The following is a 72,089-nucleotide window of genomic DNA, read 5'->3' on the forward strand; positions in this document are numbered from 1 at the left end:
GTTGGAAACACAAATCCTCAGGCCCCACCCTAGACCTACAGAGTCAATCTCTGGAGATAAGATTGGGTATCTGTGTTTTAAAAAGTGCTGAAGTTTAAGAACCACTACAGGATCCAAACTGCTTTATCTGAGTGGCAACTGGCTGAATAACCTTAACACTTTTATTGTGTTATTAGTCAATATTCACTTTTTCTACCTTGTGATCTGTCTCAAACAGCTAACATGAGTAATTTCTGCTCAAGGTTAGTCACGCTACAGAACCCCTGAACTCCAAATTCTAATAAGCCTATGTCCAGGTTCCCAGCATTTACTAGCCTCCAAAGCAAGGTGGTATTTCTCCATCTCAGTGGCCCTTCCACCAAATGCTTTCATCATAGAACCCCAAACCGAGTGGACTAACAAGTTCACTCTACCCTCAGGTTAGATCTCAAACGTGCCCAGTTCCTCCAGGGCAGGTGACCCACTGGTTTACAACTTTGCATCTCCCTCATACGGATAAACACGTGTACTTAAAACAGAATGAGCACATTTTGTCCAAATATTTGTCAGCATAATACAATTCCCCAAATTAGGTGTCTTGGTGCTTTATGCAGATGCAAACTTGAAAAGCAGACATGCCCAAGTTTCCCTAGGACCGCCCCACCCCGCCACGGACCCAACCATGAGATTTAAAAAAAAAATCTTCCAGCATTGTTAATCTTTAAAAAAACAAAAAAAAGGGAGTCAAATTTTTTCAGATCTATAAATTTATTTTACAAATTTAGGTCCATTTACGTTAACAATCTGATCCTTCACCAAACTGCCAAAACACACCTTCATGATTTCAAATATTTTATTTTAAAAATCGTTATCATCATTTTTAAAACTCCAGATGCGTTTCAAAACATTTTTTAATGGCAGTCACTAGAGAAAAGGATTTTACCATCTTACTTAAGTACCGGCAGACTGTCGTCAACAAGGGTCCTGCGGTTTACAGATGGATACCGTGCAATTTTTCTCCTATTATACTAATCAAAATTGCATCGTGATCCACCCGACAACAGCAAAACAGGTCATTTTACAGTTACCAAATATCAGAACTCACAACCTTTAAAAATTAAAATAAGACGACGATAAAAATCCTCCTTTCTTCCACAGGCCGGGACAAGTGCAATACTCTACACGTAACACAAGTAATGCAACAAATCCCCACCCACGGATGAATGGGTACGAAGGCTGGAGATGCGTGAGGAGGTGGTCACAGGGCCGCCGACAGAACACATTGTCACAATCAGTTTTGCATGGATTTGCACAGCCATATATACACATATACGCTGAAATGCAAACCTGCAAAACTAACTGTGAGTAGCAGTGTCTTTGAATGTCCTCACCATCAACAAGAGACATGTTATCCAAGAGTACTGGAAGTGCCCACACTACAGTAGAGTGATGCCGAAACTACCTGCACTGTGAGCACTTTGGTACTACCGGGACCCGGTCTCATCCCTGGCACAGGACGCTGTACGCCGCTCACAACCCCACCCTCTGCTCCCAACGGACGAGCACAAAGCCAAAGGCAAACCTTTGAAACGTGTCCTATGCAAATTATTAGTCAAGGCATACTTTCCAATGCTGTGTATCAGGCAGCCTGTGCCAGAAGGGGCATTTAGGGCAGTAGATTCTAAGCTGCTTCACTAACTGCACTAGATGCACCTTAACACAAGAGACACATTCTGAGGAACGGCTCAAAAGCACCAACAGCTTCATTATGCACAAACTACGGGTCTCAGGAGCCATTGATTAAATCACCATGGTAATGTAAGAAGTGCTTGCATTGCAGTAGATCTCAAAAAGCTACCTGCACTGTAAGCACTTTTACACGGCCAAGGCCCATTCCTGTAGCAGAAGTGTCTCCCACGAGCGCTTCTCCTCCGTGCTCACAGATCTACTCGGACTCACCTGGTTCGGAACAGAAACGAAAAACAAAAAGATCAGACGCTGAACAAGTAAACTGCTAGTTAATATTCCTGAAACAAGCTTTTCTTTGGCTCAGAGTCCCAGCTAGGTTTTGGAATTTCAGCCAAGTCCTGAGAAATATTAATACTCTGAATTACTTACACAGAGTTGAACACAAATAACACTGGCAATTTCAAAAGTCCAATTCTTAAGTATAAGCGGATTTTGGACTTCCCCTCTCCATCTAAGAAAACTTGATATCTGCCTCCCAGAAAATGTGCAGGCCCATTATCTCCCCCACCCCCTGATTTTAGAAGAGGTTTATCCAGAGAAAGATGCATATAAAAATCAGAAGACTGTTTGCTTCTTGAGGTGGGGCTCCATACAAAAAGTGACCGTTAGATGAAATGAACATTCCCTGCCCCCAACCCATTAACAGACTATGACAGAAACTTTAAAGCTGGTTTAAGAAACACAGCCTTCTGTGCTCTTCACATAGTGCACAGATGGCCTAGAGATGTCACATTTTGATCTATTTCAAAGGGCTCTTGTTCTGTTTAAACATTTATGGACCCATTTTCTCCATTAAACCCAAAGAAGGCAGATTAGCTCCTCTTCCCTTCTTGTCATTATCGTCCATAAGAAAACCTTCTCCATTCCCAAGTGCTTATCTTACCTAAGAACGTGAAGCAAGGAAAATGAGCCCCTATTTGAAAAGGGTTCACAAGGTTACCCTACCTCTTCCGTGATGGGTTAAGTTTTGTCAAAAAAAGAAAAATTCAGAGACACAGAATCTGTAATGTTTAACTAGTGACGGAATTTTAAATGTTGGACTTCCTTCATGGTACCCCAGACCATTAATCTAGTCTTTATAAGAAAACTCCTTAAACTGATTCATAAAAATTACACTTAGATCTAAAAATCTAAATTCTATGGGGAAAGAAGAGTAAAATTAGCGTAGAAAAGAGTATCACTTTCCCTCTTAAATTGGGTTTCTCCGCCTGTAAAGTATTTTTTCTCCCTTAAAAAAATACTCCAAACTGGAGTCAAAAATGCATAATATTTGTCGACTCAACTTGGCAACATTGAGCCTCTCACGGGTCAGAGAGAGCGCCTTCTACAGTCAATACCTTTCTTTAATTAACCGTTCATCTGGTATACCTCGCGCGGCGCCGGGCAGCCACTCTCCCACTCCTTTAAAATGTAAAAGGAAAACAACCCGCCCCCCCCCCCAAAGCTTCCAAGTCCGCCTTTGTGAATCCCTCGGCCTCTTCCCGCGCCTCTCACACCCTTACCTAGTGCTCCCGTTGAAGTCCGGGAGCCGCCCGCGCGCCCAGGGTGTGCTCCAGCTGCTCACACCACGCGCTCCCGTCCTCGTGCTGCAGCCGCCGCCGCCGAGATTAAAGAGAAAGAAACAAAGCATCATGGGAAACGGAGTTCTCCATTCAAAGCACCAAAAACGCGCCAAGCCCACGCCTCCCTCCCCCTCCATTCCCGGGTTGGTGGGAGAGAAGCCAAGGGGGAGGGGAGTCCTTTTTTCCCCCTCCACGTGCACCCCCTCATTCCGCACACCCCCCAAGTTCTCGTGGAACCTAAAGGTCAGCGATGGAGGAGAAAGGGAGACTCCTTTCCCGCGCGCTCCCCGCTACCCCTCAACTGCACTCTGGTACTTTGCTTTTCTCAAGTCCCGCCCGCTCCGTCCCCTCCCACCCAGCCAGTCAACTCTCCCCGATCAGAGCTGCCCCGAAGAAGGTACTCCCCTTCTGCCCCGGCCGCCGGCCCGGGCCACCCCGCGCGGGACCCGGCCCGCGCCCGCCCCTCGCAGGTGGCGCGCCCTGCGACCCCGCACCGGCCACCCCTCTTCCCGTCCCCCCCGCCCCACACACACCCCGGGCCGCGCGCGCCACCCGAGCGCTCGGGGGAACCAGGCGCGAGCGCAGCCTCCCGCAGAGCCCGAGGAGGAAGAGAAGCGAGAAACAGCGTTCAGGAAATTAATCGGGGCCGCGAGAGCACACCTCACCCAAAGTGCCCCCGGCCAGAACGACGCGGGGCCACTAGCCTTCCTGCCACCACTCGAGGAGCGCTCCGTCCCCTTGGCCCTCCGTCCGAAGCTATATCCCTGGGAAAAGCCCGCCCCTCTGCCTTTAATAGCCCAGGGAAAAAAGCCCGCCCCCGCCCACCCGGCCCGCACAGGAATTAGGAAACGGAACCCCCACCCCGCCAAAGCGAAAACCCCACCGAGCCCCAGTTACCCAAGGGCCGAGCGCAGTCGGCATTTTCCCCTCTTTCCCCCGAGCCGGAGTCTTTAATTAAAGGCGCGCCTGGGACGCCAGCCCGGGCGGCGTCCGGTGCTGGAGCCGGTGCCACTGGCGCCGAGCCCGGGATGGCGCACTCGCTACCACCTCGTCCGGTCCCGCTCCCGCGGCGCTCACCCCATCCCCCCACCAGAGACAGACGACGAGGCCCACGGAGCCGTGGGACCGGGGTGTCCCCCACCCGGCGCGCGCATGCGCGCCACCTCTCCGCTAGATTGAAAGTGTTCCTAAGGCCCCAAGAGGAAAGAAATACAGACACAGCATATTCACTCTATGCACATGTGAAAGTTTTAACCTCTGGCACCTTGTGCTACTGTTAGGAGGATTTCGTCTTTGCCAGGAGCCCCCCTCACCCAGTAAATCAGGGTTTCTTGGCAGGCATCGTTAACGGTAGCAGCCACCGAGTACATGCACAAATGCAAGGAAGATACGGTGCAATTATCTTGCTTTCTCTTCTCATTCCACAGCTAATGAGAACCAATTGAGGGCTGCCTGCTTAAAGGCCAAAGCCCAAGGACACTCTCTGTGAAAAGTAAGACGACGTCTTAGTTTAAGAAGCACAATAAAAATGGAATTAAGCATACAGCACTTTGAACACTGGGCAAAATGCGGTCATCAGACTATACCTACTCCACGTCCCTGGCGGACCCGGGCGCGGGGAGAGGGTTTGGGAGTGCGGGAGACAGTTACAAATCAGAGAGGGCAGTGAGCACGCAGGATCTGGGGAGGAAAGCACTGGAAAGCAAGCGGGGGTGAAGAGGGGGTGTGCCAAATGAAGCCGACCCCTCCCTCCCCACTATTGTTACCGCAGGAGATTGCGGCAGCCCAAAGCCCAGCGGGGGCCAAGGGCGCCATGTGATTCTCAACCTGGTGCACAGTAGTAGCTCAGGCAAGCCGATTACAAAAGACTGGCCTCTCCCGCCCCTGGTCCGCGATGGAGTCCAACCTGAACGGCCAGTGCCCCTCAGGCGTCAGCGGTGGAGGCAACGAAAGCCACACTCGTTTCTCCAAAGGGAGTCACTCCTACAGGTGGGCTTTCTCCCCTTTTCATAAAACGCGCAAACAGACTTTGCAGCCCACCCTGGCGCGTCTGCCTGATACTTTCTGGAAACTACGCAGCCCAAAGTTTACTGCCCAACCAGATCCGTCCTGTGAGATTGCACCGACTGCAATGCAACTTTCGACCTTTAATGGTAACGACTAGCAGTGGAAAGAAGAGGAGGGGGAGGGAAGAGATCTTAAACCCGACTTTAAGAAACATTGTATTAAAGCAAGATAAGAACAGTACCTTTGAGCTCGAGCAAAACCTGGAGTAAAAAAAGGGTTTTTGCGAAAGTGGCGCGAAGATAATATCATGTGATCCGACCCCAGGGCGTCTCCTTCCCCTTTTGCCAAACTCCCCTCCCCCCGAAAAAAGGGGGGTAGGGGAGTTACATCCGTTCCTCACAAACTATTAGCATAATTAATTGTGTCCTGCAGCTGCAGCCAGAGCTCCCGGTCAATGAGTAAACATATCCTCATCCTCTTCACCATCAGAACAAAAAGACCCATTACCCTGATTTTGGAAAATGTTCCCAAATAAATCTCATTATCATCAAAAGTCTTAATTTGGCATTCCGGCTCTGTCTATGTGTCTTGGTTTGAGAGACAGAAGAGAGTTAGAAAAGATGAAATCATCCTATTAAAAAGGAACAAGCAGAAGCAGCGCTTTCAATGGAAACACCATGTTGAGGGACTTCACTAGCTTAAAATTTTCCAAAAGTTTTAAACAGTTCATTAAACAAGACATCCTCCCAGAGTCTTCCTACTCGGCCCCCCTCAACTCCCACCCCTCCTCCCACCCCTCCTTCCCTTTAAAGCCAGAACAATACCCGGAATAAGGTATTTTGAGATTGCTTTACCAGGATATTTTCTTGTTCTTAATTTTTTTTTAATGCTTGCAACATATAGAATGTCTGGATCAAGTTCCCAACTGGCGAAAATAATTTATTCCATCTCAGTACCTGTGCAGTGCAAGGTAAAATTAAGTACAAGATATAGGTTACTATAAAAAAAAAAACCACAACTAGGACATTTTGATACATAAGTAATGTATTTTTGTCTTTTTCTTTTGGAAAAAAAATGTGATCATCAGTCAAAATACCTAGAGAATCAAAAAAAGCTAAAGAACAAAGCATTTCACACACACCCCTAAAAAGTCAGAATAGCTAACAGCTCAAAGAAAAGCACGTGATCCCTTCATGCTTTAAAACTTGTGGTCATGCTGAGGCTAAAAGCTAAGAGCTTGTGACCCGGCAACCCCGTCCCCTCCCCCAGACCACAACCCAGGGCTTAAGGCTCCAGGCTCCCACCAGGCTCCTGCTCGCTCCCAGTATTGTGAGACAAACAATACTTAGGCATTCTGCAAAATAAAGGAGCCACAACTCCTAGCTCCAGTCACATCATTTACGCCCAAACAGATTGGCCTGTGTGTGTGCATATGTGTATGTGGTATATATGTGCATGGGTGTGTATATATGTATATCTCATATAGAACATATGCTTACACAGAAGCCCAGATGTCCTATATGAATGTGTAAGGAAGGTATCGAAACTGGCCAAAGGAAGGGAGGGAGAACTTATTTAAGAATTCTCATCACAAGTTAAAATTCTTGCCACTATTTTGAGTTTCTAATGAATTTAAAAAACAGATATCCTGTGAAGAATTGCCCCCCAAATAGAGATACTTTGAGCTTTCATCTGCCTGAAAAGGAGAGGGGGAATTCCTCTATATTGACTCTAGATGTAATTGTGCCATAGAAAGCAGCAATCTCAAGTAGTTTGGATTTTAGCACCTTTAAAAATACTGGTAATTGACATTTTACCCAGTTGAGAAATCATTTTACTTGATTTAGAAATAATATTAAGTGGCTCTGTTAAACCTAATGATTGGTATCTTAGGACAAAAAGGTCTCCATGGAAACCAGAAAGTAATTTAAGAGTATTATGTTCCTCACACAACTAGAATAGAGCTTTTGTTCTATGTGTATTTACTACTTTAATTTTTTGGACTACACTTGCAGTTAAGGTCTCTTACACTCTAGTTTTGCCTGGGATCAGGAAATCAGCATCCTCCTGCAGTACGTGTTTTGCTCCATTTGTGTGGTTCTGTGTTCATATGTGAGTGTGGGCCCATGAGGCCTAAAACAAAGCCCGTAGATCAGAACACTCACTGAACAATATGGGGGGCGGGGGGGCGGTGGAGGTTCCAAGGAGAAAATATTTCAAATGTTATTTTGCTATTTGATCCTAGAACAAGAACTGTGATTTCATGAGATTCAGATAAAACTGGTCTTCACTAACTTTGCTTTTTTTTTTAAGTATTCATTTATTTACAAACATTTCATATTTTAAAAATGAATCAGTCTTGTTTTGAATGGCCAGGATATTAAGATAAATTAACCTGAATAAAAGAAATTTGAATTTTTTGTTACCAAGCCTTAGTTTATGAAAATTTGTGTCAACAAAACAAAGGAAAAAATCTGAGTTAATAATGAACTTCTGAATGTTATTTCTTTTCAATAGCGTATACCAACATAAATCACGTAAGGAAAATAAACAGTACGTCTTTAACTGAATAGTGTCAAATGTGAATTAAATATCAATTTCAAAAGATTTATCCCTTGTTAAGAAAGAGAAAATTTCACTAACTGAACATGCACAATTATATAATTTGGTTTAAAAAATGTAGAAAGTAAAAGTATATTTATCCCAATCTCAAAGGGTTTTATGAAGATCAAATGGCAGCAAGAGGTGGATTGACTTTCTGAAATATGAATGTTTAAAATACACATTTTATTAAATTTCATTTGTTAGTAAACTTTACTTTTATAAACTGGTCTTTGCTAACTTTGCTTTTTAAAAATAATGTGTGTCATTATTTACAAACATTTCTTATCCTTATTAATGAATTAATCTTGTTTTGAATGGCAAGAATAATTAAATTACAATAGAATGAAATTACATCTTGCATAAATCGGATGAGGTATGTGGGTACTAGCACTTACAACATGGAACTAATTTTGTTAATATGTGATGCTTTAAAATTACTGTTCTGTCAATCTTTGCTTCTCTCAGTAGTATGATAAAACAGTTTCCTCTCACTAACAACGTTATTTTTTACAGGTCAAATATTTCAAGTCAAAATACTTATGCAAATATTGAAAAGATATCAAAATAACCTGCCTTTCATCAGTAGAAAAATTTCTTAAGTTAATTCTCCTACCTTGAGAGTAGACTCAGCGGACATTAAAGTGATTCACTATTAAGATTAAATAGTGTTAAAGGTATTTTTACACTCTGTTTGAAACACTTTGACTTTCCTGTTTATGTGACCTTAGAAGTGGAACTTCTGGTATTACAGACCATAAAATTGCTAGCAGACTGTAATACTATAATCAAAGAAAAAGCTATAAAACAGAAATGTTTTACACACATCACTTTTTTCAATCACTTTTCAGATTAAATTTGTCCATCTTTGCACCATTATAAATTTTCTAAGTGAAAATAGTCATGGAACGGAACATGATGAAAGATACAGTTTTATCTTCAAAACACAATCCCCAAAACTTATCATCATCACATATTCTTCCAAAGCAAGTAAATCGTAATGTTAAAGATTATCCAATTGTATAATAATTTTACACTATTAAGTGTGTTACTTGAAAATGTCATGATTAAGAAGAGATCCCAAATATTCATCTAAGGTTAGAAAAATTTAAGTCATTCAGTATTCTCTCTGCTATCACTGCAGTAAATCATGGTAATGTTCTACTACCTATGTGCAGAGAGAGCACAAGGGTATTTTTTAGAGCTCCTCTCTCTTTTTTTTCTCTCCTCAAAGATAACGTTTATCCTCAGCTTGGTAGTCCTCTGCTAAGCTTAGAGATTCTCTTTAACTGTCTCCTGACTTGTGATTGCTGAAGGAAGTAGAACTATTGTCTGGCCTTTTTCATGCTGAGGAGGAAGGCGCAGTGAAATGTGTTGAATTATCCAGATGCCTGAAAGGACGGCAATGAAAGCTTGGAACAACCTAAATAACAGGGCTAGCACTCACTGTAAAAGGGAATCTTTCAACAGATACAGCCTACAGAAGACATCTACTTTAAAAATGAAAGAGAGATTTTTTCTCAAAACAAATGTAATCTAGCTTACTTTTGCAATTTTTGAAATGACGTCTAAGTCAACAGGAAAACTGATGATTTAAAAATTCACCATGGAAGGACACAGTTTTCTTTTTTAAAAATCATAGAATTTATAACCCTAACTTGGAGCTCTGTGTATATTTTTATTTTTTCAGAAGAGAGTGATCTGTCCATAGCCCCCCAACTTTTTCAAGTCCTAATGAATTTAACTACTTGAAACTTCACTCCCAAGATTTAAAATATGATTCACATCACTAAGACAAACGGTTCCTTTATTGCTGTTAGTGATTCCATTTCTATAGCTGCTACTTATTAAACCATCTTTAAGAATTAAAACGGTTTATGTGCTGCTAGAAGATTAAAGCAAGAAGAAAGTGTGGAAGTTACGATTTAAGTATGGGTTGCATATTTGTGAAAATGTTTAGATATCAAATTGATAAACTTGCTGAACTAAATAACATTATTATAGGATATGTTTTAAGTATTCAAGAACTCAAGGTTAAAGAAGCAAACATGATATGTTGGTATGTGTTACAAAAAAATACTGTACTACCGCGTGTTAAACCTTTTTATGTTTTTTATAATTAATTAACTAGACCAAAGTTCAGTGCTTCCTTGGAGGATATCAAGGCTAATAAACAAAGCCATTTTAAATATAGAGTCTGCTTGTTGATTTTGGAGAAACAGCAAGACAAATAATCCTGGTGAGTATCTAGGGTTAAATTATATTTTTAGAATGTAATACTTGACTAATCTGTAAATCCTTTTATATTTATTTCCTTTGCAATTTTGCTTTAAAGACTGTTTAAACAAAAGCATAGAAACCACTAGATCTTGAGGAACAGTAGCATGTAGCTTCTTTAGAGTAAGATATACACCTTGCCTTCAGACTGAATATAATCTTTGAGGCTTTCTTTAATTTGGTCGGAAAGAAAATTTGTTTTCTTCCTCTGCATATTTTAATCATGTTTTTTCAGTTGTTGGCAATATACTTATTCTTCTGACATTATATTATTTATTAGTGTATCTGGATGTTATATCTTTTATTAGTAACTAGATATATCCTTTTATTTATATCCTAACCCAAATTATTTACAAAAGTTTAATGTGTCTAAGGATAATCAACAAATTAGAAATTGAGTAGATCCCATCAGTTTGGTTAATCACTTAACAAAATGAGACCAATTTTTATTTGCTATATTCGTCCCACTCAACTAATTACCCTTCTTCATTAAGCTTCAAAAGGCTCTTCTCTAAACAGTGGTTTATAACACCTTTAAAATCTACTGGGGGGGGAGTCAATGCATTTACTTGATTGTTACTTCTGTGTCAGAAATTTAAATATAAAAGTTAAGAGAATACATTTTATGTTTTGGTTCCTAAACAAAGTGTCCTATTTATGGTTGTTTTGTTCTACAGTTCCTTGGTTTTCTGCAATTTCAACTATTTCATTTACAATTCAAACCCACCATTCTTAAACTAATCTCCATACTTGATTAATCCCTGCATGCATACTGCATCTTTCTTTAACTCCAGTAACAAAGTTACCAAGTATACACAAAAGTCTTGATATTTAAGATCTAAAGCTCCTAACAAATTAATCCTAAAATTAATTTTGCTGGTTTTTAACACTATCATATATTTGCAGCTGCAGAAATTAATCCTAGTATTTGACAGATTATCACAATTTTTGAAAAAAAAAATCTCAAATTCCAATTTGTCTTTCACTTTGCCTAACTCTTGGTCAAGTTTGTATGCCCTTTCAATACTAAGTTTATGATGAAATACTGTACGTAACAGCATTAAACCTTGAAAGGACATAGCAGCGTATCTTTCAAAGGATAGTTTGAGCCAACATTTTAGGTTGGCAAGATCCTTAGTGGGCATCTAACCTAATCACTTCATTTTACAGACAAAGAAACTGAGACCCCCCCAAAATAATTTGCCTAAGATGCCTCCACTAATTGTCACAGAGCCAGATTAAAGAAAACCACTATGTTGGTTCATTTGGAAAGAAATCTAGATAGTTTTGGATTTATTTTCAAGCTCGATTTTCCCGTAGGGCTGTTGTGAAGATTAAATGAGATAATATGTGAAAGCAACAGAGTGATCACAATGCGTGAGTGCTCAATAAATGTTCTTTTTCCTTCTTTTCCCTTTCCTGCTGATGCCCTATGCCTTATGATCAGCCTCCTTGCCAAGACCCCAACTTCCTACTGTCAAGATTTGGGGCACCAGAGTGCAAGCAAGGCACTGAAAGAGAGTTTTGGGAGACTTGCGCTATCAAAAATGTAACAATCTAATCATCCTCACGCTTTAACTATGATCTGATTACACCAGCTGAAAAGACACACAAACTGTCATCCTCCTACTCAAGTGTTCCAAGGAACCTGGCTGTTGCACAGGGAAATGGGTACATTTCTGACCCCCTGCCACCCCCAGTCTAGATCGGGATCCCCAATCATGATACCAAGTAATAATGAGCATTTGACCATCAAAATGCAACTTTATGTTCAAATTCATAACCTGCAAACTGAAATTTGCCTCCTGTGTTACTTGCGTCTTAGATTTTTCTTCAACTATACAGTTAAAAAGGAGAAACACAGCTCACTCTCTGATGCCTTTATATGTACTAGCTTGACATTAAAAGAGCTGTTAATATTGTATAAACTGTTATACCATCTGTGTTATAATTCTGCCTCATCAGGTTTTATGGAATGCCCCCCCTCCATTTCCTTCATTCCACCAGGCATGTCATCAAAGGAGAATAAATTAAGTATTGTGCCAGAAAATGTGGTCTACTTTCTAAAAGGCATCTATCTCTAGCTTTCAGAAATGCCTTTTGGAATGAGCAATGTGGAAACAGTGTCCCCATTGTTGTATAGGAATGTCATGAATTGGATCCCCACCCCAGCCTTTTATAGAGAAAAAGAATAAAAAGCGTTCATCTGAGTTTAAAATTATCATATTTTATAGCATATGCTAACATGCTAATGAGATGAGGTATTATCACATCTTTGCTGAGGCCATTATGGATAATTGAGCTTTGTCCATCCGCCCCACTAGCTTGTAAACTCTGTGATGGTGGAGACAACTTCAACTTTGTAGTTTTATGAGACCCTTTCAGAGTGTGTTGACACTTCCACTGTTGGTCTAGTGACTAGGTTGAATATTTGTATTGGGGGATATCAGAAATGGCAGCTCTCTTCCACTTTGTAAATTCTATTTCAACACTAAGTGTTTACTAACGACCAAAAACCATATGTAAAGCACTAGATAACATGAGCAATTCTTTAACTCTGTCTAAAAATATATAACTGAGAGATCAAGCAATGTTCCCCTAGTAAATAAAGATAACTCTAGGGAATTTCTTTGTAAAGATTTAGACAGCTCGCAGAGAAGTTCCTTTTGGTGGTTAGGAATAGAAAGGCGTAGGGAAGATTAAGGAAAGCCAGTTCAAAGTGTTAGAGAGCGGTTTTTGCATCTCAAAGAGGGGGAGGGGTTGGAACTCTTAAGAAGACTGAGGCTGGGAATTGGGGCTTTTCCCTTCCCGCTGACTGCTTTAACCTACCCTCTCCCCAAACCCTGCGGTAGTGTCGAAAGGGACCGGGAGTGAGAATCAGGAGATCTCAGCTTGAGTCTGCTCTCTGTCACTAACTAGCTGAATGACATTTAAGCAAATCACTTACTAGATTACCTCTGAGGTCTCTTCCCACTCCATAAATCTTCGCTCTTTATCTCATTCCCCCTTCTTTTTTGTTCTTCCTTTCCCCCCTACCCCCCACCCCTTCTTCCTGGTCTTCCTTTTAACTGCAATAATAGTAATAATGAATTAGTTACCTCTGGAGAGAGAGTTGAGATGGTGTGTGGAGAATTAATGGAGACTTTGGCTTTTTATCTCTGTCATGAACTTTTTTCTTTATTTCCGTCCATTTTCTTTATTGATTAAATGACGATTTCTCATAAATTTAAGGTGCTTATTACATTTAAGTATTCAATAATCTGCCAAAAATGTTCCTCTTTTGTGGATATAAATGTTAACACAAAACATTTGGTCACAAAGAGTGCAGTAAATCAGGAATTAATGTGGCATAATTCCACATAGGCCTACTATACAGAAAAATACTCCACAAGAGTGAGGATTGGAACCCGAGGCTCCAGTTGCATTTTACCTCATCTTTTAAGCTATAAATAAGGGGTTTCATTCACGTAAGTCATCAGAAAGATTCTGGGAACCCCTCTGACTATGACTGTGTCCAAGGTGGATTCATACTTCACCTCGTGACGTGGACACACGATTGGCAGAGATGTGGGCAGATCAGTGGTCTCTAGGTCTCTCTCCTCCCATTCTTTAAGGGCCATTTCAAGTTACACCTCCTGCAGCAAGCTTTCTTTGTTAAATCCAGCAAGCAGTGATTTCTGCCTTCTCCGAACTACCATAGCCCTGGAGTTCCATTTTGTTTCAACTGTGTACTTAGGTATTTAGAAAGAGAATAATGATCTGTTTGCAGAAAATGGGGTCGACAGAGGTTGAGTGAGCAACTCATGTCTCCACACACCTTGCTCAATCACTCCTTCTCAGCAATCCCAAATGCCACAGCTCTGGGAGATCTCTGCCCCTTCATTTGCTTCACATTCACAAAGTCTGCTCTTCACTGCCACTTGGCCCCTAAGAAATGGTCTCAGCTGCTACCCCTACTCCATCAGTTACCTTAAACAAGAGATACCAATACCCAAAATGTGAAATCTTTGGTGATCCCATCGTCTTATCATTCATCAGCAGAATAGCCTGGGTAGATTTTTCACCTAAACTCAAGACAGATTTACTAATTCAGACCCCTCACCCCAAAAAACACAGCAGGCAAAGATGTTAATAACCTGTAACATTGATTGAGGGTTTACTATGTGCCAGGCACTGCTCTAAATACTTTATATAAATATCTCCCACTGTGACCCTATTAGATAGGTAATTGTTACTGTTACCCTTCCGTTCTAGATGATGAACTGAGGCTCTGACAGGATACGTAATTTGATATGATGGAGCCTGTGCTTGAAGCCAGGCGGACCTGTCACTCAGCACCGTTTCAGAAATCTTTATCCTCACCCCAAAAGAGACACAGCAAAGCTATGATGGGAGCATGCGGATGAGTAAATCAGAGTAAAGCCCAGTGCTGGTGGCAGCGATAGAAGGTGACTTCTCTGAGAGCTTCTGGGAGGAAGGGAAATAGAACTTTCTGGGACAGAGTCACATGGTGGTTTAGCCTCCAGTGAGAGACTTACTGGGGAAAAAATTTTAAGGGCAGGGACAGTTGGCTCCTTTAACACTTTAGAGCAGTGCTATCCAATAGAAAGATAATACCAGCTGAACGTGTAATTTAAAATTTTCTTATAGCCACATTAAAAAAGTAAAAAGAAGACTTCCCTGGTGGTCCAGTGGCTAAGACTCCACGCTCCCAATGCAGAGGGCCTGGGTTCGATCCCTGGTCAGGGAACTAGATCCCACGTGTGGCAACTAAGTGTTCGCATGCCGCAACTAAAGATCCTGCGTGCCTCAACTAAGACCCAGCGCAGCCAAATAAATAAATATTAAAAATAAAATTACAAAGTAAAAAGAAACAGGTGAAATTAAGTTCACCACTCTATTTTATTTAACCCGATATATGCAAGATATACTTATTTGAATATGTAACCAATATAAAATTATTAATGAGATATTTTACCTTTTTACCAAATCTGGTATGTATTTTATATTTACAGCACATCTCATTTCAGACTAAATGCATTTCAAGTGCTCCATAGCACATGTGGCTGGTGGCGACCATATTGGACGCAAAGGCTTAGGGGATTTTCGCTGCCTTGTGGCACTGACCACGCTAGTAGTGGCACCGACCACGCTAGTAGTGGCACCGACCACGCTAGTAGTGGCACCGACCACGCTAGTAATAGCACCAACTACTCTTCCCTCTTTCTTATTCATTATGCACAGCATGGCTGTTAGCTGTTAATATTGCTTTCCCAGTGTTTCCAGGTCATCAAGCCCCATCTCTGTTAATAACAGGTTCACTCTATATCCATCTCGTAACAACAGCTAACATTTATTGAATATGTATTATGTGCCAAGCACGCTTTTAAGTGCTTTAGCTTTATATATATTGTCATAAAAATCCTCACAGCGACCCTATAAGCTAAGCTTTTTACCATCTCCCCATTTTACAATTGAGGAAACTGAAGTTATTTAACTGTCAAAAGCCACACAACTGGTAAGTGGAGGAGCCATGACTGAGGAGCCCTACAAGTTTAACCACCTGTGCACCCCACTCCCACCGGGCCATACTCTAGAGCCAGAGCCACAGACAGCTGGTTAAGGAGCACTTCATCTAACTCAGTGACAGAAGTATAACTTGGTCTCAGGTCCTCCTGGACCATGCCAGACCTGTGAGGAATTTGGACACAGCTGCTTTCCTTTTCTGTGGTGGTTGCCCCTAGCAACTAGTGCATAGTACAATATATAGGGTTTGTGTCTATCTGTGTGGGTCTGTACCTACACACACACACACACACAAAGATCAAACACAAACTGTAGAGAGTGTTCATAAAATCCAGAGAATTGGAGAGCCGGAAGAGCTCTGAAAGACCAATCTCATCAAGAAAGTGCAGTGCAGCCAGCAGGTAAAGAGACCTGCTCAAAGTTACACAGCTGAACTGGAACCCAGATAATCTGACTTCAAGTAATTTAATATCTACTAAATACCTCTTATGCAGGGTGCTTCCTACCTGAAAGATAGGAGTTGCAACAGCGTAGCAAGTCTATTCTCACTAATACAGACTTTATCAAATGTTTATCTTCCCTGCCAAAATAGCATTTTTTTTATTGTGTCAGCATCTACAAAAAGCATTCGTGTTGTTTAGAAATTTAAAATTGGAGAACTTGGAGTTAAAGTGCATTCCCCTTGCCTTTCCTTGTTTACGCTGCTAGTTAGGCATTTACACTGTTTCCTAAATGTTTCACCAGGCCAACCCCATATTAAATTCTTTAAGGATTATGACACCATCGTACACTTATTTAAATTCACAAATGAAGTTCTTTAAGGATTAAGACACTGTCATACATTTATCTAAATTCTGAGCCCATAATAAACATGTAATTAACAAAATTGAAATTGCACAATTATCAGTATGAAGCGGTTGGATTTAGCCCTTTCGTTTTATAGATTTTTTTTAATGATGTTAAAACGCACTACTCAGCATTGTTACCAGCTTGACCTTTAGATTAGTGCTGGTCGCCGTTTCAGCCAAAGGGACAGCAGTAATATCTCACAAAGATTCTTTCTTTCAGCAACAAACTAGCCATCGCTCTTTCCTCGGATCCTTCTATTTCAAAGTGGAGAGCTTGACCATAGTTTAAATGTTAAAATGTTTCCCACTTAAGCAGAAAACACACTTGATTTCGTATAAAAAACCTCCGCTTTTATATATTATGTTTCAAAGTGGAGATGGCTGTGAAACTTGAGCCCTGACGTACAACCTCAACCTGACTTTTTAAAAGTGCTCAGAAAACCGTTCTTCTAATAAGCATGAGAGCCCTCTCTTTAATGATTTTTTTGCCTGCCTTGCATCATTTATTCTAAATCATTAAAAAATCAAAATAGTTTACATTAAATAAATCTTAGAGTACAAAAGAGGATGGTCTCACTCATTGTTGGATAAAGACTTGAAAAGGCTACTGAGCTAGTTCCAGGGTAGAATAGAGACTCAGTAGTGACAGCTTAATTCTCAGGAGCTGTTACTTAACAGAACTTTAAAAAGAAAAATGACACATTCTTGAATTATTTATAAAAATCATGCAAAAAAAACCCCCCACTTTAGGGACCATGGGAAATTCGTTTTGTCCTTGCTTTTAACATTTTCAGAGCCTATCTCAGTGAACAAAGTGCTAAGTCCAAAAACAAATGAATTAACATTTAGGTGGTTGAGCAAGACTTCTGTCTTTTGTTTATTGCCGTTTCGTTTTTCTTTTTTTTAGTAGCCCATTGTAAAAGCCCTGGGGCACACCTTCAGAATACATGAATAATGTCAATAATAACTAATACAGCCTGCTATGGAAAATACTGTTTTCAAAACCACAGGTTAGTTCCTGGAAGTCAGCCGGTCAGAGAAAGGATGTGGTGTAGCAGCAAGTTTAAATAGCTTGTGCAACAAAAGGAAGAGAGATCTGTTGACTTCTGCCTCCTAGAGGGTTGAAATCGGAAAGAACTATACTTAAACAGTTCATTCGGAAAGCATCAAAGATGAAGAATCCATCACATTTTGAAAAGCTTCACTCATCACTTTTGGGAATTCAGGTGAGAGAGGAACTAATGTATCAGGATAATGATAAGATGAAAATAAGCGTGTTAACTTCGGATTCAACGAATCAGCCCGGTTCATTTTTGTTGTTACATGAAAGGCACTGATATCACTTTTTAAATGAGCCCCCAGCTCCCATTTCTTATTGTTGTGAACTGAAGGAGTCATGGTAATTCACCTGGCTTTAAAATTTCTCGCAGTTGTTGAGTTCTGCAGCCAAATAAGTTCCACAAAATAAACTCATCGCAGGCACAGGAAAAGCAGCTCTTTTGAAAATACCTTGTGATCAGGCTCTAGGTCACGACCTGGGTCTTGAGAAACTTGAGTTAGTAGATGTTAGTTTTTCTTAGCTCTTTGTTTACCCTGGACTTAGACATTTTGTATTATTAAAAACCTGTGGCTTTTAAGGACATTCTATTTATCTTTCCAGGCTTTTTTGATGGAAATGCCTGGATTTTCTTGGAAACAGGGATTTTATTGTGGATTCCTGGTGCCCCTTGGAGAGGCTTATTTTTCTGGACAATAGTTTTCCTTAGTGTCACTACTCTTTTCATCTCCCAATGATCACAAGCTCCCAAGGTCGAGAAAAGTGCATCCTTTTGTTCTAATGAATCTGAAATTCCATTTTAAAAAGTCTGCAAAAGGGGCTCTTGGTTAGTAACTTAAGGCATAATTCTATTGCATGAAGTATCCAGAGGGGTTAGCCTTCAAGACATTTGGAGAGAAAGAAAAGCCAGCTCAGTTAAAGTCAAAAATTTAGCAGCAGTGTTCATAGTTTGATCATTGCTACTTAAGGATTTTTATCTTTTATTATCTGTACTTTAAAGTGTGTTGTACTACATAGGCATGCTTGCCTTTGTTAAAAGAAGAGGACCCAGTAAACTGGCATAAAGAAGTAAATTACCATTGCCTCTGACTATAAATGGAATGTTCATGGTGTGAAAAGTTCTATTTGCTCCAGACTGAATCTCTCGCCCTCATTAGAGTATGAACATTAAAGTGTTTTATGAGTTTGTGTTGTATGTTATTTTCATCGATAACTCAGTCTTCCAGGGAAAAGTGAATAACCATTTTTTAGTTAAAAGCTGCCCCACTAGCCAATAGCCACATGTGGCTATTTTATATTTTAAGTTTAATTAATGAAAATTCGACAACACAAAAAAATGCAGTTCCTCAGTCTCAGTAGCCACATTTCGCGTACTCAATAGCCACATGCAGCTGGTGACTCCTGTACTGGACAATGAAGATACAGAATGTTTCCATCATTGCAGAAAGTTCTACTGGACAGCACTACCTCAAAGGGTACTTATTCTCTGACATGACTCTTAATACCTGGCAGCAGAAAACGCTGATGATTGTTATAGCTTGCCGTTCACAGAAGCCCAACTTTCTAGAAGCTGAATGGTGTCTCTTCTCCCCAGTCATAATGTAGAGAAATTCACTGGGGCTGGTAATTTGGTGTGATTATTAAGAATTCTGAAAATTTCCCTCAGGAGTTTTTTGTTACTCTAAACTATAATTAAAAATAAACAACCAAACCAAACCAAACCAAATCCCTCAGTGCCATCTAGCTTTGATTAAGCAAGGAAGAAAGGTAGCTTCTTCTATTTTTTTCCTAACCAGGCTATGTAGAACAGTATAGATACCGTGTTTGGTTGGCATACATTAAATGCACACAAAAATTATCATTGAGGATTATTAAGATAAGATATAATGGTAATATGTTGTAAGGTGACTACTATTTAAAATATCCATGTGATACCATTTTTAAAAAAAATCACCTATTTGGCCTTTTCCTTTTTACAGTAACAGTTACTTCCTTTTAGTCTTTCAAAACATTGTGTCTCAGAAATAACTACGCTAATTAGCTTGGTTTTCTATGCTTCCCAGGTTTGTGATCCCTTCAATTTTTCACAGGTCCTTTATCTATTCTACAGCCCAACTGGCTTGCTCAGGATTCCTTGAATATATCCTGTGCTTTCCTCATCTCCAGTTTTTGCTCATGCCCTTCTTGCGATCTGGAATGCTGTCTCCATCTCTGTCTTTCTGAGACTTATCCATTCGTCAAGGCCCATTTGAAGTGCCACCTCTTCCTGATCCCTCCGGGTGAAGTGACCCCTCCTTCCTCCGAATTTTAACAGCATTATAATTAAGTGTCTCGCCTCCCTTACTGGACCGTAAGCTCGTTGGCACAAAGATCTTGGTCTTAGTCATCACTGGATCCCTCTACATACTCGGCACAGGGCTGGTGCTCTAGACTTGGAAAATCCTAGCAATATTCCAAATATACACGCAAGATTTCTTTGAACTGCATCTGCACTGACAAACCAAAGGCAGTAGCATTGCACATTTGGCTTTACATTAAGCTTTCACAAATATTTCACCCAAGCCAATTCATTTTGGCTTATAGATTATATAGATCATATTACCGCAGTTATAGATATATCGACCTACAATATTGTACTCATGTGAGCCAAAGAAGAAAGAAATTGGGCTTCAGCAATATGAATTCTGGTTCTAGTCAAATCTAGATTGTATTAACACTTGACAAGATAACATTTTTCGTGTATCAGGTTGGCAAAGACTAAGAAGAGCTTGATAAAGCAGTGTCGGTATGGAGAAACAGAGACTCATTTATTTCAGATGGGGATGTAAATTGGCATAATTTCTGTGGAAGGCATAAGGTAATTTGGTAATAGCTATCAAAATTTAAAAATGGAACAAACAATTTTACTTAAAGAAATGTATTCAACAGTCACCCTTCCACCACTATAGCAGAATGCTTACGGTCTCTTGAGGGAAGTACGCAGCACCATCTAGGAAGTGCTCTTGCCAAAGCATTGAACCTGAATCTGATGAGGCCTGCTTATCAAACTACCAGTTTGGAGGAAAGACGAGGAAGAGAGGAGAACACGTTAAACAACACCGTGCAAGGCAGTTAGCAAAACCCAGCATGCGGAAAACTGCAGGACAAACAAACCAGTTTTGCCAACAAATAATTGCAAGGGGAAAAAAAGAGAGGGAGAATTTCTAAATTAAAAGTGACTTAAGAGGCATGTCCATCAAATGCACTATGTGGACCTTGTTTGGATTCTGACTTTTAATAGATCAGCTGTAAACGATTGTCCTTAGGGGAAATTTGAACACTGACAGCATGCTTTTGATATCAGGAAATTACTGTTATTTTTTAGGTATGGCAATGGTATGTGTTTATTTTTTTAAAGAGTCCTTATCTCTATAGATACATAAAGAAATATTTATGGAAGAAATTTGCCTCAAAATAATGTGGTGGGGGACGTGGAGGAGTATAGGTGAGACAATTTTGCCTATGAGTTAGTTGATTACTGTTAAAGTTGGGTGTTCAGTATACAGGAGTTCATTGTGTTGTTTCTCTACTTTTGTGTATCTTCTACATTGGCTTTTTAAAAAGAGCGAGGTGTAATGTTTTACAACAGTATTGCCTGTAATTGGAAAGAAACCTATAAACAACCTATATATCTAGAATAAGGACTGGTTAAATAAATTAATGTAGAGTCACACAATGGAACACTGTGATATTGTTAAAAATAAAGATAGATGGATCGACAGGTAGATCTGATATGGAACAATCCCTCAGATATAGCAAGTAAAAAATAATGTAGAAGAATATGAATAATATGTTCCCATTTATGCAAAAAGGAGGGGATAAATATACACATATGTACATGTATTTGTATAGGTTATTTCTAAAGGTATTCTTAAGAAATTGCTAACAGTGGTTGCCCCTGCATAAGGGTCTGGGTGTTACAGGAGAAAGGAGTGAGATAGAGACTACTTTTGACAACTTTTCTGATTTAAAAAAATACTTCTCATTTTTTCACACTTGAAAATATGGCCCAGAATAGTAGTTAAGAGCTAAACTTCTTGAGTTGACTCATGTTCGTTGCCAAATAGATGCTAGAAAAAATTTTGCTGACTGGTAAAAGTTTGGGAGTTAGAACACATTTTGAAATTATCTGTAAATTGGCAAGCATTAATGCTCTCCTTTGTGTCAAAGGAAATGCATGCATTTCTCACTCACAAATGAGAGAAACATTCCCATTTGGAGATTCCCCAGAGGGACCTATGTTTATAACTAAACACATGTTTTCAAGGGCTACGAAGCTGCAGAGGAAATTCGACCCTCTAGGGCAGTGGCAGAGATAATCCAAAACAGCAGATAATCCAAACTTCATAATATTTTGTTTTGAAATGCATAATATTATTTTTAGAAGCAGGCCATTTATGTTCTTAATTATGCTTTGCTGAGGGTAATAGACATATTAAAGTGAATTTGTAGTCTCTGAGCACCCACCAACAGAAGGTGGTGGAAGACATGGGCCAGAAATCTGCTTTGTGATAGAGGAGATACTGATAACCTATAACTGGGTCAGGAGGTCGTGACTGTAGATTTTTATTTCACTTCCCATCACCATGTAGACATTCTGCCTTTGCCTTCCTATGACCTCCTCTCCAAAATCTTTCTGAGAGCATTCCATCGGATTTTCCTTCCAAACCGAAGTTTAAAATAACAATACTGATCTGTAAGGAGAGAAGAAATCATTAGCATCCTTTCTATTTATAAAGTAAAAGATTAGGGTATTTTTCAATTAATATGTTCCACATGGACAACTCCATTATTCCTGCCTAGTGAAAGGTGATTGTCCAGCACACTGGTTCCTCCAGGTATACAGTTTAACAAGTAGGGCAGAAGCCTTAGGTAGACAATGTGGAAAGCCCTAGATCACTGGTAAGAGGGCATTGCTTTAAAAAAACATTTTTTGCTGTTTTCTGGGTTTTGTTATTGTTGGGCGCGGACCTGATGGATAAGGCAAACGCTGCCAAAGGCGAAGAATGAATCCCTTTTCCTGACCACCACCTGCCTGACAGTGTGCCGGGGCACTTCTAGGCCTGGGACCTTGTTTCAGACTCACAAAGACCCCGTAAAAGAGGCGAGGGCTGGGAGCAGCTGCATGGGGCAGAGAAAGAAGTGGGGACGCCCCCTAGATTTCTAGCTCAGCCGACCGGGTAGATGTGATGCCTTTAACAGAGACGCAGAACACAGCAGGAGCTGCAGATTTGGGCAAAAGTTAGGAAGAGTTAGTGAGTTCCATTTTCCACAGGATAATTGGTGGGTCACTAGGTCCTGACGGGTCACGTGGTGCACGGTGGGTCATAACCTTTAAGCCAGTGAAAGAAACAAGCCATCCTTTCTATCCCTCTGAAAATCTTAATTCCCACCATATGTTTTACTGCCCATGGCACATTACAGATCACTGGTCTATTTTTTAAATGCCAGAAAACTGTATTTCTATTGTTCTTGTCTTTATACATTTACTACTTATGTTAGCAATAGAAAAAAATTTTTTTAAGTGCAAGTAACATAGAAGTGTGTTTCATTTACCATAATTGCTGTGTTCCCCTAAAGTGCGTATACATCCATTCATTTTCAACTCTCTTTAGCAAAATGTTTCTTTAAAGAAATACAAATATCCAGTAAAACATAAGAAAATGCTCAACATCACTCAGAGTTAAAGAATGCACATTAAAACAGCATTATTCACCTTCTCATGTTGGCAGGGGTGTGCAGGAAACCCATAGGCACTCTCCAAACAATAATAGTGAGAATACAAATCTTGGCAACCTCTTTGGGGCCAACGTCCATGCACTTAATCATTCTATACCACCCTGCTGTGCAAGTTTTGTGATTTTTCTCCTACAAATATATGCACACCAGTACAGCAAACATTGTCTAAGAATGTTCATTACAATATTGAAATAGAAAACAGCTAGAAAGAGCTTAAATACCCATGAATGAGTGACTAGTTAAATAAATTAAGGTCCATCAGGCAATGGAATAACATGCAGCTGTTAAAAATAATAAGAGAGATCTATTCGTATTGGACTCTATGTTTAGTGTGATCCTATTGGCATCCAAACAAAACAAAAATAAACCAAAAAAAATCTTTCTTTCTCTGCTTGTATGTTGTAGAAAATTTGGGGATGAATTCGAAAGAAGCCATTACTGATGGTAATGCCCGGGAGGCAAGATTATGGTTGGACAAGGACAAAGGAAGACTTTTCTTTTCATTTCTAGCCTTACTCTATTGTTTGACTTTTAAAAAATTCATATGTATCTAAAACAATAGAAAAAGAGATGCTGAAACTTTTCAAAACCTATAGGGAATTCCCTGGCGGTCCAGTGGTTAGGACTCCATGCTTCCACTGCAGGGGGCGTGGGTTCGATCCCTGGTCAGGGAACTAAGATCCCGCAAGCTGCGTGGCGTGGCCAAAAAAAAAAAAAAACAAAACGAAAACAAACCCTATGCCTCTCTTTTGGTACATTTAAAAATGTCGTGTCCTCCTTTAGTGCTATTTGAAATTTAAAAATAAATTGGACATAGTAACTGCAAACAAATCATGGCAATGCAACAAAATGTCTTGTTTTCAAAACTCACACATGCCCCTGCCTATGGATTCTAACACTGTCTTATCCTACAATCTCCCTTAATTCTCTCCAGAATGCTCAATGTCCTTATTCCTCTTCTTTTGTTTATTTTATTTTTTATTGAGATGTAATTGACATGTAACATTGCATAAGTTTAAGGTGTGCAACGTGTTGATTTGATACACTTATATATTACAATGTGATTACCACCATAATTGCCATTTCTTTCTGTGGTGAGAACACTTAAGATCTAGTCTCGAAGGAGTGCTTCCCAGAACTTCTGCTGCCAGTGTCCTTGTCCACACGGTGAGCCACAGCCACACCCACCCCGCCTCTGCAGGAGACCCTCCAACACTAGCAGGGCAAGTCTGCTGGTGCTGTATCCCCTCAAGGTATTTGTGTGAGAAACTCTTTATTTCTCCTGTATTTTTGAAGGACAGTTTCTCTGGACATAGAATTAAAGATAATTAAAATGGCCCCATGTTTCAAGACATAAGTCAAGGATTTTCAGGAGTACGGTAATCTTTAATGGCTAAACTTCAGGAAATTTTCTTCGCAACCTGGGAGAACATATAGACCAGAGGGCAGACAGCAGAAGCAAGAAGAACTACAATCCTGCAGCCTGTGAAAAAAACCACATTCACAGAAAGACAGACAAGATGAAAAGGCAGAGGGCTATGTACCAGATGAAGGAACAAGAAAAAACCCCAGAAAAACAACTAAATGAAGTGGAGATAGGCAACCTTCCAGAAAAAGAATTCAGAATAATTATAGGGAAGATGACCCAGGACCTCGGAAAAAGAATGGAGGCAAAGATCAAGAAGATGCAAGAAATGTTTAACAAAGACCTAGAAGAATTAAAGAACAAACAAACAGAGATGAACAATACAATAACTGAAATGAAAAATACACTAGAAGGAATCAACAGCAGAATAACTGAGACGGAAGAACGGATAAGCGACCTGGAAGACAGAATGGTGGAATTCACTGCTGTGGAACAGACTAAAGAAAAAAGAATGAACAGAAATGAAGACAGCCTAAGAGACCTCTGGGACAACGTTAAACACGACAACATTCGCATTATAGGGGTCCCAGAAGGAGAAGAGAGAGAGAAAGGACCTGAGAAAATACTTGAAGAGATTATAGTCAAAAACTTCCCTAACGTGGGAAAGGAAATAGCCACCCAAGTCCAGGAAGCGCAGAGAGTCCCAGGCAGGATAAACCCAAGGAGAAACAGGCCGAGACACATAGTAATCAAACTGACAAAAATTAAAGACAAAGAAAAATTATTGAAAGCAACAAGGGAAAAACGACAAATAACATACAAGGGAACTCCCATAAGGTTAAGAGCTGATTTCTCAGCAGAAACTCTACAAGCCAGAAGGGAGTGGCATGACATATTTAAAGTGATGAAAGGGAAGAACCTACAACCAAGATTACGCTACCTGGCAAGGATCTCTTTCAGATTCGATGGAGAAATCAAAAGCTTTACAGACAAGCAAAAACTAAGAGAATTCAGCACCACCAAACCAGCACTACAACAAATGCTAAAGGGACTTCTCTAAGTGGGAAACACAAGAGAAGAAAAGGACCGACAAAAACAAACCCATAACAATTAAGAAAATGGTAATAGGAACATACATATCAATAATTACCTTAAACGTGAATGGATTAAATGCTCCAACCAAAAGACACAGGCTCGCTGAATGGATACAAAAACAAGACCCATCTATATGCTGTCTACAAGAGACCCACTTCAGACCTAGGGACACATACAGACCGAAAGTGAGGGGATGGAAAAAGATATTCCATGCAAATGGAAACCAAAAGAAAGCTGGAGTAGCAATACTCATATCAGATAAAATAGACTTTAAAATAAAGAATGTTGTAAGAGACAAGGAAGGACACTACATAATGATCAAGGGATCAATCCAAGAAGAAGATATAACAATTATAAATATCTATGCACCCAACATAGGAGCACCTCAATACATAAGGCAACTGCTAACAGCTATAAAAGAGGAAATCGACAGTAACACAATAATAGTGGGGGACTTTAACACCTCACTTACACCAATGGACAGATCATCCAGACAGAAAATAAATAAGGAAACACAAGCTTTAAATGACACACTAGACCAGATAGATTTAATTGATATTTATAGGACATTCCATCCAAAAACAGCAGATTACACTTTCTTCTCAAGTGCGCACAGAACATTCTCCAGGATAGATCACATCTTGGGTCACAAATCAAGCCTCAGTAAATTTAAGAAAATTGAAATCATACCAAGCATCTCTTCTGACCACAACGCTATGAAATTAGAAATCAATTACAGGGAAAAAAACGTAAAAAACACAAACACATGGAGGCTAAACAATACATTACTAAATAACCAAGAGATCACTGAAGAAATCAAAGAGGAAATCCAAAAATACCCAGGGACAAATGACAACGAAAACACGACGATCCAAAACCTATGGGATGCAGCAAAAGCAGTTCTAAGAGGGAAGTTTATAGCAATACAATCCTACCTCAAGAAACAAGAAACATCTCAAATCAACAATCTACCCTTACACCTAAAGGGACTAGAGAAAGAAGAACAAACAAAACCCAAAGTTAGCAGAAGGAAAGAAATCATAAAGATCAGAGCAGAAGTAAATGAAACAGAAACAAAGAAAACAATAGCAAAGATCAATAAAACTAAAAGCTGGTTCTTTGAGAAGATAAACAAAATTGATAAGCCATTAGCCAGACTCATCAAGAAAAAGAGAGAGGGGACTCAAATCAATAAAATTAGAAATGAAAAAGAAGAAGTTACAACAGACACCGCAGAAATACAAAGCATCCTAAGAGACTACTACAAGCAACTCTATGACAATAAAATGGACAACCTGGAAGAAATGGACAAATTCTTAGAAAGGTATAACCTGCCAAGACTGAACCAGGAAGAAATAGAAAATATAAACAGACCAATCACAAGCAATGAAATTAAAACTGTGGTTAAAAATCTTCCAACAAACAAAAGTCCAGGACCAGATGACTTCACAGGTGAATTCTATCAAACATTTAGAGAAGAGCTAACCCCCATCTTTCTCAAACTCTTCAAAAAATTGCAGAGGAAGGAACACTCCCAAACTCATTCTATGAGGCCACCATCACCCTGATACCAAAACCAGACAAAGACACTACAAAAAAAGAAAATTACAGACCAATATCACTGATGAATATAGATGCAGAAATCCTCAACAAAATACTACCAAACATAATCCAGCAACACATTAAAAGGATCATACACCATGATCAAGTGGGATTTATCCCAGGGATGAAAGGATTCTTCAGTATACGCAAATCAATCAACGTGATACACCATATTAACAAACTGAAGCAGAAAAACCATATGATCATCTCAATAGATGCAGAAAAAGCTTTTGACAAAATTCAACACCCATTTATGATAAAAACTCTCCAGAAAGTGGGCATAGAGGGAACCTACCTCAACATAATAAAGGCCACATACGACAAATCCACAGCCAACATCGTTCTCAATGGTGAAAAACTGAAAGCATTTCATCTAAGATCAAAAACAAGACAAGGATGTCCACTCTCACCACTATTATTCAACATAGTTTTGGAAGTCCTAGCCACGGCAATCAGAGAAGAAAAAGAAATAAAAGGAATACAAATTGGAAAAGAAGAAGTAAAACTGTCACTGTTTGCAGATGACATGACACTATACATAGAGAATCCTAAAGATGCCACCAGAAAACTACTAGAGCTAATCAATGAATTTGGTAAAGTTGCAGGATACAAAATTAATGCACAGAAATCTCTTGCATTCCTATACACTAATGATGAAGAATCTGAAAGAGAAATTAAGGAAACACTCCCATTTACCATTGCAACGAAAAGAATAAAATACCTAGGAATAAACCTACCTAGGGAGACAAAGGACCTGTATGCAGAAAACTATAAGACACTGATGAAAGAAATTAAAGATGATACAAACAGATGGAGAGACATACCATGTTCTTGGATTGGAAGAACCAATATTGTGAAAATGACTATAGTACCCAAAGCAGTCTACAGATTCAATGCAATCCCTATCAAATTACCAATGGCATTATTTACAGAACTAGAAAAAAAGTCTTAAAATTTGTATGGAGACACAAAAGACCTCGAGTAGCCAAAGCAGTCTTGAGGGAAAAAAACGGAGCCGGGGGAATCAGACTCCCTGACTTCAGACTATACTACAAAGCTACAGTAATCAAGACAGTATGGTACTGGCACAAAAACAGAAACATAGATCAATGGAACAGGATAGAAAGCTCAGAGATAAACCCACACACCTATGGTCAACTAATCTATGACAAAGGAGGCAAGGATACACAATGGAGAAAAGACAGTCTCTTCAATAAGTGGTGCTGGGAAAACTGGACAGCTACATGTAAAAGAATGAAATTAGACCACTCCCTAACACCATACACAAAAATAAACTCAAAATGGATTAGAGACCTAAAAGTAAGACCGGACACTATAAAACTCTTAGAGGAAAACATAGGAAGAACACTCTTTGACATAAATCACAGCAAAATCTTTTTTGTTCCACCTCCTAGAGTAATGAAAATAAAAAGAAAAATAAACAAATGGGACCTAATGAAACTTAAAAGCTTTTGCAAAGCAAAGGAAACCACAAACAAGACGAAAAGACAACCCTCAGAATGGGGGAAAATATTTGCAAACGAATCAACAGACAAAGGATTAATCTCCAAAATATATAAACAGCTCATGCAGCTCAATATTAAAGAAACAAACAACCCAATCCAAAAATGGGCAGAAGACCTAAATAGACATTTCTCCAAAGAAGACATACAGATGGCCAAGAAGCACATGAAAAGCTGCTCAACATCAATAATTATTAGAGAAATGCAAATCAAAAGTACAATGAGGTATCACCTCACACCAGTTAGAATGGGCATCATCAGAAAATCTACAAACAACAAATGCTGGAGAGGGTGTGGAGAAAAGGGAACCCTCTTGCACTGCTGGTGGGAATGTAAATTGATACAGCCACTATGGAGAACAGTATGGAGGTTCCTTAAAACACTAAAAATAGAATTACCATATGACCCAGCAATCCCACTACTGGGCATATACCCAGAGGAAACCATAATTCAGAAAGACACATGCACCCCAATGTTCATTGCAGCACTATTTGCAATAGCCAGGTCATGGAAGCAACCTAAATGCCCATCAACAGATGAATGTATAAAGAAGATGTGGCACATATATACAATGGAATATTACTCAGCCATAAAAAGGAACGAAATTGGGTCATTTGTAGAGAGGTGGATAAATCTAGAGACTGTCATACAGAGTGAAGTAAGTCAGAAAGAGAAAAACAAATATCATATATTAACGCATATATGTGGAACCTAGAAAAATGGTACAGATGAACCGGTTTGCAGGGCAGGAATTGAGACACAGATGTAGAGAACAAACGTATGGACACCAAAGGGGGAAAGCGGCGGGGGGTGGGGTGTGTGGTGGTGGTGGTGGTGGGATGAATTGGGAGATTGAGATTGACATATATATACTGATATGTATAAAATGGGTAACTAATAAGAACCTGCTGAATAAAAAAATTAAAGAAAAAAAAAGATCTAGTCTCTTAGCAACTTTGAAATATATATATAATACAGTGTTGTTGACTATTATCACTATGCAGTGCATTAGATCTCCTGAACTTATTCATCTAGTTGCAACTTTTAAAAATACTTGTTAAACAGCTTTATTGAGGTATAACTGACACAAAACAAGCTGTACCTGTTACAAGTGCATCATTTGATCATTATTGCCATCTGTATATACCCATGGAATCATCATCACCACAATCAAGATAATGAACATATCCATCACCCCCTAAAGTTTCTGGTGCCCCTTTGTAGTCCCTCCTCCCTCCACCCTGTCCCTTGAAAACCTCTGACCTGCTTTATGTCACTATAGACGAGTCTGCATTTTCCAGAATTTTTATGTAAATGGAATCATTTATTATGTAGTCATTTTGCCTGGCTTCATTCAGGATAATTATTTTGAGACTATCCATGTTGTTATATGTAACAAAAGTTCATTCTTTTTTATGGCTGAATAGTGTTACATTGTGTGAGTATTCCAGAATTTGTTTATCCACTCAGCTGTGCAAGGACATTTGAGTTGCTTTCAGTTTTGGGCTATTATAAATAAAGTTGCTATAAATACCAACGTACAAGTCTTTGAAATGGACATATGGTTTCATATCTCTTGGATAAATACCTAGGAGTAGAATGGTTGGATCATATAGTAGATGTATATTAAGCTTTTTAAGAAATTGCCAAAATTTCTCATCACAAGAAAAAAAATTCTGTAACTATGTAAGATGACAGATGTTAACTAGACTAATTGTGGTGATCATTTTGCAATATATACAAATATTTAATCATTATGTTGTACACCTGAAACTTATATAATGTGGTTTGTCAATTTTACCTCAATAATAATAATAATAATAAAAAGAAATTACCAGATTGCTTTCCAAAGTGCTTGTATCATTTTACATCCCCACCAGCAGTGTACAGGAGTTCCAGTTCTTCCACATCCTCGCCAACATTTGGTACAATCAGTCTTTTTTTTTTTTTAAATTTATGTATTTATTTATTTATTTGGTTGGGCCGGGTCTTAGTTGCGGCAGGTGGGCTCCTTAGTTGTGACATGTGAACTCAGTTGCAGCATGCATGCGGGATCTAGTTCCCTGACCAGGGATTGAACCCAGGCCCCCTGAATTGGGAGCGCAGAGTCTTACCCACTGCGCCACCAGGGAAGTCCCACAATCAGTCTTTTTAATTTTAGTCATTCTAATAGGTGTGAAGTGATATCTCATTGTGGTTTTAATCTGCATTTCTTTGATGACTAATGACGTTGAGCATCTTTTCCATGTGCTTATTTGCCATCCGTATATCTTCTTTGGTAAAGTGTCGATTCAAATCTTCTGCTTTTTTTTTTTCTTAATTGGGTTACTTGTCTTTTTATTATTGAGCTGTAAGAGTTCTATACATTCTGTATACAAGTCTTTTATCAGATACAAGATTTGCGATTATTTTCTTCCAGTCAATGCCTTACTTTTACATTTCTTAAACTGAGTCCCATGAAGAGCAGAAGTTTTAGATTTTGATGAAGTCAAATTTATAAATTTATTCTTTCATGGATGTGCTTTTGGTGTTATATCCAAGAAATGTTTGCCTCATCTAAGGTCAAAATAGATTTTCTCCAAGATTTTCTTTTATAAGTTATATAGTTTTAAGACTATAGTTTAGACTAGGTCTGTGACACATTTAGAGTGAATGTATTTGATGCGAGATATGGATAAAAATTATTTTTTTGCATATGGATATTAAAATATTCCAGTACCATTTGTTGAAAATACAGTCCTTTCTTCACTGAGTTGCATTTGCACTTTGTCAAAAATCAGTTGTGCATATATATTCATACATCCCATATGGATTTTATAATCAGCTTATTGATTTTTACCAAAAAAATCTGGGATTTGGATTGGGATTGTGATGAACCTATGGATCAATTTGGGGGAGAATTGATATCTAAAGTGTTAAATCTTTGAATCCATGAGCACAGTGTATCTCTCCATCTACTTAGGTCTTATTTGATTTCTGTCAACAATTTTTATATTTTCCATTGTACAGGTCTTTCACATCTTTTGCCAGATTTATCCTATTATAAAAGATATTATTTATTTCAATTTCCCTTTGTTGCTGGTATATAGAAATACAATTGATTTTTTTTTTGACATTGATCTTGTATCTTACAACCTTGCTAAACTTACTTATTAGTTGTAATAATTTTTTTGTAGCTTCCATAGGATTTTGTACACTCAAGATCATGTCTCAAAGAATAAAACTGGTTTTACTTCTCCTCAATCTGGAAAGATGTTATTTCTTTCTCTTGCCTAGTTTCACTGGTTAGAAACTCTAGTGGTATATTGAATATAAATGGGGAGGACAGACATCCTTACCTTGCTCCCAATCTTAGTGCAAAAGCATTCAGCTTTTCACCACTGAGTATGATATCAGCTGTAGGTTTTAGTAGATGCCCTTTATCAGGTGGAGGAAGTTTCGTTCTATTCCTGGTTTAGTGAGAATTTTTATCAGAGATGAACGTTGGTTTTTTTCAAATACTTTTTCTATGTCTCTTGTGATGCTCATATTTTTTTCCTTTTTAGTTTAATATCCTGAATTACATTGATTGATTTATAAATGTTAGCCCAACCTTTCATTCCCAGGAAAAACCCCACTTGGTGAATTATCCTTTGTATAGTTTATTTGATTTGTTAATATTTTATTAAGAAATTTTGTATCTATGCTCATAAGGGATTGTGGTCTGTAGCTTTTATTTCTTGTTATTCCTTTGTATAGTTTTGGTTTCAGATTAACACTGTCTTCATAGAATGAATTGGGAGGTATCCCAACTTCAATTTCTAAAAGAGTTTGTGTAGAATTAATATTTCTTTCCTAGATGCTGGGTAGACTTCATGAATAATGTTATCTGGGATTGGAGTTTTCTTTGTGAAAAGCTTTTCAATAAGTTCAATTTCTTTATAGATAGTTACTCAAGTTATGTATTTCTTCTTGAGTTTTAGTAGGTAGTTTCTTTCAAAGACTTTCTCCGTTTCATCTAGTCATTGAATTTATAGATGTAAAGTGGTTCATAACATTCCATTTCTGTCTTTTTAATATCTGTAGACTTTATAGTGATGTCATCTGCCTCATTCCATATTAGTAATTTGTGTCTTCTCTCTCTTTTTCTGATCAATCTGGCTAGAGGCTTATAGGTATTATTAGTCTTCTCAGAAAGAAGAATCAATTTCATTGATTTTCTCTGTTGTTTTTATATTTTTAAATTTTACTTATTTTTACTTTGATCTTTATTTCCTTTCTTTAACTTACTTTGAGTTTCATTTGTTCTTTTTCTAGATTTTTACAGCAGAATTTGAAGTCATTGATTTGAGAACTTAGAACTGGCTTCTTTTATAACATAGGTATTTAGTTATTTATTTAAATTAATTAACTTATTTATTTTTGGCTACGTTGGGTCTTTGGTGCTGCATGCAGGCTTTCTCTAGTTGCAGCGAGCGGGGGCTACTCTTCATTTGCGGTGCGTGGGCTTCTCATTGTGGTGGCTTCTCTTGTTGAGGAGCACAGGCTCTAGGCGCACAGGCTTCAGTAGTTGTGGCACGCGGGCTCAGTAGTTTTGGTTCGCAGGCTCAGTAGTTGTGGCTCGCAGGCTCTAGAGCGCAGGTTCAGTAGTTGTGGCGCATGGGCTTCGTTGCTCTGCAGCCTGTGGGATCTTCCTGGACCAGGGCTTGAACCCGTGTCCCCTGCATTGGCAGACGGATTCTTAACCACTGTGCCACCAGGGAAGTCCCTACCACATACTTTTTTTTTTAATTGGAGTATAATTGCTTTACAATGGTGTGTTAGTTTCTGCTTTATAACAAAGTGAATCAGTTATACATATACATATATCCCCATATCTCTTCCCTCTTGTGAGTGCTTTAAGTTTTTCTCTGAGCACTGCTTTAGCTACCTATAATAAAATTTTATGTGTTGTGTTTTCATTTTCATTCAGTTCAAAATACTTCTAAAATTCTTTTGAGCTCTACTTTGACCCATATGTCATTTAGAAGTGTGTTAGTTTCCAAATATTTGAAGATTTCCCAGATGTCCTTCTGTTATTTTTTTATTTTTTATCTTTTATAAATTTATTTATTTATTTATTTTTGGCTGTGTTGGGTCTTCGTTTCTGTGCTAGGGCGTTTTCTAGTTGCGGCAAGTGGGGTCCACTCTTCATCGCGGTGCGTGGGCCTTTCACTGTCGCGGCCTCTCTTTTTGCGGGGCACAGGCTCCAGACACGCAGGCTCAGTAGTTGTGGCTCACGGGCTTAGTTGCTCCATGGCATGTGGGATCTTCCCAGACCAGGGCTCGAACCCATGTCCCCTGCATTGGCAGGCAGATTCTCAACCACTGCGCCACCAGGGAAGCCCTGTTATTGATTTCTAATTTAATTCCATTGTGATCAGAGAACATGTTTTATTTGAATTTTTTACAATTCATTGAGACATCTTCTGGCCCAGAAAATGTTTTATCTTGGACAATCTGTGTAATTAAAAACAATATGTATTCTGCTGTTAGTGGTAGAATGTTGTGTAAATATTAATTAGGTCAAACTAGCCGATAATGTTGTTCAGTTCTTCTATATTCTTTTTTTTTAAATTAATTAATTAATTTATTTATTGGCTGTGTTGGGTCTTCGTTTCTGTGCGAGGGCTTTCTCTAGTTGCGGCAAGCGGGGGCCACTCTTCATCGCGGTGCGCGGGCCTCTCACTATCGCGGCCTCTCTTGTTGCGGAGCACGGGCTCCAGACGCGCAGGCTCAGTAGCTGTGGCGCACGGGCTTAGTTGCTCCGCAGCACGTGGGATCTTCCCAGACCAGGGCTCGAACCTGTGTCCCCTGCATTGGCAGGCAGATTCTCAACCACTGCGCCACCAGGGAAGCCCCTTCTATATTCTTAATGACTTTCTGTCTACTTGCCCTATCAATTATTGAGAGAGGGGTGTTGAAGTCTCCAACTATAATTGTGGATTTGTCTGTTTCTTTTTGCAATTCTATAAGTTTATGCTTCATGTAATTTGAAGCTCTGATATGAGGCACAAAAATATTTAGGCTTCTTATCTTATCCAGAAGAATCAGCTGTTTTATCATTATGCAGTGATATTCTTTACCCCTGGTAATAGTTTTTACTCTGAGAATCTACTTTGTCTGATATTAATATAACCACTTCAGCTTTCTTTTGATTAGTGTTAGCACAGTATCTTTATCCATCCATTTGGTTTTATCCTATGTGTCTTTGTATTTAAAGTTTCTTGAAAGTGACATATATTTGAAACTTTGTTATTCAATATGACAATCTTGAGGTGTATCAACCATTTATATTTAATGTGATTATTGATATGTTTGGGTTTAAGTCTACCTTTGTACTATTTATCTTCTATTTGTCCCATTTCTTTTTTGTTCCTTTTTCTGCCTTCCTTTGGATTGAGTATTTTTAATTATTACTTCTTATCTCCTTTGTTGACATTAGTTATAACTCTTTGTAGTTGTATTTTAATGGTTGCTTTCTTGGGCTTATAATACAGGAAGTCGTCTCTTTGCATGGTACTGCTGGACTATAAAAATGACCACACAAGCTGAGCTATACAAAGAGATCTTAATAACGAGAAAGTAACAATAGTTCTGTGAGCTTGAACATTTTTATCAAAATATTAAAACTCTTTTACTGTTGTTTATAAATGTATAGAGAAAAGAAAATGTAGTAAAGTGAATATGTATCTAGTACACTGTAATTTAAAATACTAAAAACGTTGAGAATTAAAGTGTTTTGTTTCTTTGTTAAAAAAAAAAACTTATCAAGAAGACTTCCTCTTCCAGGAATATGGTATAGACATACTTTTTCCTATTCCTCCCTCCAAGTACAACAGAAGAAGACTCTGAAAGTTGGACTGAAACAGACAAACCATACTGGCTAGGGACCTTGGGCCCCAAGGAATAACATGGTGTTGAGTTCCCCGGGTTTTCTTTTTTGCCTCATTTTTCCCAGACATGGAGATGAAGAAGTTGGCAACCCAGAAATGCCAAGAGGAACAGACCCAAAAAAGTCCCAGTAAAAACCTGCACTCTTTAGCCAAAAGGCCAGGAAAGGGGCAGCCTAGCAAGAAAGAAAACATTTTTCAGGAACTGCTCTAATCCAGCCAAACACCACAGAAAAATCTGTGATCCCACCCCCAGCTCCAGCAGCAAATGCTCAGTTGCTGGCTTAGAATTCCACACTAAGCAGGCGGCAACAAAGTGCTGCAACACTCCCACCAGGGTGGTGTCAGAGAAAGCCGAATCAGGAGCCAGGACTTCCACTCTGCTGACCCATAATAAGCGTCCCTTCTTCCTCCCTCCCCCCAGTAAGGTATCAGTGGAGACCACATGGACAGCTTGGACTTGCCATTCCTGGCTCCTTCCCCTCCCCACTGGAGCGGTAGCAGAGGTAATACTAGTTTCATAAAATGAATTGGGAAGTGTTCCCTCCCCTTCTATTTTCTGGATGGGATTGTGCAAAACTGGAGTTAAATCTTTAAACATTTGGTAGAATTCTCCAGTAAAACTATCTGGGTCTGAAGATTTCTTTGGGGGGAATTTTTAAATTATAAATTTATTTTTTATATAGAAAATCCTGAAGAATTCATACACACACACACACACACACAAAACCTCTTAGAGCTTATAAACCAGTATAGCAAGGTAGCAGGATACAATATCAATATACAAAAATCACTTGTATTTCTATACACTAGTGAAGAACACTCCAGAAATGATATTAAGAAAATAATCCTATTTACAATAGCACTAAAAAGAATAAAACACTTATGAATAAATTTAACATGAAAGAAGTGCAAGACTGGAAACTACAAAATATTATTGAAAGAAATGAAAGACCCAAATAAATGAAAAGAACTCCATGTTCATGAATTGGAAGACTTAATATTGTTAAGATGGCAGTAGTCTCTAAACTTGAAGCTTTATTCTATGAAATTTTGCATATAAGTAAATTATGTTAAATTTGAACAATTCCCTCAAATATTCCCTCTGATGGTCATAGCCTGAGCTGGAAAAGTAACTTAATTTTATCTAAATGACCGCATAGTAAAGGAGCTGTTACAGTGGAGGATTACTGGACTGAATGTCAATATTATGACAGAGTATGAGTGTGTTTCATGTTTGGTAATTGCAATCATTGTTGCTTTTGTTGTGGTCATCCATTTACAATGCTTGGTGTCAGTCTATTTATCTCTTGTAAAAATAAAATACAGTGTGTGTGTGTGTGTGAAAAAAAAAAAAAAATGACCGCATAGTGAATACTTCAATTACCAAAAAATTATTAGCACTCATTGACTAAAAACCCTTGCTTTTTGGGGGGTGAAATTTGGAGGGATTCCAAATAACAAAATTCCAAGCCAACATGAAAAATATATGCTATTTGTAGATGATTATTCATTTGCTTTAACTAAAGTGTAGATAACAATAATAAAAGGCCATGTATTAAGTTATTGAGGAAGGTGCTGGTCTTATCCATTAAATATTAAGCAGGGGAAAGTAATCTAGGCTACATGGCTTTAAGCATTTTGGGTCTAGTCACAGATATATCTTATTTTAGCCTGATTTCTAGGAGTATTATTGTTATCCAACTCAGGGTTCCCCAACCCTACCGTCTGCGGCCTGTTAGGAACCAGGCCACATAGCAGGAGGTGAGTGGGGGGAGGGCAAGCATAGCTTCATCTGCCGCTCCCCATTGCTCCCCATCTCTCACATTACCGCCTAGACCATCACTCGCATTACCGCTTGAACCATCCCCCCCCACCATCCGTGGAAAAATTGTCTTCCACAAAACCTGTCCCTGGTGCCAAAAAGATTGGGGACTGCTCATCTAACTCATACCCCTTGGTTCTAATTCTGTGTTCAACATGTAATTTTTTAAAAATTAATTAATTAATTAATTTATTTTATTTTTGGCTGTGTTGGGTCTTCGTTTCTGTGCAAGGGCTTTCTCCAGTTGCAGCAAGCGGGGGCCACTCTTCATCGCGGTGCGCAGGCCTCTCACTATCGCGGCCTCTCTTGTTGCGGAGCACAGGCTCCAGACGTGCAGGCTCAGTAGTTGTGGCTCACGGGCCTAATTGCTCGGCGGCGGCATGTGGGACCCTCCCAGACCAGGGCTTGAACCCGTGTCCCCTGCATTGGCAGGCAGATTCTCAACCACTGCACCACCAGGGAAGCCCCAACATGTAATTTTTAATTATAATTATACTATTCATGTAGGTCTGCTTAAGGGGAAATAAATCAATCATTTAACATATGCTTCTTGTGCTAAACACTGTGCTAAGTCCTGGGCATAGAGTGGGAAGATAGCAAGTCAGCCTCCACCTTCTTGACATTTAAAGATAATTGGGGGAACAGACCTTAAATAAATAAACCTGCAATAAATATTTAATTACAAATTAGGATAAATTTTCTAAGGGAAAAGGACAGGATGCCATTGGATCAGGTGGTCAGGAAAAGTCTCTGAGAAAGTAACAGTTACGGTGAGATAGTGACGTATGAATAGGAGTTAGTCATGTCAAAAGCATGGAAACAATATTCCAGGAAGAGGGAACAGAAATTTTCAAGAACCGGAGGTGAGAGAGAGTTTGACATGTTTGAGGAGCTGACAAAAACATCCTTTTGTCTATGGCATTATATGAGGGGACATTAGGGATATACAGGCAGAAGTTAGATCATACAGAGTATGTGGTTGTGGGTAATGGTAAATAGTTTGGAATTTATCTAAAGTTCAAATGCAGTACTTTGAATGGTTTGACCCAGGTAAAATGATCTAATTTTCATTTTTATTTTTATTTTTTTATTTTGTTCTCAAAGAACTTTATTTTTTCTAGTCTCTACTTTTTGTTTTTTTCTTTTTTTGGCCATGCCGTGCAGCATGTGGGATCTTAGTTCCCCGACCAGGGATTGAACCCACGACCCCTGCAGTGGAAGCGCGGAGTCCTAACCACTGGACCGCCAGGGAAGTCCCCCTCAAAGAACTTTATGTTTTAAAAATTTTATTGGAGTATAGTTGATTTACAATGTTATGTTAGTTTCAGGTGTACCGCATAGTGATTCAGTTATACATATATTCATAATATACATATATTCATTCTTTTTCAGGTTCTTTTCCCGTACAGGTTATTACCGAAAATTGAGTAGAGTTCCTTGTGCTATACAGTAGGTCCTTGTTGGTTATTTATTTTATATATAGTAGTATGTGTATGTTAATCCCAAGCTCCCAATAATTTTCCTTTTTAAAAGATCACTCTGGTTGCTGAGAATGAATTGGCTGAGGAGCGGGCAGAGGACATCACGAGGAGGCTACTGAAGTAATATAAGAGATAGATGTTAGTAGGTGAAGGCAGAATGGTGGCAGAGGAAATGCAGAAATGAGAAGAGCCAGATGTGAGCCCTGAGGAGTGGTCACTGAGGAGCTGTATAGGAAAGTGAGGTGTTGTGGAAGCAGAAACTGGTTCCAAGCGGGAAGGAATATAATCAGGTGTGTCAGAAACTGTGGAGAGGTTGAATTCAATAGGAATGAAAATATGTCAAATCGATATGGCAGCTTAGTGATCTTTTCTGACCTCTGTAAAAGAAGTTTTAGTGAATCCAGAAGCTATGTTGAAGTGGGCCAAAGAGGGAGTATAGGCTTTCTGTTTCTGGCATGTCATCACTGCTGAGAACAACAAAAAGTACGGTTCATAGATGAGAAAACATCTACTGAAAAGCCTTGAAGGTCTGTAAGGTAAGGAATTATCAGGATAAAACCTCCAAGAATGTGAGAACATAGAGAAGTGAAGTAATGAAATCAGTTTTGTCCTGAAAACAATTGAGGAATTTGGGTGTTTGAGGATTTCAACTTCTCAAAAGCCGTTCAAAACATAGGGGTAAAAGACACAAGCCCAGAGACCAATTAAAGGTGAACAGTCTAATAGAAGTCCTTTTCCTATTAAACTGGATTTATTTCCCCAAAGAATAAATCCTCAGTAAAGGAGAACTTAACTTGCTTTCCCACCCACTCCCCCAGGGACTACAAAAGAATATTTTCTTGGTGGTGCCAAGCAGGACAAGGAGGAAAAAATTGGCTGAGAAGCTGTCATCATGCAGCCCCAAATCACACTGCTGGGGTGACTCAAGACATCTCTAGTCATAAATTTAAAGTGATTCTGGCCTGTTAATGTTCCCAGACACTTAGCAAAAGCAAACATAGATCCTTTGTGAAGAAATTCACCTTTGTCCTAGGTCTCAAAGAATTTGTTCAAATTATTTTGTAAGGAAAGTGAGCAGCTCACAAAAAAAGTTAATAATCAAACAAGGAATTGAATTACCATAAGTGAGAATTAGCAAAAATTAACAGACAGCAGAGCCATATGTGGAAATAATTTAGATTTGGGAATTATTAAACACAGAATATGAAGAGCTATACTTACTATGTTTAAAGAAGTAAACATGTGTGTGGGAAACAAGAAATTCTAAAGAATGACCATATTTGAACAACGATTTCATTGAACTTCAGAAAGAAAAAGAAAATCATGATTGAAATTAGGAACTCAATAAATTGAAGAGATTAACAGCAATTTAGACACAATTAATTAGAGAATGAGTGGATTGGAAGACATTTCAGAAGAAATTATTTATAAGACAATAAATCTTAAAAGTTCTCACAAGAAAAAAAATTGTAACTGTGTGGTGATGAAAGATGTTAACTAGAATTATCGTGCTGATCATTTCACAATATATACAAGTATCAAATCACTTTGATGTACACCTGAAGCTAATATAATGTCATATGTCAATAATATCTCAAATTTTTTAAGAAAAGAAATTATTCAGAAATCAGAACAGAGAGGCAAAGAGGTAGAATATATGAAAGAGGCTACAAAATGATCTTATAGGCAGGCTTTGCTATTGTTTGATAAGTTTCAAACCAAGATGTATAATAAAGCTTTTTTTCTGACAAAAAAAAAAAGGTAAAGAAAGCAAACAAGAAAGAAACTTGGAATTTAGAATGATAGACTCAGGTCTGAAGTATACACTTAATCAGAGTCCTAGAAGGAGAGTCGAGAGAGGCAATAGCTGAGAGCTTTTCAGAACTGAGCAGAGACACTGGAGTAGAGCAGCCAGAGAAAAGACACAGATTACTTTCAGAGAAAGGAGAGACACTAGACAGCTAACTGACAGCTGATTCCCAACAGCAACAGTGCAGTCAATTGACTATCGAATTATAGCTTTCATGTGCCAATGGAAAAGAACTATCAATCTACAAGTGTATGCCTTGCAAAAGTATCTTTCAAGCAAGAGAGTGAAATATGATGAGAGGAACTGCCACCAGTAGAACCCCATTAAAGGCAATTCCAACGGTAGAATAAAATTTGTTGCAGATGCCAGAGACTCAGAAAGGAGAACAGAGCAAAGCAAGTGAAAATATATGAATAAATCTAAATAAATATTTAATATTAATACTAATTAATATTAAATAAATAGTAACTTAATTACTTTAAAAAGTGATTAAGTCTTAGAGGGTTAAAGTATATAAATATATAGAATTAAAATATAATACCAACACAAACTGAGAGGGAGCAGTAAATGAACCTAGTATTTAAAGTTTCTTTTGTTGTCAGAAGAGTATTAATTAGTTCCAAATTTTTGTAAGTTTTCATATTGCAGTCTCAGGAATGGATAACCATTTAAAAATAAAATCAGAGGGCATAATCTTGAAATTGAAAGATAAGGAAACTGTGGAATAAAAGAAGGTGAGAAAGAAGGGAAAGAAATGTGGAAAAGAGGAACTTACAGAACAAAAATAAGGCTATAGAGTTAACCCAAATATTCAAGTAGCTAAACTGGACAAAGATTGTCAGACTGGTCTTAAGAAACATACAACCAGTTAAGTTATTTACTGAGACATATCAAAAAACATAACAAAGCAGAAAAGTTGAAAGGAAATGAATGGGAAACGTATATATCATAAAATAGTACGCAACCCAACTGGATCTCCAGATTCAAGGCAATTCCTATGAAAATCTCAGCAGGCTTCTTTACAGAAATTGACAAGTTGACCCTAAAATTCATATGGAAATTCAAGGAGATCAAAACAGGCAAAACAACCTTGAAATAGAAGAACAAAGTTGAAGGACTCATGTATCCCAGTTTCAAAACTTACTGCAACACTGCAGTAATCAAGACAGTGTGGTACTGGTACAAAGGTAGACATATAGATCAATGGGATAGAATGGAGAGTGCAGAAATAAACCCTCAAATTTATAGTCAACTGATATTTTAAATTTATTTTTTAATTGAAGTATAGTTGGTTTACAATATTGTGTTAGTTTCAGGTGTATAGCAAAGTGATTCAGTTTATATATATGTATATATATTTTTCAGATTCTTTTCCATTATACATTATTACAAGATATTGAATATAGTTCCCTGCGCTATACAGTAAATCCTTTGTTGTTTATCTATTTTTTATATAGTGGTGTGTATCTGTTAATCCCATAATCCTAAATTATCCCTCCCCTGCCAACAGTCAACTGATTTTTGACAACGGTGCCAAGACATTCAGCAGGAAAAGAATAATCTCTTTAACAAATGGTGTCAGAAAAATTGGATGCTCACATGTAAATGAATTGTTGGCCAATTCTCTCTTTTTGTTATCCATTTGAGTAAAATGTCACTTGAATTTATCACTGGGATTCATGGAATCAACGCAACTACACACTTTGCTGTCTGTGCATGAAATGAATACAGCTGTGAAGCGACCAATTACCAGCAAACTTTGAACAAAGTGACGTGATTGATTACTGATCACGATGCACATCTGTTATTTACATAGTTGTGTATGGATTGAAGAGCTAGCAGCAAAGTCTGTAACTTTATGCAATTACAGTTAATATACTGTGGTAATTAAAATTTGAACCGTGTTGTTGGGAGACTGGTGTTATTTAATGAACTGAAATTTGTGCATATTGAAACTAAGCAAAATGAGAACTATCTGTATACACACTTTACTTATTAGAGTCTACCTTCAAGTGATATACTGTATAACACTCACATATAGTACCTTGCGATATTATGCTTCCATTTCTTCCCTCCATCATCTGTGCTATTTTTGTCATACATTTTACTTTTACATATGTTATAAACCCACAAAATGTTGATAATTTTTGCTTTAGGCAGTTGAATATCTCTAAAGGGACTCGAATAAGACGTCTTTATATGTACCTATATATTTACTATTTCTGGGGCGCTGCAGCCTTTGTGTAGATCCAGATTTTCATCCTCTATCAGGACTGAAGGACTTCCTTTAACATTTCTTGGAGTTCAGGTCTTCTGGTGATGAGTTCTTTCAGCTTTTATAATATCTGAAAAAATCTTTATTTGCTTTTGCTTTGAAAGATGTATTTACTGAGGAAAGAAATCTAGGTTGACTTTTTTTTTCTTGCACCACCTTGAAGATGTTGTTCCACTGTCTTCTGGCTTGCATTTTTTTTGATGAGAAATCTCCTATCCTCAGTATATAATATATCTTTTTTCTCTGGCTGCTTTTAAGCTTTTCTGTATCACCGGTTTTAAGCAATTTGATTATCACATGCCTTGGTGTAGTTTTCTTTACGTTTTTTATGCTTGGAGTTTGTTGATCTTACTAATTTTTGAGTGTCCAGTACTTTTGAGTGTCCAGTGCCCAGCATACTACCTGATATGTTGAAGATAAATCAATAAATATTTCCTAAATCAAGAATGATTTTGTAAGACAAATCAACTATATGAATGCATCTGTTTGGATTTCCAAATAGTTTAATTTGTTAAACCAAAATCACTTTCACCAACAAGTCTTATTACCTTTTTCTGAGGGCTCTTATTTTCACTCCAGGTCCTCCCACCTATTGCCTTGCACAGTAAGTTCTAGTAAATCTGAATTATCTTAAGTTTTTTAATCTGTCATGCTGTTTTGTGTTTCCGTGCCTTTGCACATGCCATTTCCTCGGCTCTTACCTCCTTGGTCTGCATGGAGAACTACTATTTATCTTTCAAGACCCACCTTAGAGGTCCAACTTCTGAGGAACTTAAGACTTCCTTGACTCAAATCCCTTTCCCATCTGATTGACCACTTTTTCATCTGAGCCCATCCTTATTTTATAAATATTACCATCATGGCATTTATCACATTTGTCTACCTGAATACTTCTAGCATTTAGCCCAATTCCAGGCATGTTGAGGTACTCAGCAATCATTGCTTGAATAAATGGGAGTTGGGGGAAATTTAAGAAAAAGAACAGAGAAATTTGAAGAAAGTCATATAAGGCTGGATTCAGTTGCTTTTGAATCAAAATTTTATTGAGGTACACAAACAGAAAAGATTTGCAAATCTTAAGTGTACAATCCATGAGTTTTACATGTAAAAGCATCAATATAACCAGTGCCCAGATCAAGAAATATAACATTACCAAAACCCCAGAAGCCTGCCTGGTGCCCTTTCTCGGTCACTATCTCCCCTAAGATAACTATTATTCTAACTTCTAACACCAGAAATAAGTTTTGCCTGTATAACGACTTCTATATTTCAGGCAAGACTGGATCAAAATTTGATACTTTCATTATACACGACTACTACTACCAATGGCTAAAACTTGTTGAGTGCTTTCTATTTACCAAGCACAGTTCTAATTGCTTTACAGATATTAACTAATTTATCCTCAAAGCCACCCTGTGAAGTAGGTACTATAATTACTCCCCATTTACCAGTAAAGAAGCTGGGATACAGAGAAGTTAAGCAATTTGTTCAAAGACCCATAACAGCTAAATGGTGGAGCTGGTATTTGAACCCAGATAACAAGTCTCCAGAGCTTGTGCAGTGCAACGTACAAACAACATCAAACTCTATCTCAGCAACATATGATATGTCAACGGTTTAAGACAGTAACTGTTCATCACCTGCTGTTGCAAAATGTGAATGTCAGAACACGAGATATAGGGTCTCCCAGGCACTTGTGGTCAGATGCCCTTTATATGTCAGTGCTGCATAGTTGTTGAAAACCAGACCTGCCTGAGTTCAAACCCCAGCTCCGCTACTCCCTAACCGTGGGACCTTAGGCAAGTTACTTAACCTTTTTGTGGCTCAGTTTTCTCATCCAAAAATATAGGTAATAATAGTACTTTATGAAAGTTAAAGGAATCACTCCTGGCACAAGGTATGAGCTCCATTCATTCATTCATCTATTGAACAAATATTTGTTCAATGCCTACCATGTGCCAGGCACTTTATTTGGTGCTTAGGATATATCAGTGAACAATCAAAGATCCCTGCCCTCTTGGAGCTTATAGTGTAGTGCAGCCTGGAAGGGGGGTGGATAGAGAGAACAGAATAAAAACAACATAGTATAGTGTTTTTGAAAATGATAAGTGCTATGTTTTTAAAAAGTAGAGTAGGATAAGGAGCAGTGGGAATGCTGGAGAGGTTGAAAGTTGACAAGACTAAATAGAAGGGTCGGGGTAGGCCTCACAGAGAAGCTAAGATTTGAACAAAGACTTGAGGAAGGTAAGGAATTAAGATATGTGGATATCATGTACCTTTCAAAGAGCATTCAAGGAGAGGGAACAGGTCGCTAAGTCCCTTATGGTAGGAGGGTGCCTGGGTGTTCTGGGAACAACAAGGCAGCCAGTACTGCTGGAGTCGAGTCATCAAGGGACAAAGTGGCAGGAGAGGAGTTCAAAGAGGTATTGTATGGGGAGGGGTGGAGAAGAGGGTACCGGGGTTCTCCATGCAAATCCTGTGGGGCCTTGTAGGCTGTTATAAGGATTTTGTTTTTTACTACAAGTCAAATTGAGAGCCTTTGTAGGCTTTTGAGCAGATTGGTAACATGGTCTAACTTAATAGTTTATAACAGTCTCTCTGGATCTGTGTGGAGAATAGATGGTGGGGGGTTGTGGGTTGAATTGTATCCCCCCCAAAAGATACGCTCAAGTCCTTACCCGCCCCTGTACCTATGAATGTGCTCTTGTTAGAAATAGGGTTTTTGCAGATGTAATCAAGTTAAGATGAGGTCATATTGGATTAAAGTGGGCCCTAAATCCAGTAGCTAATGTCCTTATAAGAGGAGGGGAATTTGGGCACAGACACCCACAGAGGGAAAATAGCTCTGTGAAGACACACAGTCACATGGGGAGAAGACCATGAGAAGACAGAGACAGAGATTGGAGTGATGTGTCTACAAGCCAAGGAAGGCCACAGATTGCTGGCAACCCCCAGAAGTTAGGAGACACAGATTGTCCCTCAGAGGCTCCAGAAGGAATCAACCCTGACGGCACCTTGATTTCAGACTTCTAGCTTCTAGAACTGTGAGAGAATAAGTGTCTGTTGTTTTAAGCCCCCCACCCCTGGTTTGTGATACTTTGATACAGCAGCCCTAGGAAACTAATATGGGGCAAGGGTAGAAGCAGTTAGGAGGCTATTTTTCATAGTCCAGTCAAGAGATGATGGGGGCCAGGATCAGAGTGCTGATAGTAGAGACAGTGAGAAGCCATCAGATTCTGAATACGTTATGAAGGTACAGCCAACAGAATATGCTGATGTACAAGATGTGAAGTGTGAGAAATGTTAGTTATTATTATCTGCATGAATAATTTAAATATTTATCAACATGAGGGCTTCCCTGGTGGTGCAGTGGTTAAGAATCTGCCTGCCAATGCAGGGGACACGGGTTCGAGCCCTGGTCCAGGAAGATTCCACGTGCCGCGGAGCAACTAAGCCCGTGCGCCACAACTACTGAGCCTGTGCTCTAGAGCCCGCGAGCCACAACTACTGAGCCCGTGTGCCACAACTACTGAGCCTGTGCTCTAGAGCCCGTGAGACACAACTACTGAGCCCGTGTGCCACAACTACTGAAGCCTGCGTGCCTAGAGCCCGTGCTCCACCACAAGAGAAGCCACTGCAATGAGAAGCCCGCGCACCGCAATGAAGAGTAGCCCCTGCTCGCTGCAACTGGAGGAAGCCCGCGCACAGCAACAAAGACCCAATGCAGCCAAAAATAAATAAAAATAAATAAATTTATAAAAAAATACTTATCAACATGACACATATACCTATAAATGTGTATTTTCTCATTGTCCCAAATATCCCAGGCTTGAGGCTACTCAAGCAGGCATTGTTTGCCAGGGAAATCAAAAAGAAGCTTATTTTGCTGTGTGATCAAAGGGTAAATCACATTACTTGCCTGGGTCTCAATATCCTACTTGGTAAAACAAGAAGCTTGGGTTCCACTGTATGAGTGTATGATTCTATTATTATCAAGTGCCTTGTTGCTTTGGTATTGATAAAGGTCCCAGAGGGTAGTAAACTGTTTTCTGTCTTCCATTTTTGAAAACCTATCTCCAAGTCTGCAGTAGCTTGGAATAACAAAACTCTCTGTCCTCACTGTTGTTTACTCTCTGCCATTTGATACTTGACTACATGAAGGAGTGACCCACCATATTTAAAAATAGAATGTAATTTATTATGCAAGACCAAAGTAACCCTTTGTGCATTTTTTCAGGGATATGGAAGTGGAGTGGGCTTGCCTAATGGGAGTCTGGGGACTCTACCGAAAATAAAGGTTTGGAATTCTAAATCTCAAGACTTTGGACTCCACTTCCCAGAGCACAATTATCACCAACACCTGAATTGTCACCATCAGTGTGTTTTTGCTTTTCGTTTTGGCTGTGGGAACTTAGTTCCCCAACCCAGGATTGAACCTGGGATCCCCGCAGTGGAAGTGCAGAGTCCTAACCACTGGACCTCCGTGGAATTACCCTCCATCAGTGTGTTTATATTTATATTTTATGAGGGTTAATGAATTTATAAGACAAGATAATACTAATCCTAACGGTAATAGAAACATTTATATAGGGTTTGCTATGTGTCAGGCATTACTCTAAGGTTTTTTTTTTTTTTGGGCTGCGTTGGGTCTTTGTTGCTGCGTGCGGGCTTTCTCTAGTTGCGGCGAGCAGGGGCTACTCTTCGTTGTGGTGTGCGGGCTTCTCATTGCAGTGGCTTCTCTTGTTGTGGAGCATGGGCTTCAGTAGCTGTGGCACACGGTCTCACTAGTTGTGGCTCCTGGCTATAGAGCACAGGCTCAGTACTTATAGCGCCCGGGCTTAGTTGCTCCGTGGCATGTGGGATCTTCCCGGACCAGGGCTTGAACCCATGTCCTCTGCATTGACAGGTGGATTCATAACCACTGCGCCACCAGGGAAGTCCCTACTCTAAGGGTTTTAAAACTATTAACTCACTCAATCATCACAACACTCTTATGAGTTAGGTTCAATTATTACTCCCATTGTACAAACAGGGAAACTGAGGCACAGAGCAATTAGGAAAGATTCTTTTATTACATAAGGGATCTTATATCAAGCAAAAATAAATGTAACCCTTTTAAAAGAATTAAAATAGACATGATAAATGCAAGGCAATTTAGAGACTTAATGTCGAGGAAAGCAGTTTTGTCAGAATCCCACAGACTAATTCTGATGGGGTCCATAACAAAATCCATGTTGACATTAGGCCTCTTCCTTCCTCCAAACTTTGTTGACACTGGTTCTCTAAGGAGGAAAAGGAGACTGAGAAGCAGGCCTCCGGGCACCTGAATGCAACCTTGCCAGCCACCAAACACCTGTTAGATCCGGTTCCCAAGAAGTTTTGAAGTTTTGAAACGTATCCTGGTCTTGTTTCTAAGTCACTCCCTTGCTAGGTCTTGAAAAATTAGACTGCTGCTTTTTAGATGTGCATAAACCTCCTTTCACCTGAGATTCCAGAGCCAATGTTTCCTTTCACCTTCATGCTTCCTAGAAAATACCAGCTTTCCTAAAAGTCACTATGATTACTATTTTGGACACTCCAGTCCCTCTCTGTTTCAGGCCCTACAATCTTTGTGAGGGCCATCTTTAGGTCAAGCCCAGGCTGGGTCCCTGTTAGACTATAGCCAAGGTGTGTTGTCAGTGTGTGTGGCCAATTTGATGATGGAAGAATCATCATTGGGCAACCAGGCTAATCAAAGTCTGAGAAGGTCACTTATTTATTTAACAAAATAGTAGGACTGAAATGAAGGACGTGGGTTTGTACCCCCAACCAAATCCTGGAAGTTGTGAGCAACCTTTGAAGCTGGAACCTCTAGAGTGGTTTGGGGACTGATCAAAGTAAACCACTTTACACTGCCGGTAGTGTAGGACTAGTTGTCTGCAATAGGTTTTAAAGTCAAATAGGTGCAAGGGTGGTTTAGAGAAATTCCTGAGTGATGCATGAGGAAACCGTGGGCTACCCGGGGTACAAGCCCAGTCTCCCATAGGGGCACGACCAGGGGACATGCTCTCCTGACACACGCCTTCGATCAGAGGCAGAAATCCTGGCCAGACCATTGTGCGGACGGGCGGGGGGCGGGGTGCAATTCCCATATTGTCAAGGACCCTGAACCAAATCCAGGCTACCTTCCGGAGCTCACCGTCCTCGATGTCACGTTACTGAACTGCAGGCCTAGGGATTATCCCTGTGTCACTCCCCCCCTCCCCCACAATCGCAGTGTCCAGGTGGCTTTGTGAGTCACCCAGACCCTCCGTAATAAGCCCACCATGGGTGGGGCTGCCTCGCAGTTTCTCGCCCCTTCCCGCCCTGACTCAGCTCTCTTGATCTTCGAGCTCGGCTTTCGTGCAGGCAGAAGCCGCCGCGGCGCCCGCCCCACCGGGCATGCTCAGTGCTCGCGCGGGCTGTGACGATCGCCAGGCAGCGCCCGGCCCGGCGCTCTGGGCAGCGGCGCGCGGGTCCCTTTAAATCGGGCTGGCCGGTTGCCAGGCAACGGCGCGGCCCGCGCTGGCCCTGCACTGCAGAGGCTGTGCCCGGGGCCGGTCCGGCCGGGTAGCGTTGGCCAGCGCCGAACCCAGGGCAGCCGCCCGCCGCTGGTGGCCGTCTTCAGGGAAGAGGGGCCAGGGCCCACCGGACCCCACCCACGCCGCCAGGTACGTCTGCGCCCGGCCCGGCGGGGGCTCCCCAGGCTAGCCCCTCGCCCTCCCTGGGTGACCCGGGCGGAGAGAGCGCGCTCCCCGCCTCGATGCCCACTGCGGGTTTCTTCACCCTTTAGGGCCCCGGCCCGGAACCGGCAGGCGTTTGGGAGGGAAGGGGACAGGGTGTGGGAGTCGGGGTGTGGAAGGAGGAGTGGGGTCAGGCCTCGCCCCTGCGCTCTCCCTGCCGGCCCGCCAGCAGAGGGTAGGGACTGGCGAGGTGGGAGGTGTCACCTGCGGTGGCGGCCCGGGCAGCACCCCGACCCTAGCCACCTCGTCTCCACTGGAAGCAGCGGTGGCAGGAGTTTAGTTAACCATTTACAGAGAAAACCCCCAAACTATGCATGCTTAGATGCAGCTTTATAGCAAGAAAGTGACTTCCATACTAATAAAGTACTCGGCCTTTCGGAATTAAGGCGACTTCGTATCTTTTCTCCTAGAAGGAATTATTCCACACTAATAATAAAGAATTGGGGGTAAGAAGCGTTCACAGGGCCCGGTTTTCAATGGTACTTTGCTTCGCTCGCAATATCGGCCAAACAATAGAGAAGACAATTTGTCCGCTTGGCTCATATGTGACGACCATGGAAGATGAAGGCAAAAACCGGGATCACTTCCCTTTTTAATGATTTTTCAAAATAACTGGACTCTGGGGGAGGGAGGCAATGCCTTGGCCCAGCCTCTGCTAACGTGGCTCTTGGCCTGCTCCTTACTAACAAGCACGCCGCTGTGGCCGCCAGTGGTGGCTCATTTGTTCAATAGTTGCTAAAGGCGAGGAGGTACCGTGTTGAATACGATGCCACCATGATTCTTGTCCCATCTGATATTTGCATTGCTTGGGGAGGGAAGACTTAGTGGTGTGATAGTTGGGAAATTGGGTTGACAAGTTAAAAAGAAAACTTGCTTCAAAGTGACATCGCATTTCAGGGAAGGCAAACAACATTAAGGCTATCACTTGTAATTTTAAGCTACATCTCATATGAACACCGATTTGGGCATTTTGGTTAATTATATATTAACCAAAATATATAAAATATATTTTATATATAATATATTTTCTTTTTCAGTTCAATCTGGAGAAGGAGAACAGCGGCATCAGATAGAAGACCTTGGACGTCAGGAACTGTAAGTAACGATTTGCTGGCTGATAGCTGGTTATGGAGGTTTAGAAGCACAGAGCCTCACCCAATGTAAATCTTCAATCTTTTAACTAGACCATTAGTCTGCCCTGTCAGTACACTATCAAAAAAGCCTCGTAAAAATACAAAAGAAAAGTGTCCTGAAGACTTTAGGTGAGCCAAATAAACTTTGAGGGAAAAATAAAAGCCCTTTCCCTGAAATGTCACCCCCCAAAACCTCATAAGCCAAAAGAGAAGTTATAAGTACTTACAGAAACTCAATTAGAATCAAAACATTATAGGATTTTCAGGAAGAATATTAAGGGTCATTCATTCAACAAATATTTATTGAGGGCCACTATGTGTCAGGCAACAGCAGGGATACAACCATGAATAAGATGCCAGGAGATCACAGCGTATTGGTAAAATGAAACTGTGTATGAAATGATGCAGAAGCACAAGAAAAACTCAGAGTGTGGAGTCATCCTTGATAATCTTCAAACTGATAGCCCAGTTGTAATATTTCTAAGATATTATTGGTGGCTCTGAAAAACACTGGGACATTTGGAAAGTTCATGGTAAAGCAATTGGTGATTAAAAATGCAAATCTCTTCGGATGTAGAAAAGACTACAACTCTTCTGCTTAGAATCAATTTAGCTTTGGAAATTTGGAAACGTCAACAATTTACAGGATTTAGGGTTAATTCTTCCATGAAGATGCAGGTCGAATTAATGTAAGATTCAAGTTTAGGTTCCCTCCTACTTACCTTAATAGTACTTCCTTTTTTTTGTTCAAACTGACTTTTTCTGAGGTCTGATGACTTCAGGCTGGCAACTTTGAAGCACATATCTTTGGAGAAGGGTTGGGTTGTTTGGTTTATGTTCCAAGGGAGGGTAAGGAAAATCTAAAAAAGAACAAAACCCATTGTGTAGAGTATACTTTAAAATTGCTTCCATTTTCATTTTCAATAATTTCTCCTAACCACCTGGAAATAGGTATATTGTCCCTATATGACATCTGAAGAAACTGAGGTTCCCAAACGGTAAGTTTTCACATAGTTCTAAAGTGTGGGAGCCAAGATATCTGACTCCTTCAGTCTTTTTTTTTTTAACCATAGTCCACACTTAATTTTTCTCAAGAACTTTCTTTTCCTTCCCCACAATTTTGCATGGTAGAACATGTTTACCCACCTTCCTTCAGACAGCTTTGGGCAGTCCTCATTTTTGTACTTAATAGTTTCTGTAAGCCAATGATTTTTGAAAGGCTGGGGAATGGAGAAGCTCCCCTAAAGGGAGCAGGTCAGAATCTTCTGGAGCAAGGAGAGGGGATAATGATGGCAGTGTTTTGTGCCTGGGAACAGTGGAAGCAGAAAAATAAGTTGAGAACTACTGCCTTTATGTGAGAACAGATTGGACAATTGAGCAAAGAAGCAAGGCCAGTGACTTTCTTTGAAACAGACTTTTTTTTCCTGTCTTGGCCAAGCAGTTTTTCTGAGGGTTGAGAGAACCGAACCATCCAAGCATAATGGGAAAACGTTGCCTGGGCTAAGAAGGGCCTTTTGTCTTCCCCTTACTGCCCCATCACAGGTTGGAGATGACCTTTTCTAAACATCACTCCCAATTTACAAAGTTTGGGATGAAGCACTCTTGTGAGGTGGGAAAAAGCCTCTGGAGGTTTCCCGGTCCCTGCCTACCCCTGCTTGGAAGAATAATTGCATTTTGCAGACAGATCAAGATTTATGCAAAAGAGATGGTCCTGAAATTTTGAAATCAAATCTAATGTAAATGAGATAAGGCAACAAAGAAAAAAGATCTTTGATTTTTATGTCATCAAATTTCCCTAAAGCATGTGGTTTAAAGTATAAATATTTTAGAACATAAATAATTAGATTTCACATATTTGATCACTTATCCATCTTAATATGAGCTTATTCCCCAGGGCCCCATACCTTGAAAATGAAAATTAGATGGTTTTGTGGGTTTCTCCTTTCACAATAAACAGTGTATTACTTTCTGGAACTATTTGAAGACATATATGCATTCACCCAAGATTTTTATGAAACAGTTTGCCTAAAGATCCATAATAAGTGATCACTCTTTGCTTAGCTTTCAACAATTACATTATGTTATATGATATTACATTATAAATCCATTTTCAGTTTATTTTATCAGTGGTTCCCAAATTCTTTAGGTGAGTAGAAACCATTTCCATGAGTCAAGAAATTTCCTTACTCCACCAAAATGCCCTACTACTTTGCCACTGCAAAAGTTAAGTCACCAGAGGATGAACGGTGATGTTTTCAGGGAGACACTAACTAGAGCCGTCAGGTGTCCATTATCAGTTCATGTCAGACACAAATGAACAGATGTAGCCATATAGTGGACAACCATGCCTTAACAGTGCAGTCCCAAGGACTTCTGGGGGATCACTGGCTTAGAGGACCACTAATGTTGTTTTTGTCATATGACTTTATATTGTTTTCCTGTGTTTTCGTTTCTTTAAATTTTTCATTTCTCTTGGACCTCCTTCCCCTACCCTTCAGTCCTTCAGCATCCAATATAGTGTTGGGTAGGCACTTGTAATAATAAATGACCCACTAAAAAGGCATGCTTATACTTTCAATAATGGCTCTGGTTTGATTTGCCTTATGCTGCGACAAATTACCTAATCAAGTTTATTGAAAGCAAAATGGCTGCCACGCCGGGGCAGAGGAAGGAGTATCATTGTCTTAAAGCATATTTCTTGTCTTTGCCAGAGAATACTAATGTCAGACTTGTTCTGCGTAAAAAACAAACAACGCAATCTGTGAGGAGAAAATGAGCCTGGCACCTTTTACCCGCACTCTGGGCTTTGCCATACTCTGTGACTAGATTTGGGAACAAGCCCTTAAAGGATATCTTGCCAATGAAAGAGAAAAAAAAAAGAAAGGAAGGAGGGAAGGGGGAAAGGGAAAGGGGAGGAAAGGAGAGAGAGAAAGAAAGAGAGAGAGAAAGAAAGAAGCAGCTCAGAGACCCCTTGACCCTGCCCTGTGTAAGCTATGGGAGGGAAATTCCAAAAGGCTTTTCAGACCGTTCTCTTTCTGGCCTTTGATATGTGACATGCAATTCTCCTTACCCTCCCCCCTTCATTTTTCCTCTCTTCTTTTGTGGCCCTTTAAAAATACCTAAGCTCTGAAAATAGTGGGTTGTTTTCTTTCAATTTGTGGAATGAAACCTAACAAAAGAATAAAGAGGAATTTTAGAATAAACACTGACCTGGGAGACAGGGTCTCAGTTTTACCACTATAGGCTGTGTGGACTTGGACAAGTCACTTAACTTCTCTGAGCCTCAGTTATAAAATAAGTGGACTCTTCCCAGTTCTGTGAAAAGCATGGGCTGTACCAGGAAATTATACAGAGACCCAGGAAAGAAACGTAGTGATGCTGAAGAAAAAAAAAAAAAATATGTTTTTAGCCAGAGATTTATGGGAGGGTTGGAGATAGAAGTCACTTTTTCAAGGTGCAAAATCATTAATGAAAAGAGCTTTCTATTTTAACCTTTCTCTATACCCAGACCTCTATCTCAGATTTGTCATTATTGCTAGGTTCATGTATAAAGTGGCCTCACCTTGCCCCTCTGCATACCGCTTTCCTGATCAATCTCACCAATGCCTTTCATCCAGAATTAGGTAGGAAGAATAGTAATCTCTCTCCCATTGCTACCTGATTAGAAGCATTTTAAAACTTCTACAGAGTTGTCTGGTAAAAATTTGACTGCTAAAAAATGTGACTGGGCTTCCCTGGTGGTGCGGTGCTTAAGAATCTGCCTGCCAATGCAGGGGACCCGGGTTCGAGCCCTGGTCCGGGATGATCCCACATGCCGCAGAGCAACTAAGCCTGTGCACCACAACTACTGAGCCTGCGCTCTAGAGCCCATGAGCCATAACTACTGAGCCCATGTGCCACAACTACTGAAGCCCACGCACCCAGAGCCCGTGCTCCGCAACGAGAAGCCACCGCAGTGAGAAGCCCGCGCACCACAACGAAGAGTAGCCCTCACTCACCACAACTAGGGAAAGCCCGTGCACAGCAACGAAGACCCAACGCAGCCAAAAATAAATAAAATAAATAAATAAATAAAAATGTGACTGGCAATTAGTATTGCCATCTTTTCTCTTTCCTCTGTTCCTTTCCTTTATGATCCCTGTAATAATTCCCAGCATTTGCATTCATATTTCTAGAGAGGAGAGCAAGTGGGATTATGATCATCTTCCTCTTTAAGGACAGATAGATCATCGATGCTTCTGGATGGTGACTAACAGAATAATAAAGTCAGAACGGACTATTTCAAGAGAAAGGAGAGGATGCTCCAACGCCAAATACATACCATGAATTTCAAGTCTTGGCTTCCTACTGTGGTCTGATTGACTAAACTTAAAGCTTGGGTTATGGCTTTTGAACCAATCATTTTAACACCTTCACTGAATATTTGTACCTTTTCCTTTCCTCAAAGCCAAATAGTTGTCATTGGAGATGTATCCTTGGGTATGGAGTGAGTCCCTTCCCTCTTCTTTTGGGGGGAAGGTGTCAGGCATGTAGGTATCGAGTTTATTCTCTCATTGTCTGTAGTAAGGAAAATTTGTTCGAATTTAAACTATACTTGTTAAAAAGAAAATAATCAAGAGATAATATATAAAAAAGTGGTTATCTCAGGGCCACAGGATTAGGAGGAAGATTTCTTTTGGTTTTTTCTTGTATGTGTGATTTTCTGTATTTTCCAAAATTCTACAGATAACATGCACTACTATTAGCATCTTTATATAATATGAAATATTACAATTATTAAATATTATAATATATTAATATAATATCACAACATTTATAATCTTTAATAATATTAAAGAAAATATTAATTAAAAAATAAACACAACTGCCATTTTTTGTTACCAAGATAAAATTACATTTGTGTTCATGGGAAAAATAGATGCAGGCATACTTTGATTTTTCTCAGTGGTAATCTTCCAACTATATTACAGCAAATTAATGTATAAAATGAATAAAGTGACCCCCTCCTTCTTCTTCCCACCCTTTGGCGGTAACTGCAGTTGCCAGTTTGGTGGCTTCAGATGCCAGTGGCCCTTCAGCGTGTTGCTTGGGTCCTTCTTTCTCCCTTCTCTCAAAAGTAGTTACTGATCAAATGTTTCTGTGTTTTAGGAAAGCTGTATGTTATGGACTGTCTTTGGATAGGGAAGACTCCTTGAAACAAAAGAAGTATCCTCTAATTTTTGTAAATTTAGAAAGTTAGCTGTGATTTAGTATGCTAAGTTTTCACCTAAAAACTATACTTGGAATCAGTATCTCGAGAAAAACCCATTTGGTGGCATTAATATTTTCAATTGTTGACATTCGGTTCTCATCATGAAATTGCTGTCAAAACGGATAGAATTCTGTACGCTTGGCAGTCTTGCCTAAAAGCAAAGCCCAAGACTGGAATAGCAGGAATTTACAGGTCAAGACAGAAGGGCGTTTGGCAGAGTTAGTCATAAGGAAGTCTGCATGGTATACTTTACCCAAAGCAGCTCACATTGCATTAAGCACTGATGTTTTAGTCACTTTAAAGAATGAATAAACAGTAGTCCAACCGAAAAGAACTAGAAAAAAAAAAAAAAACCAGGCACATTGGAAGCACAGATTTAACTTATCAATATTAACCTATTAATTTAAAATCACTTTTACTGTTTTAAAGCAGTCTGTTTTCATGCTGCTTTCTCATAGAATTATTTTCTCTACAATAAATAGCCAAGTGTGTCCATTTATTGGTTATATTTCATAGGATCAGAGAATTCTAAAGCTGGAAAGGTCTGTAGATCTTAGCTAGTTTAGCCCTTTGCATTTATAAATGAGGGAACTGAGGCCCAAGTCACTCAGTGAGTTAGAGGGAGTGCCAGCCCTCAAATATTTAGGTTCTTTCACCCATGAGCCAGGATTCTTAGTTCTTTCCACTACCCCGGCTGCCAGTGTAAATATGTGCCTTGATTTTAAATTTTGTTTTTCAGGAATTGGAAGAGGTGCCTGAAGAAATGGATGCTAGAAGAAAACACTGGAAGGAGAATATGTTTGCTCCTTTTTTTAGTGCACAGGATATTCTAGATGAGGCTTCTCAGCTTGAATCTTCTTCTGAACAAATGACTTTAGGTAAGGCCAAGAGAATGGAAGGGATTTTTAATTTGTCTAGCAGAAAGTTTCAAGAAGAAAATAAATTTAAAAGGAAAGAATTTATTTCTCAACCAAATGAAAATGAACAAGAACCAAATTTAAGAGAGAGAAAGATAAACATTTCAAAGAATGAGGCAGACACAAATTCTGCCTCCTGTGAATCATCTAATTTGGACATTGCAACTGAAGAAAGCTTTAATACTTCAGAAGAGCCTCTTAGCTGGGGTACAAAGGAATTATCAACTCCACTACGAAAAGACAAGAAGAAGAAATTCACTGAAGGAATGTCTCCAAAACTTCGCCTGAATCTTTTGAATGAAGAGCTGGAAGCGCTTAATGTGAAATGCAGAAAAATAGAAGAGGAATTCGAAAATGCGGAAAAAGAACTTTTGAACTACAAAAAAGAAGTCTCCTCAAAACCCCTAAATTTTCAAGAAGCAGGGATGGAAACGTCCAAGAAAGACTGGGAACTTCAAGCTTTAAGAAATGACCTCTCTGAAAAAGCAACAAATGTTAAAAACTTAACAGAAGAGCTCCAGCAAGCCAAAGAGGTCATCCACAAGTTGAGCCTTGAGAACAAGGATTTAAAAGAAGCTGTTAGGAAGTTAAAGCAGCAAACTGAGGTTGGAAATGCACTCCTAAAGGAAGAAGTGAAATTGTATTATGAATTAGAAATGGAAAAGGTCCACGGAGAGCTCAATGCCATCAAGAATGAACTGAGAGCGGAGAAGACCCTACAAGCAAGAAACAACAGAGCCCTGGAGTTGCTTAGAAAACACTTTGCTTCTGTAACGTCATCAGGTACCCCTGACAGCTTTATGGGGGACTTTTTTTTTAAATAAAAAAATAAAAAAGCCTTTCATTAGGCAAATGATTGAGCCAAATCAGTGTTTCTTGTGCTTTCTTTGTGTACAACTTAAAACATATGTGATGGGATGTGATTTTCATGTTTGGTGAATCAAGATATCCGTGAAAGGTGTAGATGTTAACTTCAAAGCTTCTGCTTTCTCTTTCTAATGAATTTATTGCCAGAGTCCAAATAGAAATGAAGTTTTAGAAATCTCTTTACATATATATATATATATATATATATATATGTATTTTACTCAAAGACATGTAGTGATTCACCAAATCATTGATGAATACGCATCAACAGACATTTTGTGATCTTGTGAGCAATGTGTCCTTGGCACGTGAATATTCTTCCATCTGTATTCGTTGATATTAACAATACAAATCTCATTTATTTGTGTAAGCATAACATGTGGGTATGGGTCTTAAAGCAGTCTGTTCCGACTCAGTGGGATACTAAAAATGTATCTGCTTTCCCTGAGATCTGTCCTTAATTAGGCATATATAAATGTCTCCCCCAAAATGCAGGTTTTTCCACCCTCCTGCTGTTTTCCCCACGCCTTCTCCCTTGACCTGGCCACGGTGCCCACAGACCAGAAGATGGCTTAGAGACACGGCTGTGACCTTGGCTACAGCCCTGATTTTGACAGCAATAGCTTTTGCCTTTTCTTACGTTGACCAGCAAGGGGCGTTGTTGACACAGGTCTTCCAAAATTCTACCAGGGGAAAATTTATAAGTTTCCTGCCCAGTTTACGTCACCAGCTGGCCGAGACTTGGGTGAAAGGTGTTGGATGTCATCTAGGTAAGCTGTTAGTGAGCTGGCTTGATTTATACAGGAATCCAGCCATGTAAAGAGCCTGGATAATGACAATTTCTTTTTTACTTTAAAAGAACAAACATGTCCTGCCTCAGGCCTTTGGTGGAAACTGTGGGCCAGTTGATTCTGTGCATTTGTTTGTATCAATCAAGATCTTTTGTAATTGGAGCTCTATTTGCATGGTATTTTTAAGTCCAATGAACCAAATGTAATTACAGACTGTGAAGGTGGGATACGATTGTAAGGGTTCAGGTATTTTCCCTGATGGGAAATCCCCAGACTGGGAGTCTAGACACTTGGGTTCTAGGACCTGCTTTGTTATTAACTAGCTATTTAACCTTCTAGGCCTGAAAGTCCTCATCTGTAAAATGAGGGAGTAGATCTATCATCCAGATTCTGTTCAGTTCTAACGTTCTGTGATTTCACCACAGTGATTTTAATCACAAGTGTAACTACCTGTGAAGCAGTAAAACCCCTATGGCATTGGAGATGTTCAGCTCTACTACTTCAGGGGACCTACTTTACAGACCTTCTCCTTTCAAAGGAAGTATACAAAGGCTCTTGTTTATAGTTTGAACATCTCCAAATACCGTGTCAATAATAAATCAGGAGAGGGAGTAAATGAGGTTATTTCTTCTCCTTTCTCTTGTTTCCTTTTTACTCACTAAGGTCGGGGAAGGCCCTGAATGGAGACAAACTCGGCTGACTTGGAGCTGAGCAGGGCTTGCCCGGGCTGGGACAATTGGACTAAATTCGAAGATAACAATCTTTGGAGCTTTCTGACTTAGTCCTGATAACTTCACCCAGGAGCTGGCAGCCTGCTCAAAGAGGTAGGTGACTTTCAGGTTCCTGATGGTCACTGCTTCCCACCCAGGATCTAGGCACAAGAGCAGACTAGGAACTCTTTGCCCTGTTTGACTCTCTTCCTCATCACCCCCTTAAAGATTACCCCTTGGTCCTTGCCCCAGAAAGACCCTCAGCCCCTGAATGCCAGTGTGCAGAGCAGCTTACATGTTTAAAATATTTCACAAATTGTATTAAGCTACTAGGCTCCATCCTCTTAGTATATTTCAATTTTTAAAGAGGAGCTTTTACGCCAGAATTTCTTTTTTTTTTTAAATTAATTAATTTATTTATTGGCCGTGTTGGGTCTTCGTTTCTGTGCGAGGGCTTTCTCTAGCTGCGGCAAGCGGGGCCACTCTTCATCGCGGTGCGCGGGCCTCTCACTATCGCGGCCTCTCTTGTTGCGGAGCACAGGCTCCAGACGCGCAGGCTCAGTAGTTGTGGCGCAAGGGCTTAGTTGCTCCGCGGCATGTGGGATCTTCCCAGACCAGAGCTCGAACCCGTGTCCCCTGCATTGGCAGGCAGATTCTCAACCACTGCGCCACCAGGGAAGCCCTACGCCAGAATTTCTATCAACCAACCACACATTGAAAGTCTTTGGTGACAACTTGGTTTGGTTTATCTTGCATGAGTGTATGTGTGTGTGTGTGTGTGTGTGTGTGCGCGTGCGTGTGTGTGCACGTGCTTATGTGTGTTTGGGGGTCGGGGAAGGAGTGTGGTGTTAGGAGGTGCAGAAAAGACAAGCGCTTGGCTTAGCCCAGCGCTTGGGTGGGGCGTTTGTATTTCTAGGATAGAACTGAAATTCAGTTTCCTGCTGAGACAGCCTGGGATGCTGAGCCCTAGCAAGGCTCCCCCTGTGGAAAGGCCCTTCAGACAGCCTAGATCCGGACACTGTCCAGGAGACAATATACAATCAGGAGAGCCAACAGTTTGGAGCTGGGAAGGGATCACATCTTTTTTTTTTTGGGGGGGGGGTGGTGGTGTGCCACGTGGCCTGTGGGATCTTAGTTCCCCGACCAGGGATCAAACCCGTGCCCCCTGCACTGGAAGTGCAGAGTCTTAACTACTGGACCTCCAGGGAAGTCCCAGGATCACATCTTTTGATGCTTCCATTTTTAAAAGCAGGGCTGCAACAAGCTGGGAGAAAGCCGAGAAGTCAGTGTTCGTCTTCATGGGCAGATGGGAACAGCAGTGGGTTGAACTGGCTTAAAGAACCAGAATCAAGGCAGATGCAAATTCTGTCCCATTGTCTCTGTAATCACACTCACTTGTGTGATTGTGGGCATTAGGTGGCCGCCGATTTAGATCAGAACATATTGTCACTGTACCTTCTAGTCTATTGAATGGGCGACGTGGAGGTGTTTTTTTAATAGGAATGGCACATCAGGCCACTCGTCCCTTTAATCTGTTGGGTAAAATATTTGAAATCAGCAATGCAACTGCACACCATTCCCTACCAACTCCCAATGCCGTACTTATTCAGAAGCATGGGCTCTAGGAATAGCTGCTCCACCTTGAGTTTATAACCCAATTCTAGAAACATTTGCTGAGCCGTTATTACTGTAGTTAATCGCTTCTAAGACACCCTTAAAAAAAAATATATATATATAGACATCCTTGAATTTGGGACACATCTTTAAATTGATGGCATGCCATAGTATAATTGTCAGTGTTTGTTTTTTTAAATCTCTCTTAGTGGTTCATAAAATAATGGTGTATCTTACAATCAATGGGGTTTTAGATTTGATGAAATGTGGTATGTGCTAGGCCGTGGATATGGGGATAAAAGGATTTATGAATAAGACAGGTCTCTGACCTCAAGGACCTTACTTATACAACTAACTAAAACAATGTGGCAAGGGCTCTACCAGCAGTGCTAATACAAAGTGCTGTGGGAACACAGAAGAGTATCAATTAATTCTGCCTGTGGGGCTGGGAAGGACTTCATAAAGGAGGTGACATTTGAGCTGGGCCTTGAAGGATAAGAAGGATTTTTCCAGGCAAAGCATGGGGGCAGGGGTGGGGGCATTTCTGGAATGTGAATGTGGAAGCTCTATTTGGCTTCAAAGAAAACTCTTAACAGCAATGAATTACAATGCTGGGAAGTTACATTCTGCTGACTACATTTTAAAGTCCTGTGTGAGGTTCTACTCTGAAAACTACCTGCATTCCAACCCTTTGCAGATAAACTAGAGAGTGAAGTTCTCATGACATAAACACGAGGTTCCAGATAACAAACTGCAGGAAAAAGATTTTGCTGGTGCCACTGTACCTTTGGCTGCCATCATCTTTGTTTTCGAAACAAAAGACCTAAGAGATTTTGGTCATAGTATTCAGCTAAGTCCACTGTGAGCGGTCTGGTTTCAAAGAGATGTATGAAACAGAAACACCGCAGTTGCTGTTCTCTCCAAGAAGCAGTATAGCACAGAGATCAAGTGCACCAACTTGGGTTATCCACTTACTAGCTGTGTGACCTTGGTCAAATTGCATGAGTCCCTGTAGCTCAGTTTTCTCACTTTGCAGGATGGGGTTAATAAATAGTGTTGTTGGGAGGATAAGACAAGATCACATATAGTCAATAAATGTCACCATTATTGTTATCATTATTATTATTATTATTACTACTATATAACAGACAAGGGGAAATTGACCAAGTTCATCTGTCTCCTTCCAGCTATTATTCTCACTAAGCTTTTTACACTTATTGACCCTCAAATTGTGTTCTCTGGAGAGGATATGATAAACTCATTCATAAGATGTGTATCAATGATGTGTGATACATTTGGGAAGATAGAACAGGTTGCGGGGAGGATATTTTGATTTCATTAGTATATGAAGCCTTAAGCCAAAGGAGTGAATCTGTCATGATAGACTTTCTGGCCTCAAGACAGATCCTATAAAGGGAAACTTTCTTGGGTCAGAGCCCACTCAACCCCCCTCCAGTCAGGTCGGTGTGAGGCTGGCCCCTGGCCTTGGCAGGCAGCATACCAGAAGGAGGAAGAAAGCCCTGCTCCAGTGCTGCAGTGGGAAGAAGCTCATCTAGGAAGAGGGGATGGAGACAAGAGAGGCTGTTACAGTATTTTTCATTTCCCCTTGGCACAGGGAGCCAGGCAGCTGGGGACCCACTACTACAGCTGCTCAGATAAGAATAAGTCATTGTCTTGTTCTTTGTACTCATAAGACACTGAAGCTGTGGTTCCCCATGTATTGTAGGTGTGTCCGCCTGTCCATCTTTCCATACTGAGCATCAAGGTGGTGTCTCCCCTGTTGAGTGGCCAGAGCTACTGTTCACAGAGTCTCTCTCTCTCTCACACACACACTCTCACTCTCCCTCTCCCTCTAGTTCTCGCTCTCTCTTTCTCGTGCATTCTCTTTCTCACCATTGATCACAACCCAAACTTTTGATGATTGCAACATTTCAGTGGGCTCAGGTTGCGTTTCCCAGGAGACTCAGTTTATACCTGGTTCTCTGAGGATGTGCTCTGGGGTAACCTTGAAGCATTTCTTTGGCCTTTCAGCCCATGCCTGTTGACTCCACAATAGGTGTTGTCATGTATATTCCAGACCACGATAGGAAACATAACCTGAGAGATTCTTCTTATGTCACTAGTACTGTAGCCTGCATTTGGACTGTTGGTTAGAGCCTAGTTTATTATGTGTCACACACTTCCATGTACATCATCTTCTGTAATCTGCACAAAAACCCTTGATCGTCGGATGAGAAACCAAGGCTCAGAGATACTAAATGACTTATTCAATATCACAGTAAGTAGTAGATCTGGGATTCAAACCCAGCCTATCCAACTCCACATACAGTGTTTGTTCCATTATATCAGGCCACCTTTTGTACTAAAATGAATGAACCAAAGGTTCAGTCGCCATAGAAGTTATTTAACTTTCTCAAAGGTAAACTGGTTTATTGCTTCAATCTGGACTCAACTTGAGTCAGCCATCTCTTAAATGGCTAGGCTGCGTTGTGAAGATGCATCATCTCATTATTGGAAAGACCATAAAGTATACATCTTCTGATGGTGGGTTATTAGGTCTACATGAAGGACACAGCACCGAGTAACATAAACAAAAACAGTTGAAATATGAAGCCCAATTGACAGCTCTCTAAAATAAGCTCCAGCACTGATGGAACCAAACTGATTAACTACAAGGAGTCTTTGACACTCATTGTAGCTTTGGGGTCTGATTTTTTATTCTTTATAATTCAAAATTATTTATCATATGTCACCCATTTTTTCCCATTGGATCCTTGCTTCCTAAAGTGTTTTCATTGAAAGTTGACTACTTGTTAAGAAAAAAAAACCTGCTCTAAGCCCCCTTACTGCTTAGAACGTGTTAAGTATGCTTGATGATTTATATATTTCCGTCTTATTCTTTCCTTGTTGCCCTGGTAAATTTCTCAAAGTTACAACAGAGGAATCGTATCCTGTTCACTCATAACTGAAACAGTTCTTGGAAAAACCATTTCAAGATCTCTTTATTAAAATATCTTCAATAACAAGACAAAATGTTTTCTTTAAATTTACAAATTTATTCAAGATTTTACAAAACAACATCTCCTCTTCATATAATGAAGTAGAAGAAAATCTGGAGAGCTGCACTTGGCGTTCATAAATGTGGGTTATGTCAGCAGAGAGCCCGGAGGGCATTTCTGGTTTTGAGGTAATCAACCTTTTAAAATGCATAATATACTTTTATGTGGTTTTAATGAGTACAAAAAAATATATTTGCAGGTAACATAAGGACTTTTCTCCCATAAAACATGACTTATCTGCAATCTTTTCCTTTGGGTATATATTAAGGCATGTTTATAAATAAACAGCCGAGAGTTGAAGGCCTCCAGTACGTAGTTTGTGCCAGGGCAGGGCAGTGTCCTAGAAAAATCATGAGATGTGGAGTTTGCCCCGTTGGATTCACTGGTAGAAGATGCAGTTTGGGGTGCCAGAAGTTTATGAGGGATCGACACCTGTGAAGGAAAAGGGGAGGAAGCAGCATTGAGCAGAGAGGGAATTGCCATGCAAACGACAAAATCTCGACAACTGGGCAGGGAGCTCTGGACTCTTATCCATCAAAGTGACCCCTATTGGGTGGAAATGGCTGGGCCTTTGTACCCCCACCCTCGTTTGGTCACCAAATGCGGGCTTCCTCCGGAAGGCGGAGTGGCTCTCTGTGGATAACGCAGCCCCTGAATGAGCTGATGGCTGCAGATGGTCTGCTGCCCTCACTCCCCTGTTGGGCAGTGAGTTCTCCCTTTAGGGAGACCTGGGGGGTGCATCTTTGAATCTACCACCCTCCATCCCTCTCACCTCTCTTTCTGGCTTTTTTCAGGCCTCTCTTCCAGAGGGGAAACTTAGAAGTGTGATGTTCGTGGGACTAACTACAGCACCCACCTCTGCAGCTGTTCTTGGGGCTGCAATTGTCACTCAGCACCTCCTTCCTTCACTATCAGTTCTAGATCACGCTCGCCCTGAGCTACCGCCCTCTGGTGGCCTAAGTGTCTTACTGGTGGGCCTGACCTTGACTTGCATCTTTGAAGGGACTGAGCCGCTGGTCATTATGCCCTTCTCAGGCTGGGGCTGCTGTACCTGTCCACCTACAGTCACCATTGTGCACAGGAGTACTAACATAGGCCCAAGTGGCAGCATAGTTCCACACGTGCTTCTTCAGGTCCCCATTGCGTTAACAGCAGCCCTGCCTCCTGATAATGAGTCCGTTACTCCTGCCATGTTAGTGACCCCTCTTCTGGCCTGCTGGGCACTGGACACAAGGAGCCTAAAGGGCTTAGGCAGCAGCTGTAGCTTAGAATTCAATGGGATTCTTGCTGTGACCCCAGAGAAAAATGCCTTCTTTGGAGACCAGGTCCTCTAGTCCTATAGAGTTACAGGGAAGGTAAGCACAAAGTCCCTGCATTAAGTAGGAGTCAAGCAGAGAAGTAGAATGATTAAGAGATTTTGCTTTTATATCCATACCTATATCACCTACATTTCTCTACCTATCTACCTACCTACCTACCTACCTATCATCTATAGATAGAGACATCATAGATTTTAGCTTACTCAATTGTATTAGCTGGTTAAACAGTCTCTGTAAGCTTCACACCTAATGCTGGAGCTTGAAGTCTGCAGGGCAGTCGGGAGGGGCAGTGAACATGAAGTGGGGGAGATCAAGGACAAACTAGAACCCAGAAGCATGAGCTGGCACCCAGGAGGATGAACTGGAGTCTGTATCAGTCTCTCGTTTCTTCCAGATTTGATAAGCTCGTGCTCCTTGCCCATGACCACACACGCCAGGCCCTGGTCTAGGAGTCTGAAAAGCTGAAGGAGGGTTGAGGGGAGGCTGTAGTGGCAGCCACAGGCCCGGGGGTTGCCCGACACCAGAGAGGTGAGCCGATAGTGACAATGTGCGTGAGCTGAAACTGTACCTGGTGCTCCTGCACTGAATTTCCAACAGAGAAGCTCTATGGCTCCTGCTTCACCAAGGCCCATCAAATCTGCAGAACATCCCACAAGTAAGAGAATTCTGGGAAATGTAGTTCAATCTAGGCAAGTTGTCACATTACAAACCTGCTGCATCTCTCTGTGGGTCATTAGAAGTAATGGTAATTGGAACCACTCTTGCTTCTACCCCTCGATTCCCAGACCATGGTATTCTTTCAGTTGAGAACACAGTGCTATTTAAAATTCTTTTACTCAGTGCATATACTGCATCTTGGAAGATGGCACTCCATTCTCACAGAGTATTGCCTCCCAGCTGGGGCTTCAGCTGTGGACTGTTTCAGTGCTCTATCAGAAAAGCAACTTCTGGATAGTGTGGGATGTAATATGACCAGTGGTCCTGGGCCCACTCTTGCACTGCCTTTCTGTCAAGTTGGTCTTCCTGGTCTGACACGATGTTATATGGCATCCCATGCTAAGTCCTGAGAAAGAGGCGCTGGCTCAGACCCTGCAGGCAGGAAAGCTAAGCCCATACTTGAAATATGCGTCTATTCCTATGAGAATGAACCATTGGCCCTTTCAGGATGGAAGGGACATAATGTTATGAAGTTGCCGTCGAGGGACCAGTTGGTCTCCTCAAGGAATGTTTCCATCCTGGGGGCTCTGTGTTGGTCTCTGTATTTGGCAGGTTGAACATTCTGCAGTAGCATTAGCTAGATCAGCCTTGGTCAGCAGGAGTCCATGCTGTTGGACCGCTCCATAGCCTTCATCTCTGCCACTGTGGGCACTCTGTTCATGTGCCCATCATGCCATCACTGGGGTGGCCATTGACAAAGACTGGCTGATGTCAACTGCCCAGGTCATTTTGTTTACTTGGTTGGTCAGTGCCTCCTCTGAGCAATATGCTCTCTGGTGGATGTTAGCATGTGATACAAAGATCTTCACACTAAGAGCCAATTCTCACATGTCCATTCATGGGCCTCTGCCTCTGATCGTGCTCCCCATCTTCCAGTCTTTTCCCTTCCAAAGCCCTAACCTGTTAGCCAGGACATTCACCACTGACCATAAATGTATAAATATTTTAACCTCTAGCCACTTCTCTTTCCACCTGAGGTGGGTGATTAAGTATATAATCCAAAGCTCTTGCCAATTGGCAGGATTTTCACCTGGCACTGTCTTTCAAGTCCCCAGTCCTCTGAGCAAGGAGAATGCCCATTTTTCACTTGTGCCCACATACTGACCCAACCCATCCATAAACCAAGCTTTTCCCTCCTCCTTCAGTTGATCTGATGGGGTCCCCATAGACCTGTAAGAATGAACCGAGGGAGGTGCTCTGTATAATAGTGGTGCCTGGCATGGGTGTCTGAGCTACCTGAGCTGGCAGTTTGCTTGTGCCCTTTAGTACTGTTCATGATCACCCCTGGATACCCCTCTTTCATCTTGTGATGGATTGTTGCTGGGCCTGTCTGACCTTATGATTTAATGGATCTGATAAGACCCAGTTCATGATAGACAGTTCTAGTTGCGCGGTTACTTGGTGTCCCATGGTCAGGTGTTTCATCTTCACCAGGGAACAGCAGCATACCAGAAGTTGTTTTTCTTTTTTTTTTTTTTAATTTATTTATTTTATTTTTATTTATTTTTGGCTGCATTGGGTCTTTGTTGCTGCAGGCGGGCTTTCTCTAGTTGCGGCGAGTGGGGGCTACTCTTCATTGCGGTGGCTTCTCTTGTTGCGGAGCACGGGCTCCAGAGCACAGGCTCAGTAGTTGTGGCGCAGGGGCTTAGTTGCTCCGCGGCATGTGGGACCTTCCCGGACCAGGGCACGAACCTGTGTCCCCTGCACTGGCAGGCAGATTCTTAACCGCTGCGCCACCAGGGAAGTCCAGAAGTTGTTTTTCAAAAGGCATGTGAGGGACTTCCCTGGCGGCACAGCGGTTAAGAATCCGCCTGCTAATGCAGGGGACACGGGTTCGAGCCCTGGTCCAGGAAGATCCCACATGCCGCAGAGCAACGAAGCCCGTGCGCCACAAAAACTGAGCCTGCGCTCTAGAGCCCCCGAGCCGCAACTACTGAAGCCCGCGCGCCTAGAGCCCATGCTCCGCAACAAGAGAAGCCACCGCCATGAGAAGCCCGCGCACCGCAATGAAGAGTAGCCCCTGCTCGCCGCAACTGGGGAAAGCCCGCATGCAGCAACGAAGACCCTATGCAGCCAAAAACAAAAAAACAAAAAAACAAAAAACCAGAAGGCATGTGATTCTCTTCTGCAGATGGCATGGCCTTGTTCCAGAACCCCATGGGCTTGCATTGTGATTCTCCCACAGGGCTTTGCCAAGGATTCCATACTGCGTCTTTTCCCACTGCTGACACCTCTAATACCATATGATCTGCCAAGATTGCATGGCCGGGCAGCTTGCATGGCAGCCTGGACTTGCTGCAGAGCCCTTCACTGCTCTGGGCTCCAGTCATAGCTGGCAGACTGCCTTGTCACTTGGTATAAGGGGTGGAGTAGAATCCCTAGATGTGAGATACGCTGCCTCTACAACCCAAGGAGGCCCACTAGGTGTCATGATTCCTTCTCTGTGGCAAGAGGTACAATGTGCAAGTTGTCTTTTACTTTGAAGGGAATGCCTCTGCATATCCCTGACCGCTGGAACTCTAAACATTTTATGGATCTGGTAAGCCTCTGAATCTTTGTGGGGTTTAATTCCCATCCTCGGGAATACATGTGTCTTACCAAGAGGTGGCACAATAGCTCCCTCTTGCTTTTCCGGTCTGATCAAAAAAACATCATCAATGTAATAGGCTGGTAAGATGTTCAGCAGGGTGCCCAGAGGGTTCTGATCTCTTCAGACTAAATTATGACAGAGGATAGCGGAGCTAATATAGCCCTGGGACAAAACTGTATATGTATATACTATTTCCTATTTCCTTTGAACGCCAACTCTTTTTGATCCTCTTTTCTGATTGGGACAGAAAATAAAGTATTTGCCAAATCAATGGCCATAAAGATGTCTTTGACGTTATGTTAATCTGTTACCACAAAGATATCACATGTAACACAGCAGCTGTGATTGGAGCTACTACTTGGTTGAGCTTGTGGTTGTCTACAGTCATCTCCCAGCTAATTTCTGCAGGCACAACACTGGTAAATTAAATGGAGATATGATGAGAATCACCACCCTGTATCCTTTAGAGCCTTAATGGTGGTATTACTCTCCACAACCACCTCCCGCCATGTGATGGTTTACTGTCACGGCCAGGTGTTGTGGTAGTGGTGGCAGTGGTTTAGTATCAGAGGCTTCCACTTGGCCTTCCCCACTGTGATAACTCTTATCTCACTGGCCAAGGACACAGAGTGGTAGTTGTGTGAAGTACCCAATTGTACCCTTGGAGATTGGAGTGATGACACTGAGTTCTTCCACCCAGTGGACCTCCCATGAGCTGGATCTTGGCCAGGACTCCATTTATTACCTGGTCCTCATATGTTCCCCCTCTCACAGGAGGTCATGATGATATTTTGGGTCTCCGGGTAACTATATCAACTCAGACTCTATGTCCACTAGTCCTCAAAATGTCTAAGTATACTCTCTCTTCAGTACACAGATACCCAAATAAATGACCAGAGGTCCCTTTGCAGAAGGGGAATCACTACAGTGCATACTTGCTGTGATATTTCAGGGTCCTTTCTCTGAGGGATTCAGCCACGTCTTCTATCAGTGAGTTGAAATCTGGCTCAGGTCTGGAAACTGGACAGGGGATTATGAAATTTTATTGAAACAACTGCCCTTGGTCTCCCAGATCTTTTGTTATTACAAGCCGAGTAGTACTCTTTGCAGCTGCCCATAAACTTTTCCCCTAGAGATGCCGTGTTCTATCCACCTTCTCCATAACTCTCTGTGGGTCAGACCCCTTGGCTGCCATGTGAACTTTGTCTTATTGCAATAATTGCAATCTCCTGGCATCTGATGATTAAGCACCACCACCTGGCCTCTGTTGTCATGAGTTTCTTCATCTACAATGCTATCAGTAACCTAAGTTTATGACAGCTTTTTCTACCATCAGTCCTGGATGGTAGAGGAAGCCACCACTGAACTTTTGAATGATGCTTGTGTCCCTCTCACTGGTGCATTCCTGATGGGTTTGTTAAATAGTGTGCCCTCTGGCTCTTCCTATGGAAGACAATCTTCTGCTGGGTCTTGTGGCTGTACGTGGGGATATCCATTCCAGCATGCCCACTTCCTTGAGCCTTCTAATGCCATCCTCAACTATTTGCCACCACAGTAATTGATATTTCAACTCCACTCAACATAGCCTATCACATTTTCCTTCTAGGAGTCATCCTAATAGAAAATTTACACCATTTCCTGGGGTCCTTATCAGGGTGTTAAACCTGTATCTCAGGAAACTACTCAATAAATTCAATAACCTCTATCTGAGTTTATCCATCCCCACCTTGATCAAGCAACCTCAAAATCCAGCCTTATGTATATTCTCCCTACTCCTGCTGGCACATGCCAGCTACCTCTTGCAGCTTCTTTGGAGTATAGTCCCTTTCCTCCCTTATCAGACCCAGTGCATCCTCAGCTGGGTTATGCTTAGACTTAGCCCAACTATAAGGGGAACAGAAAGGGGGGTGGTGGTGGGTCATGAGAGGGAGCACATGTTACTGTGTGGGGAGAGGCCTCTGCATGGTCTTCCAGAATGAGGCTGGGAGGGTGTTAGCTCTTCATAGGGATGAGGTGTCCCATGTCTACTGGCTCAGATGGTTCAAGGAAGTCTGGGGTGTCAAAATCCTTGTGAGTACTCATCTAGAAGATCCCATCCATGCGTTAGGATGCCAGGTTTTCCCAGCCAAGGGTGTTGTCTTGGCTGGGTGTTTAACATTAGTCGAATGTTCAGCCACTCAGACTATTAAGTCCTGGGTTTGGTTCTGAGAGTTCTTGGCCCTCCCCATATAGGAGGTGAGAGCTCTTTTGTATTTAACTAAAGAGGCCTTCTTGGCTTTCACTCCTGGCTTTCAATTGCCCATTACCCTCAGCAGTTCATCAAATCTGCGGTCATATGATCTTCTTAGCCATGTAGTTAATATTCCCTCCCTATATATATGTTTTTATTACTTCAATAGAATATAGGCATTATTTTAAACATATTTATTATTTTTAGGGTATACAACATGATTTAATATACATATACATTGTGAAATAATTACCATAATCAACTTAATTAACACATGCATCTCCTTGCATAGTTACCTTGTGTGTGTGTGTGTGTGTGGTGAGAACACTTACGATTTACTCCCTTAGAACAGGCTTGAGGACATGGGGAGGGGGAAGGGTAAGCTAGGACAAAGTGAGAGAGTGGCATTGACATATATACACTACCAAACGTAAAATAGATAGCTAGTAGGAAGCTGTTGCATAGCACAGGGAGATCAGCTCAGTGCTTTGTGACCACCTAGAGGGGTAGGATAGGGAGGGTGGGGGGAAGACGCAAGAGGGAGGGGATATGGGGATATATGTATACGTATAGCTGATTCACTTTGTTATACAGCAGAAACTAACACAATATTGTAAAGCAATTATAGTCCAATAAAGATGTTAAAAAAAAAGATTTACTCTCTTAGAAAATTTCAAGTATATAATACAATATTATTAATTATACCCACCATGCTCTAAAACTTATTCATCTTATAACTGGAAGTTTATATGCTTTGACCAACATCTCCCCATTTCCTCTACCCTCTAGCTCCTGGCAACCACCATTCTACTCTCTGTTTCCATGAGCTTGGCTTTTTTAGGTTCCATATATAAGCGA

The 72,089-nt window shown here is 40.6% G+C and overlaps 1 protein-coding gene across 2 annotated transcripts; it reads left to right on the forward strand.

The window, feature by feature from the left end:
- The first annotated feature begins 17,609 nt into the window (after nt 1-17,609).
- Nucleotides 17,610-58,200, forward strand: CCDC160 (coiled-coil domain containing 160). 2 transcript variants are annotated; one of them, XM_059910786.1, is made up of 3 exons: nt 17,610-17,775; nt 51,071-51,128; nt 57,157-58,200. In XM_059910786.1, exon 3 carries the CDS (start codon nt 57,181-57,183, stop codon nt 58,156-58,158), a length of 978 nt encoding a protein of 325 aa, XP_059766769.1. In that variant the 5' UTR covers nt 17,610-17,775; nt 51,071-51,128; nt 57,157-57,180; the 3' UTR covers nt 58,159-58,200. The 2 variants fall into 2 exon arrangements, with proteins under 2 accessions (XP_059766769.1, XP_059766768.1); XM_059910785.1 differs by lacking the exon at nt 17,610-17,775 and adding an exon at nt 49,766-49,961.
- The last annotated feature ends 13,889 nt before the right edge of the window (nt 58,201-72,089 follow it).

The sequence above is a fragment of the Balaenoptera ricei genome, chromosome X, assembly GCF_028023285.1.
Source record: "Balaenoptera ricei isolate mBalRic1 chromosome X, mBalRic1.hap2, whole genome shotgun sequence".
NCBI classification, from domain to species: domain Eukaryota; kingdom Metazoa; phylum Chordata; class Mammalia; order Artiodactyla; family Balaenopteridae; genus Balaenoptera; species Balaenoptera ricei.

Bases quoted from the DNA above. Each gene is read 5' to 3' on its own strand.
- CCDC160 (XM_059910786.1), top strand. From the start codon at position 57,181: ATGGATGCTAGAAGAAAACACTGGAAGGAGAATATGTTTGCTCCTTTT.